Source organism: Sylvia atricapilla, chromosome 1 (assembly GCF_009819655.1).
Source record: "Sylvia atricapilla isolate bSylAtr1 chromosome 1, bSylAtr1.pri, whole genome shotgun sequence".
NCBI classification, from domain to species: domain Eukaryota; kingdom Metazoa; phylum Chordata; class Aves; order Passeriformes; family Sylviidae; genus Sylvia; species Sylvia atricapilla.
The window spans coordinates 86157749-86229837 of record NC_089140.1 but is presented as its reverse complement, the minus strand read 5'-3'; the positions used below and the strand labels follow the sequence as shown (position 1 = coordinate 86229837).

General features: G+C 39.2%; 2 protein-coding genes across 6 annotated transcripts; one reads left to right on the top strand and one right to left on the bottom strand.

Moving 5' to 3' along the window:
* The first annotated feature begins 13574 nt into the window (after window positions 1-13574).
* On the top strand, window positions 13575-19842 carry C1H18orf21 (chromosome 1 C18orf21 homolog). The gene is made up of 5 exons (XM_066327085.1): window positions 13575-13663; window positions 13748-13770; window positions 14466-14665; window positions 17587-17795; window positions 18222-19842. Exons 1-5 carry the CDS (start codon window positions 13590-13592, stop codon window positions 18373-18375), a joined length of 660 nt encoding a protein of 219 aa, XP_066183182.1. The 5' UTR covers window positions 13575-13589; the 3' UTR covers window positions 18376-19842.
* Window positions 19843-20701: 859 nt separating this feature from the next.
* On the bottom strand, window positions 20702-64727 carry RPRD1A (regulation of nuclear pre-mRNA domain containing 1A). Of its 5 annotated transcripts, none has more exons than XM_066327062.1 (7): window positions 64407-64727; window positions 54831-54960; window positions 54009-54115; window positions 53834-53928; window positions 52802-52928; window positions 52532-52707; window positions 20702-25328 (listed from the first exon to the last, which is right to left on the bottom strand). In XM_066327062.1, the coding sequence occupies exons 1-7, from the start codon at window positions 64555-64557 to the stop codon at window positions 25179-25181; spliced, it is 936 nt and encodes a 311-aa protein (XP_066183159.1). In that variant the 5' UTR covers window positions 64558-64727; the 3' UTR covers window positions 20702-25178. The 5 variants fall into 5 exon arrangements, 3 of the variants coding, with proteins under 3 accessions (XP_066183159.1, XP_066183165.1, XP_066183172.1); XR_010744485.1 differs by lacking the exon at window positions 20702-25328 and adding an exon at window positions 49613-49707 and having other exon boundaries at window positions 49977-52707; XR_010744487.1 differs by lacking the exon at window positions 20702-25328 and adding an exon at window positions 49613-49695 and having other exon boundaries at window positions 49977-52707.
* Between the last annotated feature and the right edge of the window lie 7362 nt (window positions 64728-72089).

Here is a 72089-nt window from a genome sequence, read left to right as displayed (position 1 = left end):
CTACTGTTGTCCTTCCATAGCTCTTGATCACTGTGACCAAAGTAGAAGAGAACATGTGCACTCTAATGTCAGTAGAGTAGTGAAACTATACAAATGGATGTGAAGATGTGAGCCAAAGAAATGGGGTAAGCAACAAGGCCCAGGGCAGAAAATGAAAACATAACCTGGGAGGTGACTCAGTAATGATAAATGAGGACTATAGCTGTCAATGAGAGAGTGACTAAACAGGTAACACAATGAAAAAGGCACGTGAGGCTCTAGGACATGAGAATGGGTATTTCCAGTAGAACCTGGGAGACAAGGAGATTTCCCATCCAAATACACTAACAGAGCCGAGTTGTTCAGCACAGCAAGAGAAGAGCTAACTAAGCATATAACTGCTGCCTAGAAATGCCTTGAGGAAGATGCCTCCAGGTAGAAGTCGTATTATCTAATTCAAGGAGCAACAAGAGCATGGTGAGGGAAAGCAGCTGTACATGCCACATGTTCGTCTAGGCTGTACAGAAGGGAAGCAGCTATAAGCCTACGAGTTTCTCAAATAGTCTCCCAGACAGAAGAGTGGGGGCAAAAATACAGCCTTGGAGCTGGAGATTGATACACAGCTGGAAGTACCACATGCTGTAACACCCTCTGCAACTACCTGGACCAAATGCTTGCATCCACTGGTTGCAGAAAGTCCTTCAGCTCTTCCATAATTAGTGTGGTACTGATATTACTACTGCTTCAATGTTACTGGTTTCATTTTGGGGACATATGCAACATGGCATTACATTTTTCACGTACGCTTTTCATTACAAAATCCATGTAAAACTAATTACACAGATAAAGGCTTTTGAGATAATGCAGGCTACTTGCAAGTGAAAATAAATAGAAGAATGTATTTGAACAGCTAGGGCTCACACAAATATAATGCTAGTAATAATTAAGTGTTTTCTGAAATAATTAATTAATAATAATTATTTTGTGGAATAATTCAGGGCAAACTGCAGAATTGTTCCTAAATTATTAGCTGTTTAGAAGAAGTTTGTCAGATGGGTGCTCTAAAGAGAAATTTAACAGAAACTGTATTTTTAGAACTTGTGGAGAAATGCATTTCTCTTGAAGAGAGTGAGGATCTGGCACCTCATATGAGCAGAGATGATCTGGCCCAAACATTCTGTTTGCAAATGATGACTACTATATTATTCACTTTGCCTTGGCACAGTCAGTCAATAGAGGGAGTGCAGCAGAATAAAAAAGCTGTTTCTCTATTTGTTGATAACATTTTTAGCACATTAAGGGAGAAATCTGAAGGACCATAGTAATTTCTACACCCTTGAAAATGTGTTGAGCAGAGAGAAAAGGACAGAGAGGATATCACGAGTTCCAAAATACAAAACAAAACAGAAAAGTGTCTCCAAAAAGGAAATGTGAAGTAATGATCCTTAAAATACATTGTAAGAACATATTTGAAAGAACCTTTCCAGGAAATAGTGCCTATTTATACCCATTAAGTTTACACTTACTTGAAAACAAATCAGTGGACACTATACTGGGGATGAATCTAATCCTTGTATCCAAAATAATAAATTCAAGGGATTAGCCAGGACAACAGCATTTTTTATCAAACAGAATTCGTTTGTATCCATCCTCACATTACCAGAAAAGTAGCTCTCTCCTAATTAGCAGATCCTGAACATTAACCTTTTGTCTTGACTGCAATCACTTCGATTAGTGGTAATGTTCAGCCTCCTCAAAACTTCTTCTTTCATAAATTGACTATTCCCATGGTAACAGCTGCTACTTTCATTCTACAAACACCAAGAAAATGTGATTTCCTTTATATCAGTGGGCCAGGCTGGCGGTGCAACTTTGGCCTTTGTCAATGCTTTTTTCAGATAAAACTGTTTATTCCAGAAGAAGAGGAAACAGGTGCAAGCACAATTCAGGAAGCAGTTGTTGACTAATCCACGAAGCAGGTTTGGCAATGCTTTGAAAGGAAGCTGTCAGACAGCCTACCTGCAATGCCAGTGTGTTCTGTGGCTGCATGAGGGAAGGACAAGCACATTCAACAGCAGCCACCAAACATAAATCAGTATTTTCCCAGAGTTGTTGTTTGGATAGCATTTTATTCCTTTTTGCTTGTTTCATTGGTGGCTCCATGAACAGTAGCAAGATATCAGCTCAATACCCCCACAAGAACAGTTGAGAAATGTAAATCAAGGAGTTTCATTCAAAGAATATTGAACTTTAGCCAAAAAGAACATAAATTCATTGCTGAGATGCTGACACAGCTTTAATGATTGGTGCCTTCACCTTCAATGCTCACATGGTCTGTAAACAAAGTCCTAATCTCAGCCGAAATGAATTCCCAAAGCAGCATCAACTTCGGTGGGACCAGCAAACACTCACAACAAAGGGACCTTCTCCCCAGCAAGTCACGCTCAATTTTCCTGACTTTATCAAATCTGAGGCTTTTCCAGAAAACCCATCTGTTGCCTATGAACTCATTTGATACCTTTACCTTCTTTGAAACTGAAGGTTTCCAAGTCAATCTGTCAGGGTGAGAATGGATAAAGTGAGATTCACATCTACTTCTCCAGCAATCCACTGAAAAAATCAAGTTTTCCCTTAGTCACAAATGTAAGATTCTTTCAGAAAATAGAGCTGCAATTTTCCAAAGTTAGAATTGCATGCTCAGTTTCTTAAATTGGTGTTTAAAATACATTTTTAATTTTTTAATGAAATTTTTAGCACTCACAGAAAGGACTGGCAGACAGCAAAGAGACTGAAAAATTAAACACAACTCTAGAAGCCTTTATTTTTTCCTTCTCCTTAATTCCTCATTAACCCTTTCAGCACCAGACCAGGTGATTGTTTTCCTTGCCTTACATGCTTTTCATTCCCGGCATAACCAATCCCTGTCGTTAATTAGACACTTTGAAAATCTGAACACCATTTGGCATCAGGCCTACTCTTTTTAGCCAAAACTACCAAGTGGTTGAGGACAGAAAAATCATGGATCTGCTTTTATGAAAGCGAACAGTCAATGGCCGCAATTGTGCAACCTACATAAACTCTGTCTCTGCTTATTCTAGCAGATGTTAAGATTGCTCAGAAATGGACTAATTTCTAACCCTCATGTCTGAGCATTTATCAAGTCTCTATATCTGTTTTGTTGCCATCAGAAGGTACCAAACCAAATTCCAACAGTGAAGCCCACAGCTTCTCCCACTGTAGCTGAAAAGGAAAATGCCACTAGTTAGGAATGAATAGGAGGCTGTAAATATATTGCAAGCACTAAGCTGCTGTATTTGTATTTACATGAGTATCACACTGCATGCCATTCAGACTCAAAACCTCACTCTGACACAGGATCATAATCAAAAAGGGGCCAAATTAAATCTCTCAGTTCTGGGTTCACATTGAGAAAGTCTGGGTTTGAGCTGGCACCCAGCATTCCAAGCTCATGTTCATTTTCACTCCAGCTCAGAAAAAAAAAAAAAAAAGGTGAATAATCCAGAGCTGCGCATCCAGGAAAGATTCCAAAGCCTTGCCAAGTTCCAGACTACAGTCCATGGAAAAAACCAAGTGCACAGATTTGTTGGCAAGAGATGCCTCTATCCACGCTCAATTTGTACGTGTTCTAGGGTGGTTCTCAAAAATGGAACAACCTTGGGAAAAGAAGTACAAGGGAATTAATTGAACCCTATCTGTGAATACTATGAATACCCCTAAACTTTAATGCAAAGGAACACCAAAAAAATAATGCAAAGTAAGCAAAGAAATCAAAAGTATTCAAAGTAAACAAAAAGGTAAACAAAAAACTACTGATCAGTGAAAAGGAGGAAATTTTGGCAAGAAGGGCTACCTGTAGGACTGGCAATATGATGGTAACAAAATCATTTTACAGGACAACTCGTGTTCTGACCCTACAGCCCAGTTTTCAATTGTGCTACAGGCACCAGGATTGTTAAGGTATTGCACCCACACCCCACAATACTAGTGCACACCCTGTTTGGTGTCTTTCTCAGCAGTCTGGTCCATCTTCACCTTGCACCTTCTACCTGCATTGTCCCTGGAGTCAGGAGAGGCAGAGGAAGGAAGCAGTGCTCATTTTCCACTTCCTTCAAGGTTTGTTCTTTCCCTGCAGCAAAACACCAGAGCAGAGAAGCTGTACCTGTATGTTTTACAAGGATTTGTGGGTCATAGTGAGTTCAAGGACTAGACAGAGCCAAGCTGGAAAGTCCCATACCACAGAAAGACAGACAGGAAGGGATCCCAACTACAATGGCTCCCAAACACAACCCTTAGAGGTTGAGTCCTGGCTTCTTTCCCACCACCCCTGCAACAACATCAGCTCAGCTCTCACAGGAAGCAGGCTAGGGGGGAGACCACTCTCCTGACGCACAAGTCCTATAAATCCCACTCACTCTCTGGTTTAAGGAATATTAATTGCAATATTTAGTGTCTTTACTATGCTTTAAAAAAAATCAGTAATACGGGGGATTCAGTGTGTTGGTTTGTCTTCTTACTCTTTTTAAGTGTCTCCAACTCCTGCAAAGCAGTGCATCACAGGCCCTTCTTCATGCTAGAGAAGCATAAACAGCATCCCTGCACCGTTCTTTGAGTTTTGAGGTTTTTTGCATGCTTTCACCATATATTAATGGAACTTGTCCCACACTAATTGGTGAGCTAATTGCTGTCAAAGCAGATGGTAAGACATGCCTGAAAAAATATTTGGCATCTTTATTTCATGTGATGGGAATGTAAGAGGAAAATGATGTCTTTTCCATTTTCCAAGGGCTGACACAAAAGTTAAAGCAAGCTTTTATGATCAGCAGAGTTTGAGGAACAATTACCTAGTTCCAGTGGATGCATACCTTGCATCTAGCTCCATCTAATTCTCTCCTCCATAGTTTGTTTGCCTTGTGGGCATGCCATGTGCTGGGGGGCTCCTCGACTGACAGCATGCAATCAATCTGCTCCAGGCACCAGTGCTCAGAGAGTAGCATTGTGAAGCAATTCAAGATACCAAAACTTACCAGGAGCAAACTCATCAGGTACTCATGATAAAGAGGTAACATTTCTTTCTTTACCACCTGCAGTTATCTTGGAGGGATGCTGGCACAGTAACATCCTCAGTGGGAAACTACTGCTCAGTGCTGACTTCCCAGTGTTGGCCACTTTACATATTCAAGAAGAGCTATAAATAGCACAGCATTATAAAAATTACCAACAGCACCAGAGGTCTGTGTGACAATCAGACCTCAAAACGTGACACTGCAGAAGAGATGCTGCACCAGAGCAATTCAGGCAGAAGGCTCTGCATTTGGAGAAGGAAGAAGAGCTTGCCAATTGGCATTCCAGCAGTCAGCTGCTGGCCAAGATTTTCAAGGTTGAACTTTATACCCGTAGCTTCACAAAGGTCACACTTAGCAAACTGTTGGGGCTTAACAGACCAAGGATGCATTTGGCTCTTATTCCAAGGCTTTTTCCTTGATATTAATATTGATGACAGTGGAACAAACATCTCAATAGCTGCACAGAAAGGCCAATGCACAAATGTGCTATACTCAACATATGGAAGAAGTCTGAAGCCTTTCAAACCACTTAATGAGAAGTCTGTGGATATCAACAGCAGAAGGAAAATTCTAAAATGGGAGGAAGAAGCCTATATACTATCATGCTAATTTATATTGTCAGAGAAGGAAGTACATGGGAATGTTAGCTATGCTAAGGATTTTTAAAAAGTTGCATATATTTTTGGTTTTCTTTTAAAAATAGTGTTTCAATGAATATGCATCATGCTGGGTTTGTGGCACTGGTAGTGTGTTGATCACCATGGTACCTGAGCACTCAAGCCAATGATTAACCAGCGGAGCAAATGAAACAGAAGCTGAGAGCCAAAAGGCACCCTGACAAGCTCTTCACAGGCCTTATGTATGCCACAGCATCTCTCTCAGGACTTCTACTCCTTCAGGGTTTCCACTCTCTATCTTCCCTGCTCTTAGGATAACCAGATCTTTTTTTCCAAACAGTGCTAAGGGATACAGAGATCTCAGACTGGCTTAGGAGAAAGGAGGAGTTTAAAAAAACCCCAACCAACTGAAATCCAAGAAACCAGTACACAAATATTTTCATCAGGAAAGCACTGCTTAAGCACACAGTAATTTTCATTTTGATAAATTGATTATGAATGGACAAACTTTGTTATGTGTACCCTGCTATCAACCTAGTCCTTAAAATTACTGTTCTGAAAAAGGAAAACAAGTCTTTGCTTGCTAAGGAAATGACCATACTTGAACATCACTGTTAGCTTTATCTAATAATAATGAAAAGAATACATAAAGACATATGGCTATGTGCCTTCTTGAAAAAGATTGGAGATTGCATCAGCCCCCCTCCACACTGCAAATAAGCAGTAAGTTAACACAACTCTGATGATGTTTCTTTAACATATGTATGTACAACTAGTGTGAGCTTTTTCTGGCTTGAGATCCTTAAGCAGAGACCTCTGGATTTTAAGAAAGAAATCTGCTGTTCAACAATCCACTCCTTGCTGTTTTGTTTTCTGTACAAAGTCTCTGAGGGGCACAGGAAAGCTGAGGGCCTTGCACGCAGGCGAGCTTGACAGAGGTTAAATCCTTTCAGTACTGGGGAATTGCGCAGCTATAATACAATCCTCGCTGAAAAAGTTTCCTGTTTTCCATCACTAATCAAGGCAATGATACTGCATTCTAATTAAATTTGTGTCACATGGAGTCTTTTCTCTTTACTGTAGCTGCTTGATACTTAGGAGGTAGTTACATCCAGTTTTAAAAGAGGAGATGGTGTTGGGGACAAGGCCCCATTACCAGCAATGAAACCCCAAGTGCTCACTTCCCAGTGCAGTTACAATACGTTGTGCTACCACTGTGCCTCAGCAGCAGTTTTGAAGTAGATATGAAGCTCTGCACCACCCACCTGTATTTGACTGTGAAACTCTGGATTAAAGCTCATTCTAAGCATCAGCCTGATTCTGTTACCTCTCCTGTGTCTAAATTATATCCATCACTGTCATCTTTAAAGATTTAGATCCTCTGTGCACTTCATCAGGCATTATAATCGAAGCTAATGAAAGACATGTTTGTTTAGCTGTTGTAAATGGCTTTGAAGATCTTGGTTTCAGCCACGGTGATGAATTAAGGGTGTCAACTGGGCAAACAGTTTAATCTGGAATGAATTTCGCTAAAATGGATTACTGAGAGAGCAATATGGATTTTTCAAATTCATATTATTTCACATACTTTAGCAGTAAATAATTCACTTTTTCTTAACGTCTGAGTCACCAGGCATAGACCTGGAAGAACCAGCAATGACATCAGATTCTCAAACACAAGACCAGTTTAGGATACTATAAACAGGTGTGAAAAGCCACATTTTGGTTGCAGCAGAGGGTACAGCCCTCAGTTTATCCCTCAGCTGACTACACTTCTGCCTAATGGCATTTCTGCAAAGCACCCTGAACATTGTAATTAAAGCATTTTGTGACAACACTCAGAAACCAAAAACTGTAAAGAACTATCCCATAACACAGTTATTTATTAGAAATAACTGGCTTTCATTTTCCCCGGTGCATTTTCAAATGAATTACAATAATAACTTAAGGGGAAAGAAAATTATCTTTAAATAGTAGTGTGGTGTTTTTTTTTTTTTTTTTTTTTTTTTTTTTTTTTTTTTTTTTTTTTTTTTTTTTTTTCTCTCAAGTAATTTGGAGTCAGGAAGAATCCAAAATAACAGCATGATTGTTTTGAAAATTACAGGGTAAGGTTGGAAACCTCTAGAGGTCGTCTAGTCCATCTTCTCTCATGCTCAATTCAGTGCCACCTTAGAACAGATAATTCAGAATTAAAAGGGAAAGGAAATAATTTAAAGCAGAAATAAAGAAAGAAAAAAAAATGAAGCCTTCTTCTACCCCCTTTTGCATCAGAAGGAAAAAAAAATGCAAGGAAATACCTTCTTGAAACATATAGTTCTTCTGTGTTGTTTGTAAGTATGACCAACCTGGCAAAACAGATGAAAGCTGCCACCTTTGGTTGACCAAATTCCCTTCCTGCCTTGATGCAGGTAAGGTTTAGCACAACGTGTGGCAAACTATGACTCAGTTGCCAGCACTGCTCTGCCACACTGCTGGCCAGAAAAGGCTGGGAATGCTGCGTGTGTGCAGCTCCAGTGACAGGGAAAACGCTCCGTATCATTCATTAGCAGTCTGTTCCAAGTTAATTAAGGAACGGAGCTGACAGCTGCTGAAGCGGGTTCCACCCCATCTTTTCCTGGGAAAGCAAGGCCTCCAGGGCAAGGTCTGGACTCCACAGCAAAGAAGAATAGGGTGGGGGAACCTTGTAAGATCTCAGTGAAACCCAGATGACTCATCAGAAAGTGAAACGTTTCTATTTTGGCAAGAGGCTGAAATAGCAGCCCTGGGTTGTGCTGCAGCACAGCAATAAATGACCCTAAGTACCCGGGACAACCTCCTGTGCACACTGATATTCCTTCACAGCAGGGGCTACTTCGCATCTCATTAAGCAAAGGGGTTTACTTGACAATTAACACATTAATTAGCAGCATCTTTTTCACAGATGAAACTTTGGCTTGAGACTTCAACATTTTTAGACAACTGTTCTGTGAGTGAAAATTAAGGAACGGTTCATTACGACTCAAGGTGACAAGGACTTACAGGCAGAACTGGCATAGGAGTATCTTTGTCTGTGCACTGAATGGCACCGCAGCCTTGTGCTGGCCTTTCCCATAACTTGCATGGAAGGAGGGCCTCCTTGTACAATCTGTACATTCAAAGCCCAGCCCTTGGCATGGGCCAGCTGCCAGGCTGGCCACTTCATGAGCTGACCATAAACAAGCCTAATGTACCACAAAGTCACACAGGGAAAAAGCAAGGCCTGGATTTTGAGGAGCAGTAGCTCCCACTCCTCAGCCCCAGCCGCTGACCTGTGTGGCTCCCCACTACAAAAATCCCTTTGACTGTATTTGTAGAGACATAACACCAAAAAGCAACCCTGCTAATTTCATTGAAAATAGGTATCAGTAAAAAGAGAATGTTTACTGCCATAGAGCTTCACATCTTAGATACAGAGTTAATAATTTCTACCAGAGACCACTTTAAAGAAGAGTTGGCACTCTTAAGCTGCATGAATATTTGTCTCTGAGTTTTTTGTTCAATACCATCTTTAATTTCTATTATCTTTTGAGAGAATGGATTTACAAGTATACAAGAAGATGTAGAGTACTGGAAATTGAATGAAAGGATGAAAAAATTGGAAACTGGAACTTGCAGCTTTCAAGATGAGGTGAATTCTGACAGCCAGTGCGTCCACTCCTTGTTAGATGGATGTTGCCAATCCCCGGGAAACAGTGGCATCCTTTGTATATGTTACCTTTCACCTCCCTCAGGTACATACTGCAAGGAAGCTGTGCTCTGAACAATGTATAAACTAACGAAAAACACACTAATCTTTTACATGTTTTGGCACTCACAGCACAGATAAATTACTGTGCCTTACCTACCATACCACTTACAAAATAAATCCAGGCTCAGGAGAAACATCAGATAACTTGTCCTTTAATTAGCTTTTAAAAACTGGTGGTTTGTTTCAGAATATGATTTATTTCTTTTATTTATCAGTCTGTCTTGTTTCAAACGGGTACTGCCTGACTGACCTCTAGATACCCTTGCATTTGCTCTGTGATATCCCCAGAATGTCAATGCTTTGATTCTTCATCTTTCATTTCCCAAACATTTCTTATTGGTCACTTCTGGTAGCGGTGGCAGCTGAAGTGGAAGTTTATCCTCTGATAATCTGTACTGCTTTAATGGTTCCCGGCATCCTGAGGATATTTTCCAAGTGTTATGGTGACACCAGCTGAGATCTTGGCAATACAGAAGTGTTTAACATGTTTATTTTCTAACTTAGTCTCTTGTGGTTTTTTCTGCTTTCCCAACCCTCTGCCACCCCCTTGATTTCTATGGCTTAACGCCTTTTGTTATTACTATCTTCTTAGTTATCACTTCTCAATATCTTTCTGATTAAAAAGCCTTTGAAAAACCTGAGGGCATTCCCACAATGCATCCAAAAATCTCTTAAAACATTTCTCCGAACCTCCAAGCCACATTTGTCTAAAAGCTGAGCAAAAATCCCCTCTAAAAGGAACAACAATAGTCCTATCTTTTTATATATTTCTCTGTAAACTAGAGTCTAGGAACTATAGCATATAAACCTTGTAAAATGATGTGCACATTTCAAACAGTTCTAACACAAAATATGACACATAAAACAGGTCACTGGTTTTAGCATGTCTCCAAAATAACATATGCTTGGAAATGCTTATCCTTGTAGCATCACTATCCTCTTTTTTTTCCGTGAGAAAATGAATCTTGCAGAAGCATGCCTGAAAAAGCAAAATTCTCATATAATTTCAATCACTCAGTTTGTTCATGACTTTTATACAGCTGACTGAACATTTATTATCTCACGTGAAAGAGAAGCCGTGAGTTTGCTCACCTTTGTCACCTGCAGGATCTTTGAAATGCCTCCTCTTCTGTTTCTTCCAAAGAGTACGTTTCCGCATCTCCCCGTCCATTCCCGAGTCCACTGAACATGCAGACATCAATAAGTTCTGGCTAAGTTATCCTACGTAACTCTGAAGAAAAAAGGAGAGACTTGCAGATGCTGCAGAAGGTCTTCTTTACTCTCTTTGAAAATTTTGTTTTCCTGGTGGTCTGTCACAGTCAGGTCTCCGGTAGTAAACTGAACAACCTATCCTCCTGGCTCTTCTTTTCTTCTTTTTCTTTTCTGTAAACACATAATCAGGGCTTCAAATCCTTTAGGCATCACAAACTGTATTTCTCTATTGCCCTCTACTGACTGCTGGCTCACGCCGCCTTCCCGGAGAAGTGGCGAGCAACAGATACGCGCTCCCCGCCGCCCTCCCCCGGATCGATAATGATACACGATGACCAAAAGTCAACACAAATCATTCTATTTTTTCCTTTGTTACAAAACACCAGCCAAGATTTACAGCCTGTTGGCCAGCCGTGGTAGCTGCAAAACGCTAAACAACAGAAGCAGGAAGCAGTTCGTAACATGGCTCTGCTAGCATGGGCTTTTTTTTTTTTTTTTTTTTTTTTTTTGGTGAACAAAAGCCAGGAAAAAGTAGAGACGAATGCGTTCTGCCGTGAAATGCGGATGAATTCATCCCACTGATGCCATAAATACTGTGCCAGGGATCTGAGAGTTGTCTGTTCTAAGGGTTTGGTTCTGCCAGCACTTGATGCACAGAAATACTGCCTTTTGATGGGAGTTCTGCAGGAAGGGGCTGGTAGAGAGCCATGAATTTGAGGCCATGGTTTTTTTTTGCCATTTCCCCTTTGTTTCTAGTGCTTTGTTTAGCACATTCAGCACCACACCTAATATGAGAAAGCCTCATGTGGCAGGACCGGGACGAGGCACATCACCCTGTGTGTGGATGGCACAGGGAGTGGCTGTTTGCCCTGCTTTTTTGACAAAGATTATCTATAATGCAAAGATAATCCAGCAAAGTAAGATTTAAAAAAAAAAAACCCATGGCCCAATGTTGTCTCAGGAGCAGAAGAAGAAGAAAAAAAAAGGTGTATAAGTATTTCAGGCAGACTGAAAAAGACTCAGAGAGAAAAAAAAAAAACTCAGGGATATAAAAAGTGTAAGAGTGAAGGTGGAGGTGGGAGGGGGAATATAGATGAATCCTTTGCATTGTGTTAGTCCCTGCTTAATAAGTACAGCCCATGCTGGTTAATCAGGTCGTTCAGGCAGTTGTTCTCACAAGAAAAAGTTAATCCACGCTGCTGGTGAAGATGTTCTGGCCCACCTACACCACTCGAGGAGCAGGGAGGAGTCAGGTCCCAGCCCAAGGCAAAAGAAGAAACCCCTAGCACATTTCCCTTTTTCTAGGCAGAAGCAGGGAGAGAACGTGGCACTATCTTGCCTCACCATTCTTCCTCCACAACCAACTTCCCTAGGGAACGAACATGCTTAAAAATTATAAACACACACCCACCCCTCAAAAAAGTGTTGGAATTACTTTTGCTTACTTGTGTTAGAAAAGCACTTGCATTTTCTTCCTCCGGTATTAACAAATGGGAATATTTCATTTGCCAAAAAAATCTGTTGACTGATGAACACTGGTTGTTTTGAATATATATTACATGACATCCCTGCTCGTCCACTCAGAAAAGGTAGGAGTTCACTCAAAAATTAGGATCAGAAAAGCCGGCAACAAAAATGTAATATGGAAAGGTTAATTGAAAAAATTAGTTTCATTGAAAAAACAGAGTCAGCAGAGGCCTTAATTATAGGTATTATGAACATTCCATTAACAAGTCCAGATTTATTGACTGTGCAGTTAAGCTCTCTTAAAGGAAGCCTTGAAATTCCTTTCTCCCCTTTCTTTTCTATTTCTAAAGCCCTTTGGCTACTCCATGTCAGAAAAATTAGAAATATTTATTCAAATTCCTTGATAGAATATCGAAGCCAGCTCAGCTGAACATCTCTCCTAAATGAACACCATTACCAATAGATCAAAGGATAAAAACGCCTAGCAAATGATCAGGGCCGAGGGAATTAATAAAACACACATCAAACGGTGAAAAGCTGAGGGTTTGGTTTTGGGGCTTTTTGGGGGGAGTGGAGAGGACGAGGTTTTTTCTGGTTTAACTTTTTTTTTTTTTTTTTTTTTTTTTTTTTTTTTTTTTTTTTAATGGGAGCACATTTGCAGTGTGATAAAGCAAAGTCTGCAGTCGCCAAAATCCGCGGAACATGCACCTCAAACAGAGAGGGGGACAGATGAAGTTCAGCACTGCTGAGCATCAGGCGGATTTCTGGAGCTGCCGCCGCAGATCTTTCACCTGACAGCCCCTCACAGAGAAATCTGTGAGATTTGGACTTGGTTTTTTTCTTCCAAAGATTCACAAAATTGTTACGGTTTGAAAGGACCTCTGGAAGTCATCCGGTGCCGCCCTCCTGCCAAGGCAGGGTCCCCTGGAGCAGGTGACACGGGATCCGGGTGGGTTTGGAATGTCTCCAGAGAAGGAGATTCCATGACCTCTCTGAGCCAGCCTAAGAGCAATGCCGCCCTCAACGTAAAGCACTTCTTCCTCACGCTTTTTTTCCGCTAAGGTGAAAGTTTCATTTCCTCCGGGGAAAACTTCCCACACGGCCGGGGACACCGGCGGCTGCCCGAGGCGGGTGTCGCTGTCCGAGCGCGCTCATGGCAGGCTCCGCCGTGCCTCCGCTCCCGCAGCCCTGCAGCCCGGCCCTTTGCCCGGCGGGGCCCTCTGCCCTGCAGCCCGGCCCTTTGCCCGGCGGGGCCCTCTGCCCTGCAGCCCGGCCCTTTGCCCGGCGGGGCCCTCTGCCCTGCAGCCCGGCCCTTTGCCCGGGCCCGCCCCAGCCCGGTACCCTGTGCTGCGGCCGCGGTGCCGCCGGGGCTCGGCCGAGCGCTGCACACCGCCCGCCTTCCCTTCCCTTCCCTTCCCTTCCCTTCCCGGCGCTGCCTTTCCGGCGGGGCGGGCGCTCGGCGGCATGGGGCGGCGGCGGCTGCTGGAGGCGGCGGAGCGGCTGGCGGCGGCCTGCCCGGGACAGGCGCGATTCCTGCTGTAAGGGATCGCGGCGGGGCGGGGACGGGCGGTGGGAGAGCCCGGCGGGGACGCGCCCTGACGCTTTCCCTCTCTCCCGCGCAGGTGGAGGCTCCGCAACACCCGAGGCGAGTGCGGGGCGCCGGGCGCAGGCGGTGGGGCCGGAGGAGGGCTCCGGAGCCCCGTGAGCCCGCTCCAGCCGAGGCTGCGGAAGGACAGAGCGTGGGGATGGATGCCGGCTCGCCCTTTCCCTCCGTTTTCTCCCCGCGGGGCTGTGTTTCGGGGCTGCCCGCGGCGCTGGCGAGCTCGGGAAGCGGGGCCAGGTGTCCCTCGGGGGTTTAGGGAGAGGCGCCCGAGTCCGGCTCCGGCAGCCCGAGCTAATGAGGCAGATGCCAGGAGCGAGCCTCTTACTGGGTCTGAAATCTATCTCAAAGCGTTTCTTCATTCTAGCCTGAGGTCGTGTCATCTTCTCACACTTAAAATGAGCAAAGAGCTTTACAAGGCTTTGCTGTCCCTGATCTGGTAGAAGCTTGTGCCTACATGGAGGTCTTTGCAGAGTTGTGAGCCTCCATTGCTAAAGATTTTTAGCAAGGAATTGCATTTTTTCAAGAAAATCTACAGTTACATATTGTGGAAACTTGTGCCACGCATTAACTTAGTCTGAATTGTGCTAAGCTGAGCACATTCTGGTGCTCAGCTTCCTCTTCTGTTCTAGTGTTACCCAAAAACATGTACTTAGGTAATGCTGAAATTGAAACACACCATTTTAAAGTTTTCTTATAAAACATAGTTATTTCATCCTTTTGCCTTTACTTATCTCTAGTTAATGAACATGGATTAGAAAGGATATGTCCTTACTGCTTCCAGTTCCTGGTTCCTGACAGCTACCGGGTACGCCTCAGGCCGAAGATGAAAGTGACTCCACAGATAGAGAAAGTTCTTAAACGAGAGGCAAAGAATCATAAACTTAACATGAAACAGACAAAGCTCCTGAGAAAGTACAGGGAGTCAAGAAGCATTCTGGTAAGGACATTTATTTGGAACTGACAGGTACATGGTATTTCCCTAAATTTCATGTCCCTATTTCAGTGGCATAAAAAAGAAGATGCAGAAACCATTCTCTTAGAAGAGAAGGGCACACATTTCTTTTTCAGGAACATAAGACTCTTCCTTTCTTTTTGAAGTAACTTCTATGCATAAATGACATTTTTTAAATCTACCTTCTACAACAGATAGATCATGAACACAATGACAACACCAGTAAGCTTTTCTCTTGTGACCCCACGTTAGAGAAGCTACACAAACATGTCCTTTACTGCCTTTGTTTCAGTTCATCAGTTGTTGAGCAAATATGTTTTGACACAAGCTTTACTTCATGTATTTCACTAGCCTCTCATGGTTACATCAGATTATTACTACCATCTGTGTTAATAGAATTTTTTACATTTGTCTGAATAATACTGTTTGTAGGAAGTCTTTTAAAAGTGAAGCACAGAGGGAATTTCAACAAGTTGATGTTTTTCTTGAGGCCTCAGTTATTTTTCCTAAAAGTACTCAGGAACGTGACATTTAATTACTGTTGGAAAAATAATAATATACATTTATTCTAGTGTTGTCAAGGTATGTACTGTTTTTAAAACATTATGTGAATGGTTGTTATAATAATGAGGCAGCACCCTATTGTGTCTAGGAGTTGCTGGCACACTTGGCATTTTCTTGGATGAGGGTCTTGTGGTTTCAGAAGAAAATTTTGGGAAACAAAATTATTAAAGAGTCAATAAAAAAAAATGTAAACTGAGAAAATATAACCAAGGTTCGTGGCTGTCAGAGCAGAAGAAGATGCTTCATAAAGGCACTCTCCACAAATTGTAGATCACAGCTGAGCTTCAGAAAGGATGTCTGAAAATGTTCTTTCCCCAGAGGGTGGCTGGGTACTGGAACGGGCTCCCCAGGGAACGGGTCACAGCACCAAGCCTGACAGAGTTCAAGAAGCCTTGGGACAGCACTCTCAGGCACATGGTGTGATTCTTGGCGTGTCCTGCCTGTGCTGGGCCAGGAGCTGGAATTTGATGATGCTTGTGGGTCCCTTCTAGCTCAAGATGTTCTGTGACTCTGCAAGCTGAAATCTGCTTTGTTTTTCTGAGATCACAAATGTTGAGGGTACATTAAGAACATCTCTTTAAGCAACTGATAAACAGAGCAGTGTCCTATGAAATGATGATGGGCTCTTATTGTGTAGCTGGAGAGTGTTAGTAGGGACACACTGTGCATTCATATGAGTAGTTTAAAATTCAGTTTAAATAGGTCCAGTTTAAACTCTGGGTAATATTTTGATCTTGGTATGTAATTGCAGTTTGCCGTGCTTGTGTTCCATTCAGTTTGTCCTTTGGATTATGATTTAAGTGTTTCTTGTCTTAAGTCTTTAAAATGCTGTCAGCAACTGGCAGCTTTCAAAATTAGCAATGTAGATCCCTGTAATCTAATACCTGAGACTTATGCAAATGAAAATTACTGTGTGGTTGGAAATTAAAGCAAGCAACAATGTGACAGGTTGAACCTCTGAGAACTTTCTTAGCAAGTAGAACTTGATTTTAGATTGCTTTTGCCATAAAAAGGCATATAACATAGGAACTACTTTCAGGGCTCTAGAAATTTTTGGAGTTAACTGTTGATCCATTTCAGGGAATGGAAATGAGCTGTGAATTGCTATGATTAATCCAGTAATTCCTGCATTGTAAAGTGGTCACCTCCATTTATATTCCACACAGTTCTATGACTTAGATGAGTGAGATGAGTGAGTTTGTTTCCCACCTGAATTTCATTTAGAAGAACTAAAAATTCATCAATACCTGAGCACTAAAATAGGTAATGCTATTTTTTTTTAGTTCGTTAGGCTGACGTAATGTCTAGAGGAAGTCAAAACACTTAACTAAAAATGTTCCATTTCAGCATCTCTATAATTTTTACTAAACAATCTGAATTGAGTTAAATTTACGCACTTTGAAATGAAGAATGATTTGGTGTAGAGGTTTTCAAAACTGCTTAGACATTTTTGTGACAGTCTTTTGAGTAAGTTATTTTTAACCAGAAGCATCACGTAACTGCTTTTCAGTCTAATTGGTGCCTCAGAAAGTTGTCTGGCTGGATTACTCTCCTGTCTCTTGGTATGAGTAGTTGCCATGGCAGTAAGGGATATCAGGAATGCCTGACAGTCTCTGTGACTGGGTGACATCGGTGTTGATGCATCTCTCAGCTTGGTGTGTTGCTGAAGTTCCCTGCAGCCTAGAGGTACACAGAGAAAAGAGGAAGTGCCCTTAGTTTACAATGTCCTCTTTATTGTAGTAAGTACTTTTGCCCTAATACAAAGCCTTGTCGTTGTTCACTGAGACTTGCTGTTTTTACTAAAATGGATGACTGGGTTTGAGAGTTTGGTAGTTTAAATATTTTAGCCCAAGATTCCCTGAAAACTGTGCAGTATAACTTTATTTGGGGTCGAATATACTAATGATTTTAGATGACACAATGTCACGTTTTTTAGCCAAATACCTGATGCATAGGAGTACTTTAGTATATCCAGTGTATCTTGTTTGCTCATGGTATCATTTGCTCAGTTCAGGTGATGTTTCATCTGTCTTGATAGGGTTGTTATCTGTATTTCACTGTACAATATTAGATTCAGCAGTACAAACGTCCTGAAATTAGTTCATAGGAATTGGAGTAATTTTTAGATAAACCCAAAAGATGGGTTTGGCTTAAGAAGCCCAAATTAAAATGCTAGTTATAAAGTGTATGTTACTTTTTAGTATCTCATGTTTTACTTAGGCAAATATTTAATTTGTGTCATGGTATTTGGAGAACAGTTTGGATAATTCTTCTAATGGCTTTATAATATAAAGGTGGAAAGACTGAAAGGCAGCTTGATATTTCCTTTCTTCTCTCCATAGCTGGTTACTTGCAAATCTTGCAACAAAACAACAAGACATTATGGTAAAAGCAGGGATTTTCTGGCAACCAAAACACAGAATTGTAGCACTCCAGGTATCAAATCTAGCCTGAAGACACCAGATGTAAAAATTCAGTCTGCAAAGAAAATGACACCTGTAAGCTGGAGTAGTTTGGGATCTAAAGGGAACACTCCCTCATCACTTTCCAGGTACATGTTTGTTTCCTATTTAAAGCAGCCCTTTCCCAACTAGAGTGTATTACATCTTCCTGATTTTAGATCAGTCATTTAATAAAGTTTAAATTGATAACTTAGTGTATTTCTCAGGTGGTATGGTTGAGGAGATCAATTTTAACTTTCCAGCCTTTAAAATCAAAGATTCTCATGAAAAGGGACTGTGTGTAAAGAATGCTGTTTCATTTGTGTCATTATTGGAAAATGTCTGTCCTAAAATTTGCACAACAAAGTAACACTTTTGTAACACATAAGAATGCACTATTTCCCTTGGATATTTTTCACTCTAATTAAAGCAAGCAACATGTGAAAGCGAATGTGAAAGCAAATGTGTGCTTTCACAGTTACTTTATGTTAATTCTGATTTCTCTCCTTTAAGACATTCGAATTTTTGTTTTTCAGGACACGTGAATCTGGACAGGCAACAACCAACTCTGCTTCCAAGACTCCCCGAAACTCCAAATTTCACTTTTCTAAGCTAAAACGGATGCTTGACCTAGAAGAAAAAGAGAAAAGCCAGAAGGCAGATTTGAAAACCTTCTTGACTTCACTTTAGTTATATTTTATTTCAAAGTAATAAAGATTACAGCAATAAATATTGCTCCAGTTTTAGTAAATCAACAAAGTGATTTCTTTAAAACTCAAGCTAACATCCTCTGCCTTGTGGAAGCATAGACCATATTTTTGAAAAGGAAGGTCTCTTTCTAAGGGGAGTAATTGTCTGCAAGAGGGAGATGAGAAGATAGCCAGTTTAATATGCTTGGGAATCTTGAACATGTTGTGCAGTTTCTGATGCCCCAAGAATTAAAAGCCAGGATTTATCCTTTTAGGAAGCTGATGATGATCCCACCAGGACCATTGAATTGTCAAGATTAAAGATTTTCAATTTATGTTTGGCACAGAGATGAGAGAGGACAGTATAAAGTCACTGTTCAGGACTGAGGTTATAGCCTGTCCTACATACAGTCTGCAGTGATAGTTCTGCACATGGTGCTTCACATCTCCCTCCTGAAAAATAGAGCCAATTAGTTAAAAGCATTTACTTCTTTGGATTTAACAGTCTGTATTTTTCATTTGCTAGTTTAATGAATAGTTTAAGTGACTTCAGACTTAGTGAACACTCCTTAAGACATAGGACCAGCAAATAACTTGGTGTACTGGGAAGCAGTCCAGGGCAGGGGAGAATGGTTTGTTGTAAACTGTACTTAAAGAGTCTCAGGGATTGGCATGTAACCTTTTTATATCTCCTGTACATTTGCACAATACCTGAAGGGTTCACTGCTCTTTGTCTTTTATGTATGTGTAGGATAAAATGAACTGCCATTCTTGAATCAAGTGTTGCCTTTTCCAGTGTAGAACTTGGCATTAATTCACCTGTTGCTGTACTTAAAACCCAGTCTCTGGAAAAATACTCCATTTAGTTGACGGAAAATGTGCATTGAACAAAAGTATTTGAAAATACAAATTTCACAATAAATTTTCTTATTAAAAGTACACACATTAGGTACTGCTGTGCTTCCCATGAGGCCAGTGTGAAACCAGCACAGGCATCTGCTGTGTTTCAAGGTGCCCCAACATTAATGTGTTTGTTAGATCAAAGCACGTTTCCCTGTTGTCCCTGTTTACAGTCACTTCTTACACAACACCTCCCTACAGTGCATTCCTTTTGGATAAAACTACAGATAAGGGATAAAAGACATGAAGGGGGGAACACAACCAGTGTGCAGAGAAAGCAAATGGGCGATCTATCCACAGGATCACAGGAGAGCTTGATCTAAACTACATATTTGCAAATATGTTTTGTGAGTGGTAGGCACTGAGCTACAGGCATTCTGCACACCAAGTGTGTTACATTTACAGCACATTATTTGTTAACAGAGATAGAGCTTTATCATGCTCCAAACATCTTATTTTTCTTTAGATTTACCAGAGTTGTCAGGTATGTCCAGATGTGTTGTTAAAAGGGATTGTTATTGTGAGATATTAGACTTCATTCTGGGAATAAAGGGGGAAAAGCCATCCAGTACCTGCCTTTTCTTGTTTTACATGTGTGCTTCAAAATGCTGGGTAGAAATAATCTCCAGTGCCTTTATAGTATTCCTAAGCCTTAAATAGAGTCTGTCTTTTCTGCTAACTGGACTTCCACAGAACTGATGTATTGAAAGACAGACACACATATGTATAAACATATCTCTATACATAATATATATAGGTATACACATACATAGCCACACATCAGAGGCTTACATGCAGACATATATTACACACTTATTCATGCACTCTTCCCTTCAGGACACATTACCTTCCTGTACTTGATGAAACGCTGAAGACTGTTGGCTGTGAGAGACTTGCTGAGCTCCCCTCCAAACCACTGCCAGGCCACATTACTGGCTTGTGTTTAAAGAGCTGGAAGAACAACTTGGTAGAGGAAATGCCTTCACTGATTTCAGAGAGGGCAGAACTTCAGCCAGACTTTGAAAAGCAAGAGCAAGAAGGTCTCTATTAAGCATACAGCCCTGCAAAGAGGCATTTGAGAGTTATTTCCCAGCTCACACAAATTCTACTGGGCAATGGTATCTGTATCACTGGCTCTACTTGTGTCATACCACATTGAAAATGTTACAAAAGTGCGTCTTAAAATAACCAGCTCAACTAAATTTACAGTTCTAGAGATAGGACCTCAGACCCTTTAATGCACTGCTTCCTCACCAAAAACTGTCACACAAAATACAGAGAGTAATAAACCTCTACGTTAGTACCAAGCATTTCTTCAGCATCATCACTGAGATGAGATCTTGGCTGAGTATAGGGAGCAGTTTATATTAAAGCCATTTCCCACCATGAGACTGTGAAGGCAAGCAATGAACAGTAATTTTCAAAGATGTTTTTACAACAATGTTTTATTAAATATGAAAGAGCGTACATACAGGTGTTATCTGAGGACATAAATTACACAAGGATTACAGGTTCTGTCAGAAAAGCACAATAATGAAACATCTTTACATTTCAAATTTTTCTTGTTAGCTTTTAACAAATAAGTCTATTTCTGTTGCAAACAAGTAATGAGTGCTATTGAACTTTTGCAAATTCCCACAAAAACATCATGCTTAGTAGGATACTTTAACTATTGTAAATATGAAATCAGAATTAGATTCCTAAATAACACGATGGAAGAGATTTACTACTTAAGATAAATGACACACTGAAATAGGAGCTGAGACAAAATTGGTCATTCATTAGAAAAAAATTCCACTTCAGACACTATGTTTGAGTCTGCTTTCTTTACTTGCAGGAATAATCACTGTGATTAAATGTGATGAGCAGAACTGGCCTAAATATTGTAAATGTAACCATCAATTTTTAGATGTGCTGATTTTCACTGATTTTCCCACTGAAAAAACCCCACACCCACAGATCTATTTCCTTACATTTTAGAAGGCTCTTCTGCAGAGGGCCAGACAAGCCTATGTGTGATGTCCACGTCCTCCATGGTCATCTGCACTGCCGGCTACTGCATCCTACATACGTGTTTAGGGACATCATCAAAGCACGAGACTGAGTTACCACTGACTTGTGAGAGCAGAACTAGTCTGTGCAAGTCCTAACACAACGGGCTCTTAAACTCCAGGTAAACAGGAATGTAATTTCATCATAAGGAAAGCTCTCAATTTGACACTCGGAAGACTACTCGGATAAAATACATAATAAGCATGTGGTTTGAGTTGTTTTGCTAGGGATTAACAGAGGTGCTTTAATATATTAATACAAACATTAACAGAGTGAATCAGACAAGCTAATATTACTGCAGGCTGTAGTCTAACTTCCAAAAGAAGTCATGAAACATAATTTCTAAGAATGGTAAGTTTTGTAACTAAGGACTTCACATTTATTTTTAAAACCACAGAAATGGGACAGTATTCCTGATATCTCTCAAAACATTCTGCAAACCACACAGCTTGAGCCTGCACATGCTAGAATATACAAGCAGTCCCAGTGACCTCCAAGGTAAGCATTCTCATATGGCAAAGTGCTGCAGGAATCTATTTGCTTTTTTTTCAGAGAATGCTTAATAAAAGTGCAATATAGTGAAGCAAATAATCTAATTATTATGCCTTTATTACTAGATGAAAAATATTCAGATATTTTATAGTTGTGCCTTTTGTAGGGCAAGCATTCTGCTTTGCCTAGAGCCAGACCACGTTAGAAGAGGCAGGCAGGATATGCCCACACATTTTCTTTCCCAGGATGGCAACACCCCAAAGCAGTTCTGTGGTACAATCCCACCTACAGATAAAAACACCATGCTCCCCAGTCTCACAGTTATTTCTGTTTTGATGGAAGCTGACATGAGGTTTGCTTTTCCTTTCCACCCAGGCATGTTCTCCCTTTTGTCTCCTTGGCACCCTACCCTTCCCCACCCAGCCTCTTTTCTTCCTGAGATGTCTGAAGTACGTACATTAAGCTTTGGAACCTGAGAATTTGGAGGTATTTTTTGACACTACAGGGCTGCATCTGTACTGTACCATGCTATCTCCTGCTATACTATTACAGTTACAATAAAAATTTCCTAACTACTTGATACCTGATGCCTTTCCCATATAAATAAAAAAAAAAAAAACAAAACCCAGCGTACCATTCAGCCATTAATATACGACACTTGCTCTAAGAGTGACCTTTGCCTTTCACAAGTCCTCCTTTCCAAACAAGTATTGAGGGATCATTTCTAAAACCCCAGCTATGAAAAGCTCCTTGAAGTAAACAATTTCACAGTAAAACAAAGAAAAATATATCCAGAAAATAACACTCTCTCAAAACTAAAACTTATATACATCAAGAAGAAGTTGAGTTTTTTTCCTCATTCTTTTATCAGTTCTACATTACCTATAGGTAAGTAATGTTATCACTAGGAGTTACGAACAGGAAAAACAAATCCAGTGAAATAAGTGTCATGTCTTTTTTAAAACCTTTGAGAGATCAAGAGAATTCAGCAGTCAGCTTTAGTATTACAACTAATTTCAATTCAGGCAGCAAAAGACTATTTAAGCATAATTCCCTATGATTCTGAGTATCCAAGATAGATCTTTCAGTGCAGTCTAATAAGCCTTGTCACTGCACTTATAATCACCTCTGGGCACAAAGTAAGTTTTCTATGGATGGAACTCAACCATGAACTCACTATTTATGCTTCTTGTTTTATGGTTTGTTTTAGAATTCTTAATATATTAAGCTGGTTTAATATTTACTATAAATTTGGTGCTATTTAGCAAAACTGAGCTTTAACTGCATCTGCAATGCACATACATGTGTGTAAGAATTCACGTGATTTTAACGTACTAGAACAGAAATATTTAAAACATTAATACTGTATCAGAATATTTCCTAATCAAGAATCTATACTGAAAATATGTCAGTAAGTGTTATTTAATTTTGCATATTACACTTAAACTAAAGAAACAAAATCCTCTGGATTCAATATAGTGAGCTTTTTCCCATGGAAGGGAAAATTGCCACTCAAAACTTTGAAATTTTTGGACATCTAGCAAGCTCAGATAACTATTTTGAGCACTCCTATTTGTCAGTCAGAATTTTTTAGGAAAGCAGTATTCTACATTGCATGCTATGGACTGCTATGTCAACAGCTTGTATTTCTACCTTTTAGGGTTTTTTCCCTACTTAACTGAGGTCTAATTCATGGCAACTTCCAAGAGAAAAGTCCATCTCACTGAAATGCTTATGTCCAAGTGTTTCTACTTCAATGATTATTCTCCATTCACATCCTACAAGTATTCTAGTTATTAGCCCTGTAGAAGCCAGTAACAAGTGGCAGATATCTACCTTGAACAATTTCACTCCGAGACTATTTTGAATTGCTGTGGGTTTTGAAAAGAAAGAACAGCTTTCTATAAAAAAATTTGCTTTCATGTGAGGTGTATTAAACTTGTAAACTGTAAACTTAAATGTACAGAACAATGCCTGACAAGCGCAAATCCATGAACAAATTACAATCATTAAATACTCCTATGATATATCCAATTCAAAACACTTGCAGCTCAGGTTTTTAAGGTCACTGAAATGCCAAAGGTACAGGTAGGCATTTTTAAAGTCACTCAAGGATCATATGGTTCATTCCAATGGATTGAAAAGCCAGAACTTTCTGGCAATGTGCTAAATGCCTGTCTGTATCTTTAAGTTTTTAAGTGAACTTGAAAGTTGATGCATAGTATGGGAACAAGGATTCTTCACAAATTCAGCTGTTCCCAGACAAACACCGCATTTATGCCACAGAACTGAGTTTTTTAAGTGGGCAATAGTTTTCTGCTGTTTGACTTACACACAGGTCTGAACAGTCTCCTCCTGTTGTGTGAGAAAAAGGCAATTGAGACTTAGAAGTATTTGGTGGAGCAGGTGAAGGTGGGGAGGTGGTAGCCCATGCTGGCCTCCAGGGTTTCTCAGTGGAACAGGACGTACAGTACAGCTGTATCACCATCTTGTTGTATGTACGGATGGTACACTGTCAAATTTTAATAATGGGCATTTAGCAATTGAGACAGTTTAGAGAATGACCTTTCAATTTAATTAAAACTGTAAAATGGCTTCACATTTCTGGGATTAACCTTTTTAGATGGAAACAGATGTTCCAGAAAGGGCTTAGATTACAAATGAATGGTCCCTCGATTTAGAAACTAAGCAGCTGTAAAAAGCTACAATTTCAAAACATAATTAAACTGGTCAGTTTTATAGTTTCTACATGCTGACTTCTAAATGATACAAAAATACTGCAGTATTTTAAGCAATTTGACGGTCTGCTCAGTGTAACGTGATTAATATTTTCCAACAGAAAATTGGTTGTTAGCATTTGCTTCAAAAAAACCCATATTGTTTTGGGAGTGGGTAATTTAAATGTAATGGACAGTAAGATCACTTTTAACTTTGCATTAAATTGCATTGGCCTTTTTGCAAACATAAGCCTGCGATTTCCACATTTCTCCCTCACTAGCAACGGAAATGTCTCAAGTTAGAATTATGTTTTGATTATATGTTGATCTACAGTAAATACAGGGTACATAAGAAAAATCTTAGCATGTTTTTTACAGGGCACCCAACTAAAATCTTTACAAAAGATAATTATTCATTCTTCCATGTAACAGACACAGATCCCACTTTTATAAATGTACCCTTATGTTCACTCGCCAATAAAATAGTAAACAAATCAACTTTTTAAACCATTTTTATAAATTATTAAAGTATTTTTACTGACACTCTGCAACAATATACAAAAATAATACTACAAGAGTACCGCTCGGTCTGGCCTACCCCTCATTTCACAGAAAAGCAGAGGTTATGGGGGATGTTTAGTGATCAGTCATCACTGTAGATGTCTCCTGCAAATGGTAGGTGTACGTGGCTGCCCGTGACGTTGGGAAGTCGAGAGAGATCAGGCAGGTTCTGGATGCGTGACCTGAGTTCTTTCCGTACTTGGGACACTCTGGCTAACTTGCGTTTGTACTCCTGTAAGACAGAAGAATTCAGGGTGAGGTTTTCTTGCTATGACCATCCCTACTACTTACTGCACATGTGATTTTACAAACTAAGTATTCCTTCTGCAAGTTAGGCAAACAGCCTTGAACAGGTGAGAACCCAGAGATCTGGGTATTTAGAGGTACCAGCTCCAGCATTTTCCCAGCAATGGACTTCAAAAGCACAGCCATAGGATTATTTTGCTTTGAATTCTAAGAACATAAATACTAAACAAGCAAGACAATCCCAGATAACACAACAACAGGCTTTTCTTTTCTCTGTGTATCTAGGAGGACAGGACAATTCTTAAAACTTAATTAAGGATAGTTGTTACACATATTCTACTATCAATAACAGAGGCTGGAAGGATAAACTTACAGATGTCAAAGAAGTTATTTTCAGCTCATACTGCTGAAGGAATAAAAACCAACCAAATACCCCCTAACTAGGCTTAATAGGTGTCACTGAGCTAACCAATGGTAAGTATTTTGTATTAACTTTTATAATAAAGAATTTATTTCCTCAGTACATTTATGGATTTAATCCTGGGTTTTCAAAAACTTTTTGAATTGGGAACTTATTATTTCATATTGTGTTGGAATACAGGTCAAACCAGTCATAGTTGATATATTTAATGATTATGAGGAACTTTTCACTTGAAACAACACTGTATAAATAAAGTTCAACATTGTAAATCAGTGCACTTGAATACAGTCAGTGTTCACCTCTTAAGAATGAGAGACATAATGGAGAAAAATACCAGCTTTTATAAAATGGAAACAATTATTCCAAAAATATAAGAAGATTAAGGTATAATTCACAGGGACATTTGAATTTCAAGTACTTGGAAACTGTGAAAAGCAGAAGAAACAAACCACTAGCAGACAAAGCAGTGTTTCATGAAAAAACACCACAATTCAGAACACATCAAATGCAGACGCTTTCTAGTGTGGCTGCAGGTTTTGCTGCAGCGTGGGAATGGCTGGAAGTAACAACACATAGGTATTCTACAACTTGGATAATCAACCCATGGATAACCAAGATCTCATGACTGTAACAACTTCTAAATAACAGTGATAAAAATTCTACATGATCCTGCAACAGTAACAAATATAAACACTTGATAGTTCCAGCAAATATGAAAACACTGTGCAAATGTGTTAATAAAAAGTAACAATTGGGCTGTTTCTTTATAAGCTCTAAACATAATTTTAAATATGTTACTATATTGTTAATAACATGGAGTAAACATGGAGTAACAAGGAAGAACAATGAAAACACCTTTTGGTAGTAGAACCAAAATGTAGTAAAGAATGTTAGATAACTGGGACATGATCAAGATTACTGGACAAAGTACAACACACATTAAAAAACTAAGGCAGCATCATGACTTCTTACCAAGAGCAGTAAGAGAACCATGAGATACCTTAAATTCTTAATGAGAACAGTAATGGGTAGCTAAAAAAACCAAATCTAATCTTTACACAGAAGAAAGAAAAAGTGTCCCTGAATTAGGATCATCAATGCCTTGGTATCATTTATATTTCAAAATCAAGTATTACATGCAGATTCTTATGAGATACTAAACACAGTGAAAATACCACATACACCCAGTCAGTGGAACTGCAAACACCTGGTAAGAGCAGACAGGGTAAAGCAGTATTTATTTTAGGATACAGGTGGCCAAAGAAATCTTACAACTGTGAGTCCCTTGGTCCTGTGAAAACCATCACTTGCTCACGCTTGTCCAAAATGTTCTCTTTGGTGCAAGTGACTTCAAGACATGGCTGTGGAAATGAAGGTCTGTATCCTGACACTGGTTCCCTACGGTAACGCCCAAAGGCCACAAATACTTCACTATTTCATAGCTGATTTTACAGCAGCATCCAGAGGTCTCACCAAGTGGACTCTGTGCAAGACACGTAGTCTTTTGCCAGCATTGTAAAAGGACAACCACAGGCATTGTCACTATGCACTTAGTCCAGGATGCAAAAACTCCTGACTATTATTGTAGGGAATAGGTATTAATGCCAGAGGACAAGACCAGCTTCAGGTTTCATTGTTTACTAAAATAACCAACTTGGTGCTATACAGAATACTAGTCACCTAGAACTCCTATTTTCAGAAGCAGGATGCCTGGAGATTGATCACTGGGCAACAAGGGTTTTGAGGTAGCTGAGTGATCTGGCCTGCTCTGTGGAAGATGTACTGCTATACAGAAGAGGATGAATAGAACTGTAAGCAGAATCAATACACCCAAGAGGCCTAAAAATCATAAAATCTATTAACTATAAAATCCCTCCTGCAGTTAATTCTTGTAAAGAGTTGAATCCTGTCCAAGTTTATTCTCCATCAATGAGGAATGTAAAGCAACAAATTGGTATCCCTTCACAAGCTTGAAGCCTGAAGCTAGGCAAATAGACACAGTCACTTAGCAACAGACTCAGCAGCTATATCCTTGCTAGACTTTACTCCAAAACCTGAAATGTGCCTTATATTAGATTGTCAGTTCTTTGACACCCTTAAAGTTCCCTTTAGCTGATAATAAATAATTTCCATAACAACACTGCATTTCTGACATCCAGCATTTTCCATATAAATTCTGCCTGGGACTTGTTGCCTAGTGACTATCAGCTTGATCAATACGACTAACAGTAGGTTCCTTTCCCTCACTAAGGAAAATGTTCTCATAAATTCTGTCTCCCACATAACAGAGTCATCTTCCTCTCACCAACATCTCTGGCATAATGCACTCTAGGGAGTCAAAATTTGTTCCTTAAGCTTTCTCAGAAATATGAAACTCTGAGAAAATTTACTCGAAGTTTTTACTGTAAAACTAGAGTTAAAAAAAAAAGTAAGTAAGGTTTTATAGTTGATTGTATTGTTGATGCAGTATAAGGTAGAGAATGCAATTTTAATCCAATTTTGGTAATCCAAAGCATATGGGAGATCTGAAACTGCAGGTTACATGTTCACAGCAATCTTCTCCCATAAGCAGAAAATTATTCACCTACCCAGAGCACCTAATTTCCCATGACACTCTTGAAACTATTCTAGAAATCACTGCAGATGTCCAGTTTTTATGACTGGTAAGCAAGTCCAAAAGAGGATTGATTTTCAAGTACAGTGACTCAGCAATTTAGAGGTATTTTCAAGGCAGCTGCTGTTCACAGTTTGGTTCTATTTAAAACCACTAGTCTCTTCTCAAAGGTTTGCTTGTATATTTTTAAGGCTGTTATTACAGTCCTGGCATGACCTAAGTAGTCCTGGACTGCTAGAATACAAGTATTAAGTACTCATTATCAACAACACTTACTGTATGTACAGTCTTTACTGTTTTATCATAATAGCATGCACATGTACCTACAACCTTTTTTCTCAGTGTGTATGTTAAGAGTGTGATAATGAAAGCAGAGAAGAGGGAACTGGGATAGCTAGGTGTTATTTCTAGTATCATTGCTCCATTAGAAATGCTGGATATCATACAACCAAGTAATAATTTAATTCTATTTTTGAGACTTTAAACTGTGGAAATCCTCATGGAGAATTTCAATTTGATTGTCACTATGCTGATTTTAAGATAAACTTCAAATTACCTGTGTATAAATGAGGCAAGATCTGAGGTATTTACTTCAAAGAGTCAAGGACAGGCAGAAGTACGATGCTTTCTTTCATTACCCTGAGTTTAATTTGCATTTTTCCCTACCTATGAAGAACCTTACTCTTGGGATACGTAGGCAACCTGATGCTTAGAATTAAAGTCTCTTCAATTTCTCCAATGGCTTAAGCTAACACTGCTTTCAGGCAGTATTTGTTTGTACTTCCAGTCATAAAATCAGGTTTATGAGGTAATTAGAGCTTATTTTGCTCATTAGAGCCCCACAGATTACTACAATCTCCATTATTTGACAGTGTTGCTGGATATTTTGTGAAAGCAATGCTAACAACATATGGATTCAGAATCTAGATTAATAGTGATTCTCTATCAAAAAGTACCAGGCAAAAAAGCCAAATATTTTTTGATTAGACATTACAGACATCATAAATAATAAAAATGTGGGCAGGTCAAATAAGCTGTGCACTGCAGAGAATATATTCCCTTCCAAATAAAATAGATATTTATATAGCTGTTCTGCAATAGGAAGGTAGTACAGATAAAAAACTTCATAGCTATGCTTTCCCTTTATAACATTGGTATGACTTTGCTCTTTCCTCCAAACCTTTTGCTCTTGCTTTGCCATACATGTTCTACCAGACAGTATTTTGGTGCATTCCATAGCCTCAGTTATCACATGAAGGTTCAGTTGTTCATCTTCTCATTAGCTACAGAAAGGTAAGGTGGAAATAAATACCTCAATTCAGAAAAAACAAAACCCAGACGTTTAAAAGGCTTTTAAGGTGCTGAGGGCATGTGTGTACATCGGCATCCATGTACACACGTGTACTTATGGCCTGTAAGTACACAGTATTTAAAATTGAGATCTCTGACTTTCTAGGTCCATTCCAACCCACAGTTTCAGGTGCAGATGTCAGAGCTGCAGCACAGAGCAAAGGCTTCTCCTGTACTGTGTCCAACAGTGCAGAAACTACTAGACCTCTTCAAAGGTTCAGATAAAAGCAAACATCATGTGATAGCCTGATATCTGGATTCTGAAGTTCAGAATCACAGTATTTACAGACTCTACCTCGTTAGACCCTACCTCATCCAGTCTGGGTATTTTTCTGCAAGGAAGACTGACAAGTAGACTTTCAGAATTCAGGTAAGCCTCACTATCATCTCAGAAAATAGATGACCAGGCTTAAATTTTGCGCTGCCTTTAAAAATTTAGCTTGACTCACATTCGTCAGCAGTACGATTAAAAGCTCAACCTTTTACCAGTGTTTAGGATAAATGACAGCCTGAAATAACTTTAAGAGACTGAACCAACATCCATAAGCTTCACACAACAAGGTAGAAGAACTTAGGACAGTTATGACAAACTTAGGAAAGGACTGACTTGGCAAACCTTTTATTGCACATCGTCAACTTCCTAGAAAAGAAATTTCTGGAAGCAAGCTTCAACTTTTTAAATACGTTAGTATCTAGCTCTTTTGCATTTGGTCTTGCTAGGTCTTGAACTAAGTAAATTGCACTGAAGAAATGAGCAACTACAATGGTGACTGCTTTGTTTATTCCTTTTTGTTCTATGCACTGCCCCATGCATTACTTACTCTACATGTCATTTATTCTGTGCATAGATTTACCAATATTCTCAGAGGTTTTCTAATGGCAAGCTTCACCATTACAAAACACAATTTATTCTTCAGAAACCTTCAAGCTGACAGATAAAAATGAAATGCATCCTCTAATTCTGGGTATCCCTTTTTTTAGTACTTAAAATTTCCAACCAATTAACACTTCAAAGAAATTTTCTAAGTTAAAGTACTGGAGAATCTTCAGCTTGTCTGCAAATGAAGCAATAGGAAGCAATGAACTCAGAAGTCTGAAACTCACCAACTAAATTAGCAACCATTTGGGGAAATGTGACTTTGTCTACTATCAACTGTTATGCTGTGGTACAGACTAGAATACACTGCAGACCTTTGAATCACAAATTCTTGTCTAGAATATTAGCAGATAGAAACAAAGCATTTTATCAGGACGTTTCCCGTCTGAAGTGTAACTATCAGAAATCCAAAGTCCTTCTTAGTGGCCACAAATCATTCCTCCTGTTTCTTGAAAATGCAATTTTTGTCCAGCTCCTTCCAGCCTTAAACAGTATCTCAAATGTCATTCACTGCAGCCTTGACTCTTGTCTACATCTCCATTCCTGGAACATTGCTCCTAGAACCAACTTGTGCCCAGGCAGGATGTTCAATACCTCTCAGACTCCTATCACAGCTGTATTGAAACACAATATAAACACTTTCAACTGATTTTTGCCTGCCTCTTCCCATTTCTAGCTTTTCTGATTCTGATCTAAATTTCTCCAATCCTGGTCTCCATTTATTATTCTCTCCATAGTTCTGGTTCCAGTTACACCTGTTTCTCCCCAGTCCTATAATGGGCCTGTCCCTATTCTCCACCTATAATTATCTTTATCAAATCTATTACCTTGTATCAGTTTTTGCTTCCATTGTCTTAGTCCAAATGGATTCCAGATAATTTCAGTCCTACATGGTATTACACTCTTCTGCCTGGTCACTACCTTCTCAGCCAGCTGATCTCCTATTCCATTCTTTACAATCTTTACTTTAATGTCTAGTCCTGGATCGCTTCTTAAATCTCCACAGACTCTGGTGCTAAGTTCCAAATGAACTTATCCAAGTGTTATGTTCAAATCCATCGGCTCCCATCTCCCCATTATTTAGACTCTTGGAAGCCGTGTACAACCCATCCATAGAAGAAGTTCTTTGTTCTCACATCACAGAAAGAAAGTGGCCAAGCAGCACATGGCCAGCCTAGAGAACAACTGTACATGCTTGCAATTGCAGAAGGCTTCTTTAGCCCAGGCTGGAAAACTCTCTGGCAGTGATCTTCACAGTAATTAGCAATGTTTTAAGTAATCTCTGATGAGCACATTAAAAGTAGTATTTTTTCCAAAGGCTTGCAAATTCATTAAGTTTAGGTTCATTTTCTTTAGTATATCAAAATGCATGTCCCCTCAGAAAAAAGGATTTTCCCAATTCCTAATAATTTGAGAAAACACATGAATTACTTAATCTTAAAAGCTAATTTTTAAGATTATTTTATTATAAAATTGTCTTTAGCCTTTCTGTTCAAGATTGTGTAGCCAAAAAGTTGCTCAGTGTCTGGAAAAGTAAAAGAAAACAAAACAGGACTTGCAAGCCTTCAGGGAGGTGGTGGAATCACCATCCCTGGAGTCATTCAAGAGGCACCTGGATCTGGTAGTGGGTTTAGGTGTTACATTGGTAGTGCTGGGTGGACAGTTGGGCTGGATTGGCTTGAAGGTCTCTTCCAATCTTGATGATTTTATGATTAAACTTAATTAGTAGACTGGCTTAATTACTAGACTAGCTTTGTTTATATTTATCTCCTCTCAATCATAAAAGGTCCAGGGTGATGAGTATTATATTTATAAAATAAATTACTATATAAAGACAGTAATTTAATTAGACAATCTCAATGGGACTATGATTTAATTTAAAGCATTCCAGGATGGCAGATATGAGCAGCAGCTGAAATGAAAGATGCCTGCCTGAGGTTATACTTGGTCTACTTGTTTTATTATCTGATGCAGCGTTTATTTAACCATTATAATAAACTCAAAGCTACATAGTTCCAAGAGATGCTTAAATTGTATTGAATTCTTAAGTTTCAAACACTGGCTGACAGCATGAAGCTTTGGAGAACTTCTGTTGATAAGTAATCAAGTACTTCAGAATAATTCTGAGCAATTTTGCTCAAATACTCAAGTTGCTACTCTCCACAGGTACACAAGAGATAAAGCAGAACAGCACTGAAAATAAGAAAATAAAAAAAATTAAATGGCTGGACGCTTGTAGATAGCTTCTTGAAGTTTCACCTGTTCACAGAAGACCTACATGAAATCCAAACTAAATGGTATCAGTGCTTGATTTTAGAAAAATTTAAAGTGAGTGAAGGATTTTGATGGTCTATAAGGAAAGTAAGCCTTTAGCAAAGCATTTAAGAACTATTGTGTAGTCTTCAGGCTCAAATATTTACTGTACCTAACAGATGAACTGTAAAAATTCAGATGTGACAGATGCACACTCCTCAGTTCATGCATCTCTTGCCTATAAGTAATCACTGCAATCTCAATTCCATCTTCAGATTTCACATGTGCAACTCTCTCAACCCAATGCTGTAAGTGTTGAACCTCATAAATGTGGACTGTGTAGTTCATTATTTAGCAGACACATATAGATATATTAAAGCATTAAACTGCTGTTAAGACTGCATGCACTTATTTTGAAGATGAAATTGAATCTGAGAATGGAAGTTAACACTGCAGGTCACTAAGTGGGGATTTATCTATTGCAAGCCATGTTACAACTCTCTCAGATCTTTGTCAAAGACAGATCTATACAATGTAGAAGCATAAAACCTACTTTTATTGTAGCAAGGCTAAGCACTAGCACCAGTCTAATCCAAGCAGCGAACTTAAAGCAGGGTAACACATAATAGCTGTTGCAGCTGCATTATACAACCACCCAGCGTTAACCTGTGGTCAAGAAAGAAAATGAGAAAGTATCCTAGTGACCTGAGACTGGGTGTTACCTTTATTTAGAGTCAAATAAATAAAGGCAATGCAGATACAGGGCCCCAAACTTCTGCTACAGGTGAGCCCACACTGGTGACCTTGTTGACTTAATTAAATCTATCAGTGTAAGGTCTATTGTAAGGTCTATCTGCGCAAAACTGGTCTTGGACATTTTGAAGTTCTTCCAATGCCTTTTTTTTTTTTTAATGATTCATGTCTGCCTTTTCCAAGTTCATAAATTATTCCTATGCAATCCAAATGAAGAGCTGTGAAAGACAGCCATCTTAAATTTCAAAACAGTCTTACTTGCACAGCATGTGGTTTTTAAAGATTTTAAAAGCACAGTTCTCAAAAGAAGTCAAGAAATGCCATGGGCCATCCAATATGTGTATATTCTAATTAATTTTATCAGCTAGACAGTTTCACATTACACTTGTCAACTCATTCTCACAGCTTCATTAAGTAGGTTGAACCATCCATTTTAGACACGTGGATTCTCAAGAGGAGCATTAAGTTACAGCTCAAAGATAAGCATTCCCAAGCTTGATTTGCTTAATGGCAGTTGAATATGCTCAGTGTCAACTGGTAACTGAAACTATAGTTTATATGACTAATGAGAGCAATTCTCTAAGACAAATTGTTGATACACTGCATGGTGATTTTTGTGTTTTTCTCTCATTTTGTGTGAAACAGGTATTTCAGATGCTGTGTTCGGCAATGGGGATGGGAGCATAAGAAAGGTAAAGCTGGAAAGGAGAACAACACAGCAGCAGTAGATATTCAGATTTACTTGCCCCTCACATATCCTATAGGAGTATCTCCAGTGAAAACGCTACTGTGCATGAAGCAAGTGAACAACTGCATCGCTTCTACGATCAACAAGAATCATAATCTAAATTCTCAAAAAATGCACATAGATCTATCAAGTCCTATAATTTAAAAATTATAGAAAAAAAGCAATTTTAAAGAATGTGCTTGCCTTCAAGCTTTAGTATTAAAATATTATGACTAGAAAAATCTGCTTTAGCAAAGTAATACCAATAGAGAGTACAGAACAATTCCAAGAAAAATTCACAGTGAAAAAATCCTTTATCAATCAACCAATTTCAGGCAGAAAATTTGACACACACACTTTTTTTACATTATTTACCCAATTCCAAATTGCTCAAATAGCTGGTTTTATTTCACAATAAAAAAGGTGTAAAAAGAGGTTGTCAGGAAAGAAATTATGAGCAACCAGACAAAAAAAGTAGTCTAGAGAGAGAGAGCAGAACACAGAACAAGTAAACAACATTAAAAAGAACAAGACATTTATAGTGTTTTTTGCAACTCTTCTTTCCCATTATGAACTATATTACTCCCAAAAGCCTACTGCTTGCAATAACCCTACTAATGCACATTTTTGTGTAATCTACTGATAAAACATGTATCGGAGGTTACCAATCACAGAATTGCAGAATATAGTGAGTTGGGAGGGACTCACAAGGGATCACTGAGTCCAACTCCTGCCCCTGCCCAGGATCATCTCCAAGAGTCACACCATTGTGCCTGAGAACATTGTCCTAATGCTTCTTGAACTCATCAGGCTTAGTGCTATGACATCATTTCAATCTAAAATGTCTTAGCTTTTTAAAACACCTTTCATCCATTCAAGCCACCTATAGCTCACTAAAATAATCTTTAAATTATCCTGGATTGTATAGAATTCTAGGAGTATCTGTGGAGTTTTCCATTTTGTATGTCTGTACACCTATCCATTTGTGGATAAAATGACCTTGGAAGATCAGGTCATGAGGCAAACATACTAAGTTAAATGTTGTTACAGTAATTTACTACTAAGATATTGGCAAACAAAATCATGAGTAATTCAGTAGACTTGTTACTGGAGGGAAAAAGGCAAATGATGCAAGAAATTTCTTCTTTCTTCACATTTACACAGTGTCAAAAGAAATAGAATTATACAAAGTAGTAAATCACTTAAATTCCCTTTTTTGGCATATGCTTCTTGCATGTCAGAATGCAAGTCACTTCAGTATATTTTCACCAAGTTCATTACCCTGGATTTCTTGTATGACCGACACTCTAATCCTCTCTCTTATTCACACTATATCTGCTCTTGCAAACTTGATACTGCTTTAAATTTGCACCAAGGGTTCTAGAGAAAACCTCAGGCTCTGCTTCCAGTTGTACAGCCTAAAATAAGAACCTGTACCACCTCTCTTTTAAAAAGTTGGTTTTCCCGACAATGTCTTAGAAAAGCAGGATTTTAGCAGATTTGCTGTCCAAATTGCAAAGTAATGACATCTGTCTCATTTCACTGCTGAGCTGTTTCAAATTCCCTTGGAAAACAAGACCTCAAGTCTTGCTGCAGAAAAGGGCTTACCATGGTGGCAAACTGAATTGAATACAAATCCAGTATACATGGCTAGTATAGCAATTTTAAAACTTTTTTTTTTTTTTTAAACTATCTCTACTTGCTCTTAAGACCTTCAAGGATGATCTCTCCATAGACTCTTGTTTCCAGATCTCTTGTAAATGTGAAGTTTGAAAGAAAAATAAAGCACACCCAGCATCTGATGACAAGGGAAACAAAACCAGCAGGTTTGAACCTGCAGCTGATGTTCAGCCAAGAGCCAGACTGACTGGCTGGCACAGCAAAACCTGCCTGTCAGGACCTGTTTAAGATTTCTGGTGTGCTGGACATGATCTGTGGCAGCCTAGAGTGTTTATGAAGAACTACACAAATGTCATCTGAGTATATGTTTCTAGCCTGCCATGAGGTACAGGGATTGAGTATTAGGCCTGGCTGTGGCACTTTTCCACCACTCTGCAGTGCAGTATCACAAAAAACAGCAACATTTCCCCATGTAGGGCGGGAAACATAACAAAATTATTTACTGTTTGGCCATGACTTAAAATAAAATGTAAAGAGTTGCACAGAAACTTAAGATACCATCTTAAAGAGTAACCACACAAATCACCATGCATTTCAAAGTTTTAAATTTTTTTTTTTGAAGGGCTTGCCTTGTAAAGTAAAAGATAGTTTCTTTACTGACACCCCTCAAACCCAGGCTAGCCAGGGACCACAGACTGAAGGGCTCAACAGCCCAAATGAGTCTCCTAGTGACTCCCAGACATCTCTAGCTGGTCTTTGCGCAACAGCACACCAAGAGGAGCCCTTGCTGAGAAGGCAAGTACCTGCAGATGGAGCAGAAAGGACATCTGACATCTGTCCCTTTCTCACTTCCACAGCTAAAAAAAAAAAAAAAAAAAAAAAAAAAAAAAAAAAAAAAAAACCCAAAATCATCTTTTTGCCGGTGTTTAGGGAAAGTGACTTGCTCATAGCTACCTTGTCAAGAAGAGTCAAGACCACAGGATCAAATAAAACCAGCAAAAAATCTCTCCCCACGTTCCTTCATTTGTAGGCAGAAAGCTGCAACTGTGTAGGGCATATCTCATTATGTTTCCAAATGAACTGAAGTTTGGAGGAGAAAGTTCATTTGCAACATAGTAAAAGTTGTCTGACACTACATAAAACCATGCTAGGTACCCCAATGTTGGAAGAAAAAGCACTGTTAATCCTACATGCACCATGAAAAAGTGAGCAACATACTTTAACAAGTATGTCTGTATGCAGCACCATAAGAGAAAGCTTGTCTTCACATCCCTCAAAACTAAATATTTCGAAGGACATGAAGAACATGTCACCTGAAGAAATTATTTCTGTAAGACTCTGGACGTTGCAGCATTCTCAGAATTGCACAGTACTCCTCCCCCCCACTGCAGCACTGAGCCTGCCTGCTGACCCTTGTATCTGTGCCTGTATGTTTTCCACCAGCAGCTTTGTTTTTACTGAAGCTCTAATGAAATTCAGTATTTTCTAGCAACCTCCTCCTACTGAAATATGGGCTCTGGCTTGCATGCAGAAAATAAATATGCTCTAAATCTTAAATCATGTAATACATTTATGACTTCTAAAATTAGAAAATATATATTTTAATGGTAAGCCTTTACCGATTACATTGAAAAATGCAAATCTGGAGTTTGTACTCACCACTTTATAGCTGAAGATTGTAAAACCAACATTATCAACATCAGTTTTTATTAGTCTTGGTATTCTTGGATGCTCCTGTAAACTCTCTTGCTCTTTTAGTTATATATCTATATATCCTAACTGGATGTTAGCTATTCAGAGTCCAGAAAACAATGAATACTTCCAGGTAAATCCAAACCAGAAGTTCAAGTGACCAAGATTATTCTACAGCCCACATACAGATTTGCCCTCATAAGCCTAAGAATTATTGCTTACTATTTAACAAAAACACAAGGTTGAAACCTATAGGTGCCATGGAGCATGTACAATTTTTCTGATCATGATGCATAAGAACATTAATTTTCCACTGACTACTGCAGCTGCTGTTGAGCATGGCTTCAAGCCTTTGGGGGTAGGATATTTGCTGAGTTGTATATGCACACACAGAGGACAGTAATGGAGTGAGATGCTCCTAGCCAGCAGTGACAGGAGTCTTCTCTATCTTAAATTGTTAGAGCTGAAAATGCTAATATTATTATGCTAATAATAATTTTGTGGTTACATATGAATCAACACAATAATTTTCAACTGGCTTAAAAGCAGTTGCATGATCCACTATTAATAACACTGATTAGCCAAATAATAAAGCAGCATACTTCTTGTACTCAAGGACTAAGCACAAAGCACAATTCTATTGAAGTGTGGGCCGGGAAAAAAAGGAAGATCTTGGTGTTTCAGAAAACTGGATTCTTCTCTTTGCATAAAGCAGAAGACACTAATCAACCAGAAGGTAAAAAAGTTTCAAGGTGCTCTTTTCTAGAAATGCTGAGAACATGAGCACAAAACAGCTGCAGAAGGCTGCCCATTACATTTTCAATGACATTAGGATGACTTTCCCTTACAAGCACTGAAGCAAGGGATGCATTAACAACCCATATAAATTACAGGTGAGAAGTCAGCCAGGAAACCAAAGGAGTAGTGTTTTAAACACTACTGTCTAGAAGATAGCCCAGTCATGTTAAATTTCTTGCTGCTGTGTTCTAAGACAGCACTATTGTACAAGAAGAAATCCAGAAAAACCAGGAATTACTGGTTCTTAAGAACATATTGTCTGAAAAAGTTCAGGCAGGTTCTCAAAACCAAACCTGTGTGTAGTGACTGTACTTTCTACTTTGGGTTTGCACCTGGATCACTGCTTTATTCCACAATCTTTTAGCCTGAGGATAAAGTGTCTTTGAGATAACACGGCTTCAGATGAATGCTTGATTTCTTCCACAGGTAAGAATACTATAAAAAGGGGCTTTCCATTCCTACATTTTCAGATAATCTTAGCGTAGTAGTTGTGTTATCACCAAGAAAGCAAACAACAGGTATACACGCAGACAGAATTTAATTCTCTCTACAGAAACTGCATCTAATATCACCCTATTCCAAATGATGTGTTTCTCTACTAGAAATGGCACTGTATTCACTACATGACCTGTGACAGCAAATGTCACAGGAACGACAAATGCCTGGCTTTCAAGATGGCATGCTAAATTGTTTAAACAGTCAGTGTATAAAATATTAATTACAGTGGTACAGCTCCTAGATTTAAATCATGTAGAACTAAAGACTGTTTAATGTACCACTATTTTAAAAAACAAACAACAGCAGCGACAAAAATTGCCACAACAAAAATTCACCACAACAGAAGTTGTATGAGTGGAAGGCAGAATATGTGGAAAAAGAAAACCATCATCTACTGGCACTCATCCAGCATCTCTCACACTGGTCACTATGGAATCATAGATGTGTAAGACTAAACAGGTATGTCTGGAAGCTATGTGCTGAATATAATTTTAACAAAGCTCCTGATTTCCTCTGGATGACAAAAACTCCAAAATAACGTTGATGATGGCAGAGCTTGCCAAATTTATCTATCAAATATGCTGGCCTTATGGGCTACAGCTACCACCTTTTGCCCATGGTTCACTACAGCAGAAGGATGTCAATTATCTCCACCAGAAAGCAAGTAACTTAGTATGGGAAATTTTATGATTCTAGAACATATCAAGAATTTAAACTTGGCTTCACTTTTATACTCTCAAATCTCAGGCAATGAAGAGCTCCAGCTTTCACTGTTGAGTCTGGATGTGTAGGACAGCAAAGACAAGGAGGAGGGATGCAAAGAAAAAGGAGATTCTCCATGAATGCAATGTTCTCAGTGGTCTCTGGTTTGGTGACCAGGTATGGTTTGAGGAGAATGCAAAATAAATAACACTGTGCAAAAGAAGAAATAAAGCAAAGGGTCATTACAACTAGCAAAGAGGGATGTGATGCAGAAAAGAACTGATTTGGTATCTACTGCATTTGCAGAATCATTCCTCCTACTCTGGTAGCTACTAGCAACCTAGAAATAAATTACATCAAAACTGTGTGTTTGAAACACTGCCAAGTGTGACACTTGGGGAAGTTACATCGTCTGCTGTCTCTCACCTTCTACCTTCTTCAGGATCAAAGGACTCACATTTACTGAGAACATGATAGTTCTGAGGCTTGTCTTTACAGAAGTTATAAGGAGCTCAGTGTTCCACATAAAATCTAGGAACTGTTTAAGGGCATAAATAACTGTGGTAAAAACAAACAGTGATGTTCCTCTACTTCATTTGCTGTCCAATGAAGTATTTGGGCTGGAATAAAATGAACCTTTGATACAGACTGAAGGAAAAAAAGGAAGAAACACATAATGAAGAATGGAAAGTGGTCATGAAAACCTAACATTTGAGGAAATAAGAGCCCAATAAGCATCTACTTAACCTGTAGTACCAGAGTCAGATGTAAATCTTAATTCTCCAGGCCTCTTACACTTTATTGCTACTTTTGACATATTGTTCAAGTTCTATTTTCAGAGCTCACCTTTAAAATAAAGGTCTTTTGAAGGGCAGAACTCAAAGCTCAATGTCTATCTCCCACTTCCAATTCTGTTCTTCAAATCTGTCTTTCAATGTACTAAGTAGCCACTACACATTTTCTACTCTAAATTCTGTTTGCAGCCAAGTTTTCAAACTGTTGAATGTGTTGACTACAAAACCAATTCTCCACACCTTTAGAGAGCAAGATAAAAAAATGGTTTGGATGCATGGAGAGGAAGAAAAAAAAAAAAAAACAACACTCCACCAAAATAAAATGTCTAACTTTTGGGAAGATCAGAAGTTAAATTTTACAGTGATTTTTATCTATTTGTTAACATCAGCCTACACTTAAATCAGAGATTCACAAAATAGTTTTAAATACTTCAGGATTTATGCTGGATCACAAAATACTGACTTATATCCCAGCCCTCTGGTGCACAGCTACAATAACGTCTACAATTATTTTAGAAAGCACGTGGCATTTCTCCTACTTCTCAGCTTCCTCTTTCATCCTCCTTTAAAAATTATGTGTATACTATGGAAAACAAACTCAACTATGGAGAGAGAGCATTGCTTTTGCACTGAGAAATAAGCCTGATTCAGCGAGGGAAGGTCTGGGCCAGATAATGTTAACAGTACTTTGTATCTCAAAGTCATAGTTTTCTCCACAAACCAAAATGTAACAGACTTGTCTCTACCTAAAACTTCCCAATATATTCCTCTCTGACCTATGGCCTTCAAAAATACCATCCTCACTGGACTGACTTAAAATGCATCCTTTTCAGTTTGATAGTGCAGAAGTGTAGAAAAAGAAGTAACCAAAATTCCTTTTTGACACTAACAAAATGTTTCAAATGTTTTCATTTAAATATGTACCATCTCACTTCAAATTCTGAACAACTAATTCAATTACATAAAGTTGTAACAGCAAATTTTTCCTCTTTTTTTGTGATGGAGGGGTGTACCCTATTACATAATAGGGTTATTATCATCCTGGTGTGCATGAGGTTGGGGAGTTTTACAATCAATTTGGATTCATAATATATTTCTAAATTACCAACCCAGTCAGAATATAAGAACATGCCACAAAGCCAGTTTCACAGATGAAGAAAATTAAATAAAAGATACTTCTGTGAAAAAAAGAATTTAGCACTGAATCAGGTAAGAAAACAAAACAGCCAGTGGTATTTGAAAGAACACCTCAAATACCGGCTCCTTAGATTACTTACTTTCAGAGAAACCTTGTTGCAGTGTTATTGCAGACAACTATCTTACACCCACAGTAGTGCTAAATGTTCTGACTTCATCCCAGTTAGTCAAATTCTTCATCTCCCAGTATCTCTCAGCCAGTGTGTGCCCTCCAACTCTCCCCTTTCCACCCCAATATTCCTTGATGTCTTCTACACCACTTAACTATGTTGTGGCAAAGAGTAGTGGAAGTTATGGCTGGTAACACGCTCCATAGGCTGACTAGGATAGACCGAGGGGAGAAAACCTACAGAAGCATTCCTCTGGGCTTCTCTTCTCTTTATGTATTCACAAAAGTAATTTTATCAAACTTTTAAGAGCTCAGTTAGGATTGTTTCTCTGCCAAAGGAAAGAACTGATATGACTGGCAGCATAACTGCAACTGTCTCCCAGGAAATTGGACAGTACCTGTAAGCCTTATGAAACAGCAATTCACTTCTCTCCTGCCAATCACTGCCAGCAATAACTGAGAAATATTACTAAACTGTTTTGCCCCAATAAAGTCAACTTTATGCACTTTTTATGTCAGAGATACATCTTCATACTATATAAATAAAATGGAATTCCAAGACAACACAGAGTTCATTTATGGGATTTATACACCATCCTGAGTTGTTTCCCTGTATTCTGCTTCTCCTTATTTCCATCAATTTTAGTCCATAGCATTTCAAACTTTGGCAGTGGAAAAACTTTACCAACTACATATTAGGCTAATATGATATTCTTTACTTTTGGCAGAACTGAAAAATATCACAACTGCTTCAGTTAAATGCAAAAGTAAATGTGCTCTGGCTATTTCTTTAGTTTAGAATAAAGTTTTAAGGCAAGTGCAAGAACTATTTTACACACTTGTCAGGGGGTGGTCACTACTCCTACAACTTCCATTTCTCTCTGGCTAAGTAACATTCTCAGCAAGCACAACAGCTGAGGGATACATTGTTTCCTCACTGCTGCTAAACCAGCACCAACTGCTCTTACATCACACCCCCCAGAATAACAAGTGAGACAGCTCCAAAGGACAAAGAGAGCAATGTGTTTCAACATGGTCCTCAGCCTCAACTCACATTTTCCAAGTTGCTCTCCCCACTCTGCAGACACATGTACCATACCCCAAAGAACAAGAGAAATCCAGATATGAAAAAAAACCAACCCAGCTTAACATACTTTGAAATAAGGGGGAGAAAAGGAAAAAACCCAAACCAAACCACCCCCCCCCCCAAAACCACACAAAAAAAAGCCCCAACAAACCGATCTCCATGTGCATATGTCTAAACATATACATGATCATAAAGTCTCAGCTCCTAATCAATGTAAAAATAAGCATGTCTGCCACATAGCTGTATCACTGTATGAAAGTTCTGGAGTTCTCCTTCCATTGCCCCTCTTTTGATTCACACCTCATCACAAAGTGTTTCAGTATGGAGGCAAGCCTTCCAGACTGCATTCTCTAGGAAAAATGGCTATCATTAATCTTAAGAGATTAATTTTCAGAATCAGGCCAGTGTTAACTACAGTTGCTACTAGCTGAAGGGAAATAGTACCAAAGTTCTGTATTTCATAAATGAGCTTTAACAGAAAGATAGTTTTTGAGAACTATACTTTTCAGCATAGTCCAGCTAAGAATTATGTTATCTAACAATTTTCTTTTTTTCTCAGCTGAGGCTCTTGACCTTCAGCACCATGAAGTGACCTATTATTCTCTAAGCTTTTATGGAATGAGGATTAGCTGGTTTTATTTTAGAAGTCTGGGTATTTTGAAGTAAATTCTGCAGGTTTACTATATGAAGACATTAGTGTAATTGTGGTGGTTTGGTGGTTTTGATTTGTAAAATTTGGTTTCATTTTGAGTTCTACTGAAGAGTATTTCTCTCTATACATTCAGTGTTAGCTGAAGAGATGGATATTGTCTGCAAGAATCACAATAAACCCTGTGACCAGTTTAGTAGCATCATTACAGAAGATCATAATGAATTTAAACAAGGAAAAGAGAATAGCTTTGGCTCCCGATTAAAGCAATTCAACTAACTCCTTCACTTTGATTGATGAGCTCAGAATTTTGACAACACAGTTACTAAAACTAAAAATTATTCTAATCTGCCACGAAAGATTCATCTCTTCTTGAATGGTCTTATTTCCAGTGATATTTGACCCATAACTGATTTGCTTAGTAGCAAATTTCAATTAAAGCTCTAGACTTAAAACAAAATTTAAAAAAAAAAAAAAAACAACCACAGAAACAAACAAACAAAAAAACCCCCACATCACACAAACCACCAACTAAAAAAACCCAACCAACCAACCACACACATGGAAAAGCGCACTGCTCTTACACACTACAAAATCTCAATTCAAAACCAAGAGTATCTCACTCCTAATAATGCTTTTTTTAAGTGCAAACAGGTTTTTGTCAATAAGATGGCACCTATACTTACTAATCACTTTGGGCAATTTAACATTTCTTACTTTCTCCTATGCTGACATTAAATACCATACAAAAGGTAATACATTATTTCATTAACAGGTCCTGACACCATCTGCTGCCTCAGACCACTACATAAATGACAAATTATTTTTTTTATTATTATTATGTAGATGTAAAAAAAGGGGTAAATGTGAGCACTCTGCCCAACATCTACAGAAACTGGATGCAGATTTTCTTTCCACAGCTACTTGCTGTCCACCTGAAGACTGTTTCCTTGCTGTGTACATTCAAATACTCCAAAAGCTCTGTTCACAACAAGTGCCACTATGTTCTACATTGGATTTTACACAAATTTCTTCTATATAACACTGGAGTGGTTCTGAGTGAAAGCATGAGAAGTCTCCCATAGAATAAATTCTATTTTGTGTTGTTTCAGCAAGGCTGAGAGAAAAAGCAGGATGATGTTCTAGTTATTACTCTTCTTTCCTCTGTCAGATTTCTACAAGCAGTTCTCATCAGCCCTCCCAATCAACTAGGCAAACCATTTTCAAAAATGAAGCAGAAAGATATAACTACTGTTACAGGTCACAGTTAAGTGCAATTTGAGCATGGTGCTTTTAACTTCATATAGAAGCTCATCAGACAAAAATGACCCCTTATTTAAAATAGTTTTAGATCTTAATGATAGCAGAAAAGTTAAAATAAATACTTTAAAACTGCCAAAGTTGTAAAACAACTTTTGAGTATCAGCCTAACAGCACAGGCTCTAATGTGGACACTATTTACAGAGAACTCTAAGGAGCACAGCTTTTGAGTCAACTGCAATTATCTTCAAATTCACATGGGCTATTAAATGAAACCACCAGAACACATTAACTAAAGCAACATATTTTCAGCTTTTTTACACAAGTCATCTCAAATTGTGGAGCAGAGCTTTCCAACACTTTCCCTTCTCTCTCCCTTTCCATCCGTAACATTAAGGGTTTTTTGAAACTAGATTATGAATGTTTCCTTAGTAACTCCCATAAAGACTGATGTTTAGTCTGCCTAGAATGACTACCTACCATTCAGTGTGGTCTTATGTTCTTATTTAGAGCTTATAGCTACTTCAACAAAATTCCAAAAGCTTCTGATTGTGGGAGGGATCCAAGCAGGGTGTAAAGTTCTGCTGACTTTATATTCTAAATACAGATTTTTAAAAACCTTTTACACTTATTAAGTCCAGCAACACAAACACCAGATTTTTAACAAAAAAAAAAAAAAAAAAAAAAAAAAGGAAAAAAAGAAAAAAAATTTAAACAATGATAGTATTACTGTTTGAAATTAAGGCTTGCAAAAAAGGAAGCTTGAACTTGAAAAAGTACTACTGACATAAACAGGCACTACAGCAGCAGTAGCACTACACCATTTCTTATATCCAGGCTTTCTTTTTATTCCAGCAAACTCCTGATCAAAGCAAAGGAAGTATCTACTATAGAATGCACTACAGGAAAGTCACTTGCTAATCTCCAGCTGCCCTTCAAAAACCTTAAGTTAGAGCACTGATTATTCCCTTAATTTCTCATCATCTCAGATGAATGCAAAAAGTTTTACATACCTGCAAAACTTGTTCTTCTGAGGATGATACAAATAGATCCATTCATTTTGGTTAACAATATGAAGTTTTTGGCTGGCAACAGCCAGGAACATTCTGGCTAGAAGTCTCACAACCAACAGCAAGTCCTACCTAGGCAAGTCCAGTATCTTCTCAGTATTTTTATGAGGAATTCAAAATGCACCTCAGAGATATTAAAGTAGCTGGTATCTTGCGGTATCTCATACATATATACCTTTTCTTCCCCCTTTCAATAAAAACTGGTAAGTTGCACAGTGAAAGCTAAAAATACCCTTCACAAATAATAAAGGTGAAATGGATTTAAAAAATGTAACATTTTTATTACCTTGTTTCAAAACCTGAGTATCTTGAATGACAAACAATGCTTTAAAATGTGATGAACTGAAGCAAAAGGTTATCTTTATTTTACAAGGATGAGCAAAGTACAACCTACAACCTGTTCAATCTGTTCTGTTAAAAAAGCCAGGATTTATAGTCAAGTATCTGATAAGACAATTTAAAAGGTGGAAACCTTGAACTGTTTCTGCTGCTGTGAATGACAACACTGAGCTGTGAAGTCTAATCTCTCAGGTACCAACTGAGTAACTCTCTACTACGGTATCTGAGGTTGCAGTTGGTAAGTCGCTATATGAAAGAGGTACATTTACTGCTCAAGTACAGAGAGATTGTTAGGCATTACTCTCACAGAATGGGTACAACACGGGGAACAAAATGCACCAACCCTTTCACTTTGCTTTGCTGTGTTTGGTATAAGGGCTGCTGTTCTCCACTCTAGTCCTACAAATTACTTCTACAAAACTGCAAGTTGATCTCCTGACACTGAAACAAGTGCTTATGGAAACAAAGAAACAACATCTAAAAGATAGGTCTTAGATAAAAACTTACAAGCCTACTTCCACTGCAGATAAGAGATGCAACCCATGTCTTATTTTAAATGTCCCCTCACCTTAACTTCTAACTAAATAAACCTTTAAGAGAAATTAAGAGAAGTTACTATTTCAGTGATCACTTAATTCTCCCCAGTCACCTCTGGGTAGATGATCCAAACAACTCATCTTATGGAAACTTAGTTTTGGTTTTTACAAAACACAAACCCAATGCTGGTATTCACTAAAAGACTTGCACTGTGCAATTCTAGTAAAGCATTTACACTACACAAAGCCTCTCAAATGGACAGCCTATAAGTAAGAGACTTCAACTAATCTACACCAATATCTAAGCATAGTGGCCTGTTACAGAATCACATTTCATTTCGTACATGGAAGGATGGGGAGAGCTAGAACATAAAGAACATGTCCATTAGAAATCTTTACCCTAGGTTTCCTTCCTGATGGTGAAGAGCTACATACGTTTCTCTGAAAAACAGTGCAAGTTACTCAGAACTGGGCCACTAGAGAAAAAAAGTAAATTTGGTGGAGGCCCTTTATTATAAAAAAACAGAGTCCATTCAGCCCCTGAGTATCTGCCTTGACTCAAAACATTTTTTTCAGTAGAAGTCATATACTCCCTGAGCTAGAAGCACTGCCAAGTCAGCTTCAATTTTTTAAGCTGCAATCTTGAACAAAAACAAATACAATGGTTCAGCACATCAAGAGATCACACAGTATGATCTGTTTGTACCACTATTAGGTACGCCTATTTCTGTTACCAAGCATCTCTCAGAAGATCTTAAGTACTCAAACCAGTCATAGTGGGTTTGGATGAACCTTACTGACCACTTCCTGATACCTTCCAGTCACCAGTTCTGTAATCACTGCACCGTTCAGTTCCAACTCCAGAATAACTTGAGTTATTGTGTTGCTGCCACATTGATGGAGTTGTAGATCACCTTCTACGCTGTAAACTCCACCCCGTAATTAAAGGCAATGTAGGGCTCCTTTGTAGGGATCCTACAAATCAATCTTCAGCCAAAGCTTAGTAAAATAATTTTAGTGCTCAGCTGCAAAGTTATGAAAAAATGCATCCCAATTATCTGAAGTGAACTAGAAAAATATAAAGCATAATGGAATATATTACCCTAAGTACTCTGTCACTGAGCAAAAAAGGCTGACATACTAAGGAAAAATAAGGAGTTTAAAGAAATAAAAAAAAAGCCAAGGATAGCCCTACATCCCGTGATAACAAAAAGGCCACGGTAAAGGGTATACCAACCCAGTTCGGTAATGAAAAAAAATACTAAAGGATATAATATAACACCTGTTATAACACTGCCAGCCCTGAACTGTTTGCTTGATATTTTTGTCTACATTTGAAACCACTAAGTGCGAACTGAGCAAGAATAAAAAAGGTCTTTCAATCCAGAGCTAAAGTCAAAGCTGACTAACTGCTGTTTATCTGTAAAATTCCAAGACAAAATTATAATCTTTAAGAAGATAAGTCAGGTTATATGGAGCCATAAAAGCTCAATCATGAAATAAATGTGCACTGAACATATCGTATTCTCTCAACACACTAAGAAACCACAATCAAAACGAGATGTGTGAGTGTAAGAATATGAATACTGCTCAGAGAGATGTAGAAAATCAGAAATGTAAGATAGCACCATTAAGTGTTTTAATCAAATGCAAGCTGCTAAATCAGAGGCAGGCTTCCCAAAGTAGCACTTCCCTCATAAAATTTTGGATATACTGACATGATATTCCCAAATTTAAAGTGGTATATTGATAGAAAGAGTGTGCAAGAAACTGTATATCCGCTATACACTAAGTGTAGCAATACATCTTTCCATAAGGTCAAAATTAAGGTGAGATAGTGTCTTGTGATCCCCTACTCACATCTGTTCATGAGTCAAGAGTTACAACTAACAAAACCATTATGTGAAATTTAGTAATAGACTAACCACTCTGTAATCCAGGAGTCTGTGGGAGGTAGAGGCAAAAGCAAAGAAATGAGAGAACAGTAAAGCAAGGATTTCTCTTGTTCATGTCATTTCTAAGGCCATATTAATTCTAGAATAACAGGACAGTCTTATCAAAAGGACATGAGGCATCTGGGTATCAATTTATGTACACCCAATTCCTTGTTGCTATATAACATAAAAATCTCATTTTTATTCTTCAGTGACAGCAAGAGAGCAAGCAATATTTTTGTTCAAAAACTAGTGGATGAACAAGGACATAAGCGCGAGACACAACACAGAAGGAAAGAAGGGAAAAGTCAACCAAAGTAGTAGAAAAGAGGAATGGTATTAGTCATTGAAGGCTTCAGAAAAGTGCTCCACAAAAATATTTTTTGCAAAAATTTCCATTTTCTCTAATAGACAGAATCCTACCTAGCTAGAAATCCTAGCTGGAGCCACAGTACACTGAACCTTAAATATTTACACTACTTTAAAACTACCAGAAATGAAGGGAAAAGACTCCTTAGTATGACCCTGAATTTGAGGGGGATTCTAAAGGGGTCTAAGTGCAATTATAAAGCACACTTACTATGTTACCTAATAAAGCGGAAGTTTTTTTATTGTGCTTGTGAAGGGGAAGTTCTACATTCATCACTTCTCATTTCTAATCATGTAAACCCAACAGTGTCAAAAGGCTGAAAAAGTCTTGTTTTCACAGCTTTCTCCTTTTGGAAATGGCAGCTTCAATGCAAGCAACTCCCAAACTTCTGCATTGGGAATTTTGAATTATTTCACTGAAAAAATGTGAGAGTTTTAGGAAGAACCATGTGAAAATTTTAGTCTTCAAGAAAAAGAAATGACATTGGATAAATGCTTATCCATCTCAGGCCTAAAGTCATTAATGCTTGTGAGAATCTAGATGAAAATAGCAGAGCTTTGGTATGAGTAGTCATAGAATTCCTCCTCTTCAAGTTTTCAAAAACAACAGACAATACAAGATTTTGATTCTTAAATTTATTTTTAGCAGGATGTGTATACTAATGAATGGTGACATCATTAGAAGATAGGTCCATGTCCACCACCTGCAACAGAAGCTAGACAGATGTTAAAGAAAACAAATTAAGAGTTAAAGACTACTTACCCCAAACATACTTAGGAAAGTCACCTACCAAGCAGTACACTTAGCTTTTGATGCAGACATAACATTATTTACCAGTTATCAAAATTTCCTGTCAAGATATAGCACCTACATTACCTAGCTTTTGATGGGAATCATGCACTTCTGTTTCAAAAATAACTATTAGAGAGACTCTTATTCTCAAAAAATTATTCATGGGAAGATCAATTATTCATAATTACTTACCTCTAATTATCTTTAGAAGATAAAAGATCTGGAAATTTAGGTCTAAAGCTTCTATCTAATGCTGAAAGCTACTGACAATTCAATTCCAATTCAAATTGTTAACAGAAGGTAACATTTTTAGATTCAACTAAGAATACATTGCTCCTTACTATACATGTTTGGTACGGTAAGGAATCAGTAAGGTAGGATCTCAGCATTATATTCACAGATAGTAATTCAGGAAGAAATAAAGACTTCCTGTTACACCTGAGAGACCATGATACACCTGTGAAAGTGTCAATAGCCAGAAGTCAGAAACGCAAGAAACAAGCTTGTCTGGAACAAATTAATTTCACCAGAAACAAAACTTGAACAGCAAAACCTAGGGACAGACACATCAGGGAAATACCTTCTCAAAGAATCAGTTGACAGGCCCTCTCCCAGTGCTATTTCAAATGAGAAGCCAAGAAGGGAGGTTAAATTTGAGCCATGGAATTTCCCAAATCTGTAAAAACAGACTCCTTGCTTCATCTCCACTTCTTAATCATCAAAATAAATCCTACATGTGCTAAGTCAGCAATCCCTACAGACACTAATGCTACATTTCAAAACTTCAGAATGTTTATCAGCCTCTACTTCCCAAACCAAATAGCCCTACTGGTAGTGAGTAAAAAGTCACTTTACTCAATACTAGTTTAGAAACTTAGTTTTCAGGCTCTTGTTTTTTGAAATCTCTTGGCTCACAGGCCTTTATTAGTAAATGGGTTGACACCATCCTGGCTCTTAGTTCTGTATTAGGAAATCATTTATGCCACACTCATCAGCCTAAAAACATTCTTACAATGTACTTCCAACGTCCTAGAACTTCACCTGTTTAAAACAGACTGCTATAGATACTGAGGACTGTCTCCCACTTTTTAAAGACCTCAAACTAGTCCAGAAATGAAACTGTGCTACATTAGAACTAAATTCTTTAGCAGTCTAGATAATTCCACCAAGAAACCACGTGAAGGACTGTAACAGCCCAGTAATATGGAATTGCTTTCTCTCAGATTTATGAATTCTCTGATCTAGCAATATTGGGAAATTACACTCGTTTATATTTGTCAAAAACAATCAACAAGGGTGGAATCTGTTCACAGCTGAGCTACCACTTTTAATTTCTTTTAAACTGAGCTCTCTCGTTTTACAGAAGTGTAAATCTGTCTGAAGATCTAAGTCACTGCCTTTTGAGCAACTCACTATCCTGGCAGTCTACTATAACTAAACAGAGTATAACTCCTGGTAATGAGCGACAAATAAACATGTCAGTGCCTCTAGACAACCTGCCCTTTGCTGAAACTGTGGGAACTTGTCCTTCAAAGGACACAGGCAGAGGGAAGGTAAGGCACACAATGAAAAGCGTAAGGCTTCCTGTTCTTTAATCTTCCAGATTCCATTATGCAGTTGGATCAGTTGCTACTAAAATCAGCACTACCGTGCACGCCATCTATCTTACAAGAAGTTGGTTGATATTCTTCCCACAGGATAAACACAGCAAGGTTGATAGGAAGACCCTTCATCAATTGCTTTTCTGTGAGGCACAGAGGAAAGGAAGTAAGTCAGGAAGTAAGAGTAGGCTAGGAATGATACAACTCATCTGAATGACGACTTCAAATACATTATGAACAGCATTTTCTGGAACAAAAGCACAACAAAATCTGAATCCAAGTTACGAAGTTATAAAAAGGTAAAGAAACCATTAGAGAAAGAAAATGTTCTTGATATGTGTATATGATGAAACCTGAAGAGTAATTAGTTTTGGTATCATAGATGCATATGCTGCAGTTACAGGGCACTGTGATTGCTCAGGCATCTCCCCTTGCAAAATGATGCAGCTTGAATTCCATTATTGTAAAACCCAAATTAACACTGGGAAGCAATTGACATGAAATTATGGACATATTCTAAATATGTAGAATGTTCAGTAGGAGACTTTACAGTTGTACATGGTAGGAAGGAAAACAGATGACTGGTAACAGCAAAGAACAGAATAACTTAAGGGATCATTTGCTAATAATGAGCTGCTCACCCTGCATCTTTCCTAAGATCTGTCTGGTCCTGCTGGTGCTAGTGCTGATAGCCAGCTGTGTTAGAGGCCGCAGAAGCTACAACTACATTTTACTGGGTTTCATGGATGCTTGAGTCAAGTTAAAAAGTTGTGCTGAAACCTGAAATTAAATTCTTATCCTTTAGCAAATACATAACTAAGACTTACAACAATGAATGAAAAAAGCATGGAAAGAAAATGACACTATGAAAAAATTAGGTTTCCAACTCCAGGGACAAGACTTTCTATCTGCACTACTAAAACGAGTCTGTAGATATAACCAAGACTAAACAGCTAAAAAAGCAGAAAGAGCTGGTTTACTAGGTTTAGAACACTGGAATCAAACAACATGTTAATAATGTGCTGGAAGCAAAGACATAACAGTGGCAATAAAATATTTATCTTTGGAGAGGTTGTTTAGGCTAACTAAAAACATTTGCAAGAACAAGCTTTAGTGAAGAAGGGACTAAAACAAAACATTACGCACTTCCAGCTTATGTTCTTTCTCTGCAAGGAACTCTTTTTGACACCGGAGAAAGTCTGATAACATTCGAGTTAGCTGTTTTCTATCATCTATTTCAGCTGCCAACCTGCCATTGTAATCCGCCAGCAACATACATGCATCATCTACCATTTTGGAAAGCTGCTCTCCAGATTCCTTATCTAAAAAGGAAGCAGAGAAAAACAAAGCATGATTTCATTATGTACGATTATTTTCTTTGAAGAGCACTTTGGTTACCAGGCCCCCAACCCTCACCTGTTATTCTGTCTAACAGGGACACATCCTGGACCTCTATAGGCAAGGAAGCTATTCTCTGGTGAACTGCTGCATCCCCAGAGGCAGCGTTTTCTAGTTCTTGTAATGCTCTAATGAGATCTGTGGTCTGAAAAAAGCATGCAAGATTGAGAACTAGTTTAAATAAGCAGATCCTACAACAAAACAAAAGTACTTTACAACAAGCTTATTGTATTGATTTGATGGTAATTTTTACAGCATTTACAGTATCACCTTTAGAATCAAACAAAACCTTTAATTTTCAGCACAACATTGTAGTGTTTCTAGTTTTAAAGGTCACCTTTCTACAAGAGCTTTTTCATTTAAATTCTCGGTATAAGAACAGTTATAAATCTTTTCCTCTTGACAGTAGTGATTATTTTACAGTACCTTTCATTTTATTATATATTTTTTACAATTACTTTTCTTGTTGTTTTGCAAAAGACTGTACCAGTGCACTTCTTCTGGAAGTAGTGCTGATGTTCACAGAAGCCCAGACATCTGCTACGGAGAAACATACTAAACTGTCATGACCTGAGGACAGTCATTTTTCACTATAAGAAAAGTCCTTCTGAGATAGGACAATATCTCAACAAAACTCCACAAGAATTAGAAAAGCTGTAACACTGCAAGGTAGACAAAAATTTTTCACAGCCATCACGACTGAAACTTTGGGAAATACTCATCGATAAATCCATAACAATCTTACTCTACTACATGTGTTAGTCACTATTACCCTGGAAACTGAATGAGAACTCAGTAAATCATAGAAGCTATTGCTGAAATCCTGACATGAACAAAGCTGGACATACAGTTCATACATTTTGATTTAGTGTCAAATACATAAAGTTACAGCATACCCCACTGAAAAATTGTGAAAAGTTTCAGGTGTAGCCAGCCTTGCCCAGAAACAGTACCTCACTGAAAAACAGAGACCATTCAAAAAAAAAAGGTAACTGAAAAATTCTATATGAAACCAGATGTAAATAGAGAATTTTATAAACCTGCTTTTACCTGAGGAGGATCGGTGGGAGAACTTCGAGGTGAACAGTTATTTTCATCAACTTTGATCTGCTCATATGTGCGCTTCCTCACCTTTCTGTCTCCATCTAAATGAAAACAAAGAGCACTCAGGGAAATACTATTTCAAACATGAGACTGAACCTCCATATACTCATAAAATACTTACACAAAGCTTGCCTAAGTTGTTCTAATACATCATTTTCATAAACAGACCTTTCTTCCCATATAGACAGCACTCGGCCAAGGTGTTTCTTACAACTCTCATCAGACTCACTGTTACAAGGGAAAAAAGTAAATATCAGCACTAGGTAGAAGTACAGTGCTGCTGTATAACTATTTTTTCACAGAAAGACCTTCACAGATCTTGGCAATATCCAAGCATCAGGAGGCAAATAAGCTCAGAAAATAACGAATTCACATTTTTAAGTAAACAAAGATGAGTTCAGTGTCTCCCAGATGAGGGGGGAAAAAGGCAAGCAGATGAGGGAAAAAAAGGCCAACACCCAACTCTGTTTTTTTTTTTTTTCAACCCATAAATCTGCACACACTACAAATAGGTTTACATTGCTTCAACAGCTGTGTATCATTGTGAAAATAATTCTGTACCAAGACTCAAGACTCTAGCTTCCTCATACAATGAGATTAGAGGCTGCTGGGGAAAAAAAAATCATGCAACACACAGTAATGAAAAATGTCAAACTGTTGTAGCCCATAAACATAGACAGTAAGCAAGTCTTGCCTTCAGGAATAGCTAAGAGCCTTCCAAGGCAAAAAGGGACTGAATGCTGATGAATTTATTATCAAACTCCATCCAACAGTAGTAAGACTATCCAAGATCAAAAGAACACTGAATAAATTAAACTAACAAGATTTCAAGTATAGAAATAGCACATGAAGACCAGCTGGGCCAGAAGACATTAACTGACGACTTCTCTGAACACCCCTCAAGTGCCATTTGAAGGACACCGCACACACAAGTTTACTGTACCTTGAAACATGCTTAAAGGCCTCCACTATTACTGGAGCAAAGTCTTTTGTAAATTCTGGTCCTTTTCTTTTGCTGTTCTGTATGACATCATTGGCCAAGTACAGGAATGTCAGCTTCCTATTTGGTTTTGCTAACAAAAAGAAAAGTAAAGAATAATTAGAAATTTTATTTCCTTTAGCTAATATCTATAGATCCAAGTTCACACTGAATGCAAACACCCACCCCCGCACAGCCTGAAATCAAGTGTGTTTTTCCCATTTTCATTACTGTTTACATAATTTCACATTTTCGGCATTTTCATCTGAAAAGATTTTAGTCACCCATTAGGTTTTCGCTCCCTTCATTCAAGTTCTTCTTCCTTCATAGTATGACACAACTTCCATTTAGTGCTATCTCAAAAAGCAAACAGAAAATTTCCCCAGATATTCCAAAGTGTTCTTCATTCCCAAACTATTTTCAGGTGTTTTCCGGAGCCTTTTACGATTCCTGTTTGGTGGCCTTTGTGGATTTCTTCCAAGTACTTCAGCTTCCTTTTAAGCCCGCTTAAATTTCTTACACTCATGCAGTCTTCTGACAAGGCACTTCACAGATCCACAACCATTCACACGAAGAACCTCCTCCTTTTCAGTCTGAATTTCACTCAGTCTTACATAACCTCTCCTCATTCTCACATTTAAGCAAACTGAACAGTCAATCCGTAGTCAGTGTCCCTGTGATACTCCCCTTCCTCACCCCCGAATTGTTAAAACACTCATGTGCCAGCAGCTGTAATAGCACAAAAACGTTTTCAAAAACCACTTTCAAGGTACTGTGGTATATCTCTTCTCCAAACATCTTGAACATCTTATCCCACCTCTCAATGTGCAATAGACTACAACCTTCCAATTTACGAGGTGTTTCTCAAAATCTATTTATTCCATGTTCTCTAAGTACTCCTACCTGGGTATTTTCATTTACACTTCATCTAATCTTCATTAGTCTACAAGTTTGTTGGAGCTGAAACTCTTATTGTAACATTTCTACCTTTGGTTAACACCAGAATAGTATTACCACCACATAATCTCAGTATGTACACTCTGATTTTAAAAAGAGGTTTCTCTTGAAAGACAAGTTTTTTCTGCTCTCTCAAGGAAAGCAGCACTGTGGTAACAACAATCCAGGATTTCTTATAATTTGCACAAGCAAATATGATTTGATTTTGTTACTTTCTACTCCATCCTCTCAAAAATGCAGAACTGCCACCCTCATATATAATGAGAGAATTCAATGTTAATATGCTTTCACTCTAGGGAAATGCTTTTGAGAATAATTTTTGCATTACAAAACGACTCCTCGAAAGGATTTCTCCTTGAAGTACCGAATTCTTCCCAATCTCTTGAACAGACATATCTAACAAGTTGGGAGTTCTGGACTGACTGGGGAAAAACCCCTTTGTCCACTGTAAAAATGCACTTCTCTTACAATCAAGGCAAACTAAAGAGTAGAAAACAAACAAAAAAAAATTAGCTTGGAAGTGATGGACACAAGGAGGACTCTTCACAGAGTCTGCTCCAAAGAGTGAAGTCACTACATGCAAGCACCCAGGAAATTAATCTACTTCAGTCAAAATATGGCTAATCTATAATGTAGGTTCTATAAACTTGTGCTGCTCAATTCCTATATAAAAACCTATAAATTTCTATATTAAAACTGACTGATGATAAAACAACACATCTCATACCTACGTTTCACGTAAATCAGAGTTCTGACACCTACCAAGTCTTCAATTATTCAGAGAGAATGTCAGAAAATACGCTGTCTCATAGGCATAATCAAAAAGTAACTAGTGTTTACCAAAGATGGCCCTGCCTCCTCTCTCAGCTCTTAAATAAGCCCAGAATTAGGACTCAAAATCTAATGAAGCAGGCTGTTCCCCATCCTATATCCTCTGGAACTGCAGGCAGAACAGGCTTTTGGCCATCCATTTTACCAGGAAAAAACCCCTCATGTTTTTATCCTCAGTGATGAGGATTTAATCCTCATTTGTGACAGACCCAAACTTCCTTCTTTCCAATAAACGGCCAAATCAATTGGGCTGGCAAAGACATGAGATGGATACACAGTGACATGAAGTCGGGCAATGCTGGCTCTCACAAAGTCTAGGCTGTATCTATTCACTGCAGTAAAAGATTGATGTATTATATTTGGTAAAAGCATCTTAAACCCCAGAAAGTCACTTTCAGGCTTATTTCCTTTTCAGCTTCCTACTTTCAGAGTATTACCTTTTAGCTTCCTACCACAATTCAATATAAACAAAGCTGTGCAGATTGAACAAAAATCCTAAGCCCACTATTAAGCTATCTGCGTCTTCAGCTGAACATTCAATTAATTTTCTACCCTTATTATTCACAAGGAAAATTGTGAAGTAAAATTTAATTCCTCTTGCTGTAACAATGTGCTGCACAAAATTTCAAAGGTAAAAATTATGTCTGGTCCTGAGAAGCGTTCCCTCTCCCTTCACAAATCTTCAAGATTTACATACTGGTCTCTGCCTTACACATGAGACTGAAGTGCAATGTAACTTCTGGCAACTGAGGCTGACACCTGAGCTGAAAACATTCTATTGCTAGCACCAATATAAATTAATTAGTGATGTCTGAAACACAAATTAAATTCAGGACCAAATAGATCTGTTCTGCAGAATGAATTATGTTTAAAGCACCTCTCTTCAGCAGCAGTGATACTTCCCAGCCCTGGGCATTGATAAACCTCAGAACATCAAAATGGATCAAACAAACAATTTTTGAAGGTCCTCAACACATGGCAAGGCTAAGAGCAAAAGTGTTCTTACGGTCAGAAGAAAATGAAGGGAAAAAACCTTTTCTAAGGAAAGTATCTAGGTTGAATAAGGATCTGAAGGGCACACACTGTCAGAATGTGCAGTGTTAGAAGCAGCTAACCCACATCATCTCTGGTACACCAACAGTACTGTCTGCAAACACAAAACTGCCAAGAAATCATCCGTGTTGGATCGAGTCATCTTTTCAGAAGCTTTGTGCAGTGCTCATGTAACTCCTCTGCTTGTTGCAGCCAGATTCCCCATTTAGCCACCAAAGCAGCTCCCTGAAGCACTGGATTTTGAAACACTTTAACACGTCAACAGTGCTGGTTGGTGTAAAAGCCACATTACACATATTACTCTTAAAGCATCTTCAATGAGACTACATGGGATTGGCACCTTGCAAATGAAACTATGTCTGTCCCAAAAATGCATCTGACATGTTTAAATGCCAATGAATATTCTTCAGATAATAATGATATTTCATCAACAATTAACATACTGAGATATCTGCTGTGGAGACAACATTATCAAGTCTTAGTTCCTGGCAATCTATCCTTCTCAGGAACTCATTCCTGTTAGCCCTGTCTGGGCATGCCTGGTTCTCTAACAGCTCAGTATCAGTGCCCTGACATTATAATGCTTTAATCCATAAGACTTAGAGAAGTCTCAACACTGACAAGCCACCACTTTAGTGAAAGAAACCCGTATTTTACCCTGAAAGGCAATAAACCACTCATTTTCACCGGGGTTAGCCCTGGCAATCAAAAGTCAGCATAATCACCTGTATTTGTCTCCTTCAGGTTTACCTCCTGCATTTGAAATTGAGCTCCCATGAAGATTGCTAGAAACATGCCCATTAGTTTCATGCTGTTTTACACCTGAAGCCAAGAAGTATTTGCTGTCTTAGATATATATTGGAAGAAACTACAGAAAAACACACAAGCATAAGAGATTTCACTTACACCCCACTACAAGTTTATAGACTGACTGAGCCATTGGAAAAATCTTACACCAGGCAGTGACCTTCTACAGGCCAGCTCTGCTGTATAAACCGACCTTGAAAGAAAACACCACCTAACAAAAGGGTTTGAGACAGTAAGCATCAATATGTTAAAATCCCACAACAGTTATCAGCTCTAAACATCTCATTAGCATACTCAAGTTCTCTAGTACGGATTCAGATAAAGACTTGGCTAAACTGCTTTCAAATTACTTTAGTCTATACACACACAGGAGAGTTTATGAGTGCCACCACTTCTTCCAAAATCTCTGGGACACTTTCTTACAGCATGCCTCACACCTTTGCAAGAGGAGCTCCTGACATCCCTGTAAACACCTGACAAGCTTTCAAGCTTTTTATTACAAGACCAAACATTGTTAAGTCAAGCAGCATTGAAACATGAGTGCAAGATCACTGATCCTTCACACCGCAGAGAGCTAACCTAGGTTTTTATGCACGCTGATTGAGCAGAACATCTTTGGCACTGTAACTCTAAAAAGCCACTTGAGAGGCTGCCACCAGAAAAGACAGTTCAAAGATAACATAATCCATGAAAGGCATGCTGTACAACAAGCATTTAACCTTAAAATTCATTAATCTTCTACTAAGAAAAGGCTAAACTAAGTGTTTAGCCTTGCACAGCCACCTGATAGATTTTACCAAGGTTTGCTAATTGCTGTGTTTTCTTTTGAAAGAGGGAAATGTGATTGCCAACTGAATGTGTTCAAGGTTTGAGGATACAAGTATTTCGACTGAGTATGGAGACTACTAACAAAGGGAACACAGCTCTCAGCCTCTGCTGGGAATAAGGCCATCAGCATCGAATTACCAAGGGAATGTCAGAAAGCTGGTCACAGACCAAGGAAACCATTCCAACATAATTACTCTGCACAAGCTTCCTGCTGCACTTAGTGCCTATCCTGAATTACCTGAACGTATGAAACAAACAAACTCCTTTCATTGCCTTGCCCGGCTGGTAAAATGCCAAGATGGATATGAATCCACAGCAACAACAGTTTCAGGATAGGAAAAAGACCCTACACTTCAGCATTCAGAACCGAAATGGTGAGAGACAGGCAGGTACAGGTGACGTGCATGTTTGGACTAAACAGCCCAAACATAACTGGTTTAAATGAAAGGCTCTTATATCACCACTGTGCTGCTCCTAACCACAGATCATTTTGTAAATCACACACACAGCAAATACGTTTCCCTAACTGGATTCAACAGCGTCCATTCACCCAAAGTTTTGCCTGTTTGCTGCTCTCCAAACCTTTTGGCGTGGATGAGAAGATTCATGTGGGAATCACGTAACCAGTGAAATCCAAAAGCCATAGTTTCGCTTCTCTTAGATAAAATAAATCAAAATTATTTATTCTCTCATATTGGCCAATGACACTAAGTAAAATCACTAAAAAACACATCACTAAGTAAAATAATCTTAAAATCAGCAGAAAAGAAAGATTCCTTCTCCTGGCAGAAAAAACTACACTGCACGGTACACAAAATAATTCCTTTAAACCAGGAACTTGTTTCCTGTGATCCAATTCCCATCTGCAAGGCAATATATTGCAACCACTTTTGGCTGCAGTTGTGCTCCAAAGCAGCTAAATATTAGAGTAATTCAGATGTAGTACAACTTTCAAATCTGCTTTAAGTGTTGCAACACCTTCTCAATTTACTTACTAAAATCCTCTATCTTCCAAATTTCAGCAGCTGCCACAACAGCCAGTGGCTTCAGAAAAACACACTGCATCAATGCCAACAGCTATCGTGGATGAGGACCCAAGCACCAGCATATGTCCCAATAGCAGAAGCTGTAGACAAACCATAAATAAGCAAAAAAAAGTAGCTTCTTATACCACTCAATGCCTTCAACACCAAAAAACACCCAACCTAGAAAAGCATAATAAGCTGGAAACAGAAACGGCAGGGGAACTGGCAGGGTAAAGCACAACAAATATATTTCCCTGCAGCAGCGCAGATGTACCTACACAACTGTGGCTGTCTAAAGGCAAATACACAATGGCTCTACTGACCTAGATAAGCTGCGCAGGGAAGACAATGATCGCTGTGACACGGGTGGGGGGACAGACGACAGCCTAAACAAGAGGTCAAGTGATTAAGGAGGATGGGGGATGATCACCATCACTTTGTTATTGACTTATCATTGGGATGCCATGTCGGGCTCTGCAGAAACAGATACCTGAATCTGAAATTAGAGTGAAAGATATAACACAACAGTGCCCCGTGCAGAGCCAAGACTTGGACATGCCGATCCTTGTGGGTCCCTCCCAACTCAGAATATTCTGTGCTTATTCAAATACCACTAAGAAATAAATACTTAACAAGTGACAGAGCTGGACCTGGAAAAGCTGACAGAAAATGAGATGACAGGAAAAGATTATTATCAACAACTAATTGGAACTCAAAATAACAAGTCCCATATTCTAAACTTTTAGCAATTTGGGTTTTTTTCCTCTGAAAAAGAACATATCTTAACCAAGTACAGCAAATTGCACATTGAGCCTACTGAACAAGCACTTACTGTTCACCCTAGAAGGCAGATGCTTTGAATTACAGAAGTGAATTTTTTTTGTTTCAAAAAATGAACAAACAAGGAGCTAACTCTACAGTTGCAGACCATCCTGAAATCAGGCAGCAAGAGATGTATGCAAGAGAACATCCCTGACTTGCAAACATGGAAAAATAATTCTCAATAGACTCCATCTCAGAAGAGCCTATTCAAAGGTCCTTCCTAAGGGGTTTTCCAGCAGCCATTCAGTGACTGCAAGCTGACACAACAAATTTGTATCTGTTATGCCACTACTCAGCTTAAAAAGAAACCTTGAAAGTCATTTCCTTTAAAGATACACAATATTACATAGGTTTAAATGGGGCCATTTAAAAGTTGCCTTTTTAAAATGAGACAATCACAAGTTAATTAATTAGTACTACTTAACCACTTAAATACTGAATAAGCTTATGACTACCAAGTAATTAACTATTTAACTTTGAGAGTTACATTTCATGCCTCTGAAATCTAGCTGAAGGAGGATCATTTTCCTCAGCATACACTTTTTAAGAGAAGCTGTATATGAAGGTGTACTGAACTGATGATCCATAGGGATGACAGAATATGGGACCTGATCACTGCTAATTAATCCAAGTAAACAGAAGGGCACTAACATTTTACGCTGTGTAAATTATATGCAGCTTTGAAAAGCTGTCTTTTCACCTCCACTCTTTTAAAAATAAAATAATCAGAACCAAACATCTCGGAAAGTAAGAGCTCTGCTCTTAGGACTTGTCCTTATTAATAGCTAGAGACACGTTCAGAAAGGCTCATGCAAGCTCATCTGACCCGAGTGATCTTTTACCAAAACCAAAAGTACCCAGAAAAAATGTAGTATCATTGTACTGTGTTCAAGCCAACTAGTTATACAATGTTCCTGAAAGGCAGTAGGCTGGAAGGAAGGTCTGGAGACAGGGGTCACAATAAATAAGGGGATACAATGAAAGGAAATAAAATCCAGAAAGGGAAGGTTCGATTTTCAGTTCCAGGACACTACTAGCTAGCAATAGCAGCTGTCAACATCAATAATTTTGATATCCATATTTCCCAAATAGACGCAATTTTCCTCTCAGGTAGGAGAGAAGTCATGTTTCCATGGTTTGGATGACAGGAAATTCAGGACCCTTAAACTTACTCTAGTTACAGCCTCATTGCCAATATCCTGCTTTGTGGTGTTTTATGCATTCGCTTCACCACAGGACAGCAGTTTTCCTCTCATCTTTCCCATACTGTCTGTTTAGATCACTTGCTTCCACATTTGGGGATTAGGCACCATCTTATAACTCTCTGCAACAATCAGCCAGACGCTAGTATCACGTAAATGCAAGCTAACATTTATGACGCTTGGATATTATAAGAGATGGAAAATTAAAACACATCCTGTGTATATTACCTACGGCAGCTTCAAATGAAACTTCTGTTTTCCAATCTGAAATACTTCACACAGGCCTAAAAGCCCAGAAGGATCAGGACTGAAAGCAACTAAGCTATTCCTAGCACACACAGAGTTTCACATGCTTTCCACAGATCCCTGAAGGTTGGCATCCAGAGAGAGGTCACAGCAAATTCCTACTTTGAAGCAGTAAAACAACTTCAACAAATGAAACAGACCCAATTATGGCAGCTATCCTCACCAAAAGCTCAAAACAAGGTTGTTAACCTTGCCTCTCAAAGCCACTTTCAGACATGTAGCACAGGCTTCAAAGATTTAATTTCTTCAGGTGGCCAACCAGCACAACAGGAAAATTACAGTTAAAGACTGACCATTATTATCACAGAGTACTGTGAACTAGTATTGTGCATGTTAATTAAGATGAGCAACCAAAACTCTGTGTCTATTTCAATTAGTTTAAGATACCTTTCTGGTATCATTGAAAGCTCCTTACATTGGTCTTGTTTAATTAGAAGGTCCAGAAATGTGAAATGTTTCAGACACAGGTGGGGGATTCATTAATTTGCTCCTGGAACAAAAAAAAACAAAAACAAAAAACAAAGCAAGCCTGCAACTAACACAGAGTGAAAATGTGTTTGCTTCCTAAGATGGAATATGCCACCAAGTCAGTCTCTCTTCAGCCAGTACAAAAAAGAATTCAACTCATGCTTCAAATTTCAAAATTCAACAAATCCCAGAAAAAGAGTATTTTAAACTAAACCACAGAAGCCGTATTATACGCAACTCAGTGGTTCCTTACTCTTTCAGAAGTCCTGTAATGGCTTAGTGCTGTTTTTCCTCTCAGTCTGAAAGACTGATTCTTCTATTTTTCCCATTAAAGGCCCACATATTAGTGAGACTCCAAAGGAAGCTACTGGAAAACAGCATTATTTCGTAGACCAAAGCAGAGTTCTAGCAAGTGAGTTTTCTTTTTCTTAAATGAACGAACTTAAGGTCACATTATCCAATCAGGTCAAACACACCCTCATATGCCATTTCTCCCTTTCACTCCCCGAGCTACTGCCTATAGCTGCAAGTTCTTTGCTGTTAAACGGAGAACCACATTAGCATTTAAGTCTGCACACTGAATACAGCTAAAGAAACTCACGTTTTTATTATGCTAACATTGGTATTAACCATCTGGCAAAACCAGGAAGTAAAACCACTTTGGACACATTACACTGCTCTTCCTTCAGTGTATTCCCATCCTCACTGGCCCTTCAAGAACAGCTTCTGGCAAAAAAACCCTGAGTGGATAAGGAATTCAAATAGTATTACGGCTAACCATCACTAAAGACGATGTAAAAGAATACCTTAAAAGGCTCCGTCTTGAAAGAGCTGTAATTAATATTAACAACAAAAAGCCCTAAACCCCCGGCTCGCCGGATTCCTTCCGGTTTCCCACTTTCCTTTCTCCTTAAAAAACAGAAATAAAACACAAGGGGCAGCCTCCTCAGGGACATCTCATTACGGGGAGAAGGGGGGAACGGGAAAGAAAAGAGAGGAGCGAGCAGAGCGGAAGAAAAAAGGGAGGAGAAGAAGCACCCGGCAGCCCACGGTCATGGGGAAACGGAGACCCGACGTTTAACGCTGGCCCCAGCAGTCCCGCCCCCCCCGGGCGCCCGGGCCTGTGGTCGCTGTGTCCCCGCCGGCCCCGCAGGCCGAGCAGCCCCCGGGCAGCCGCCGCCTCCTCCCGGCCCCGCCGCCCCGGGCCGCCTCCGGAGGGCCCTGCCCGGCCCCGGCCTCACCTTTGCGCAGCTCCCGCTCCCACACGCTGACGATGAGCGCCGAGTGCTTGCGGTGGTGGATGAGCCACAGGCTCAGGGTCTGCACGCTCTGCTGCGAGTTGCTCAGCTCCGACAGCTTCCGCTCCAGCGCCGCCTCCGAGAATGCCGACATCGCTGCGCCGCGTTGGGCCCCGCCGCTCCGTCCCGTCCCGGCCGGGCCGCGCTCAGTCTCCGCCTCTCGGCCCCGACGAGGGAGGAGCCGACGAGCAATTCCCAGCCTTTCCCACCCCGGCGGCAGCGCCCGGCGCCAACAAAATGGCGGCGGCCGAGGCCCGTGCGCGCCGCGCGCCCCGCCCCCTTCCCGCGCGCCATCACTTCCGGCGAGCGCGAGCCGCGGGGCGGGCGCTGGGGCGGGACCGCGGGGATGGGATCGGGCAGGGAAGGGATCGGGCGGGGATGGGACCACTCGGGGGTGGGATCCCGCGGGGATGGCACCACTCGGGGATGGGATCCCGCGGGGATGGCACCACTCGGGGATGGGATCCCGCGGGGATGGGACCACTCGGGGATGGGGTCGATCTGTCAGCATCGCGCCCTGGGAACATAACATAAAAACGCACATGCAAATAAGAGCCCCCCACAAGGCAAGCCAGGCCTATCGGGTTCTTTGGCCCAGCAGGTTGAGAATGACGGAATCGTTATGGCTGGAAGGGACCATCCGGATCGCCCTGCCAAGGCAGGGTCAGATAGAGCAGGTTACACAGGAATGTGTCCAGGTGGGTTTGGACACATTTTCTCTTCAGAAAGGGAGAATCTATAATCTCCTTGGGCAGCCTATTCCAGCGCTCTGCCACCCTCAACGTAAGCAGTTCTTCCTGAGATTGGGGTGGAATGTCTTGTGTTTTAGTTTATGGCCATTGCTCCTCGTCCTGTCACTACATGCCACTGAAAAGAGTTTGATACCATCCTCTTGGTACCTGCTTTTGAGATATTTGTATGTATTGATGAGATCCTTTCTCAGTCTTCTCTTGTCCAGATTAAACATTCCCAGCTCCTTCAGTCTCACCTCACTAGAGAGACGCTCCAGACCCCAAATCATTTGTGGCTTCCACTGAGCACCCTCTCCAGCGCCTCATCTTCCTTGTGCTGAGGAGCCCAGAACTGGCCACAGCACTCCAGAGGTGGCCTCACTAGGGCTGAATAGAGGGGCAGGATCACCTCCTTGACCTGCTGGCCACACTGTTCCCAATGCACCCAGGAGGCCCTTGGCCCTATGGTCAACCTGTCACCCACCAAGACTCCCAGGTCCTTCCCAGGAGAACTGCTCTCCAACGCTGGTACTTGGGGTTGTTCCTCCCCAGGCCCTTACTGTGATACTGGGTGTATGGTATTTCATATTCACTACAGAAGTGTCTGGTCTCATTTCTAAAAGCTGTCTCTTTCTGGTTTTGATTTCTGGCATTAACAGTATGATGTGACAGAATTTCACTGTTCACTGATAAGATTATGTGCAAAAATGCTTCCTCTCTGCTGTTTCAAACCTGTTCCCTTAAGGCTTTATTGCATTGTTGCTACTTCTGCTAATTTGGAAATAGTGAATAAAAATTATTGTCTGCTTACCTTTATATTCTCCCTAGATTTTCTATTGTATCATCTTCACTCATTTTTCAAGGATTCTCTAAACAGGGAAAGGTACTCTGTGCTACTTAACATAAGTAGCATTCCTAATCTTGTTGTGAGCATTTCTAGCCTTCCCTGCTGTCCTTCTGAAAAAACATTTGACATAATTTCTTTAAGCATTACCAACTGGCTGACAATTTCAGAGAGCTGTCCACGTTAACTCCTACAGGTCTGTCCTGAAACCTATTTCTGTGGCTAATAATTATGACTACAGTTGTCAGTATTTTTAATTTTTCTATAAAATTACATGTGTATTAATTAAAAAATATGCATATGCCTTACTCTTAGGACATCCTGACAATGGCTAGCTATCTGTCCTTAAAATAGAGCATTCCTATAACCTTTTACACATCCAGTTTGTCCTCATCAAAGAGCAGAATGCTAGTTATGAACAAAAATATTTTTTGAGTATTTAAAAGGATCACAGAGTGGGTCACGTTGAAGGGACCACAGTGGATCATCGGATCCAACCTCCCTGCTCAAGCAGTGTCATCCCAGAACATGGCACAGGATTGTGTCTGGACAATTCTTGAGTATCTCCAGTGAGGGAGACTCTACACCCTCTCTGGGCACCATGTTCCGGTGCTTGGTGACCTGCACAGTAAAAAAGTTCTTCCTCATTTCCAGGTGGAACTTCCTGGGCATCAGTTTCTGCCAGTTTACTCTTACCCTGTTGCTTGGCACCACTGAGCAGTACCTGAATCTACCCTCTGGCACCTTCTCTTTGGATACTTAGAGATATTGATAAGGTCCCCTCTCAGTCATCTCTTCTTGAGGCTGAACAGGCCAAGTTCTCTCAGTCCTCCCTCATAAGAGTGATGTACCAGTCCTTTAATCGCCTTTGTTGTTCTCTGCTGGACCTGCTCCAGGAGCTCTGTGTCTTTCTTGTACTGAGGAGCCCAGAACTGGACATAGCACTCCAGACGTGGCCTTACCACGGTTGAGTAGAGGGGCAGTAGAGGAGCACCTCAAGCTGGAGGCAATGTTCTTCCTAATGCACCAGAGAACACCATTGGCCTCTTGGCTACAAGAGCACTGCTGGCTCATGGACAGCTTGTTGTCCACCAGGACCCCCAGGTCCTTCTCCACAGAGCTGCTTTCCAGCAGGTCACCCCCAGCCTGTGCTGGTGCCTGGGGTCATTTCTCCCCAGGTGCAGGACTCCGCATTTGCCTTTGTTGACTTTCAGAAAGGTTCTTTCTGCCCATCTCTCCACCCTGTCTAGGTCCCTCTAAAGGGCTGCACAACCCTCTGGGGTACTGGCCACTCCTCCCAGCTTTCATTTTTTAAAACTTCATAAAGGTTTATCCCTGTTTCTTATCTGACATTCGGAGAAGGTGTCCCAGTGGATTGTTTTTGGGCAATTTTCCTAATATTTGTTCTCAGTGAAATCTTCCCTTTAAACATAAAACTTTGGTGAGGGTGAGTGGGAGTGTAAAGGAGGTTTTAATGTAAATTCTATTTACAAAATCATCTATAGCATGAGTGATTTGGGGGGAACTAGAAAGAACTTTGCAAAAATGCTTTTGACAGAAAAATTTAAATAAGTTGCACAGATCCCTACTGAGTTTCTTATTCACTGCCTTTTGATCACCATGAATGAAAGAATCTGTAACATACTGCTGTTTTTGCTATGTACAGCAGAGGACACTCTGACATTAAAAGAACTGACCAGTGAAGTAAAATTAAGACAGAGCTAGCAAACATGGATGCACCCATTAGAAAAATGAAATATGAATGGTAATCTAGTAACCAACACCCAAATAACATTTCTTGTAGTTATACATATTCTGAGGTTAGCAGGAGAAACTTTTGAGCAACTATGGAAAAAGAACTATTTCTCTCACACCCAAGACTAGAAAGTATGCAGCAACAAACAGTAAAATGTACATGGAAAAAAAGGAAGAAAAATAATAGAAGAAAAAAAGGAAGGAAATAAGGAAATCGGTAGAGAATTTTAGTAATGTTTGTAAAAATGTTTATTACTCCCTCCTTTGCATCTTCCATCCCAGATTATCGGAACGTTTTACAAAACAAAGAATGAATCCTCTGAGATTGAGATTTTTTTGTAAATAAATATATTTGAACACCAAGATTTATCTTTTGTGTTATGTACTGTATAATAAACTACACTGCAAGATAGAGATTTCACTTTTCCCACAAATTTTTATAACACATTTTAAATTTGTAATAGTAAGTGTTTACATCAGTAATCTAATTTAAAAGCTATGCTTTATCCAGTCAGTGAATAGAAATTTGCCACGAGGCTTCCTCAAAGCAAAGTGACTCTCAGACAGGAAGCATGCACAATGGAGGGTTCATTTGTTGCAGAGCTTGGAAAACCTCAGCTTTCATTCACATACAAGTCATACATTATTCACCTGCCTTTAAAATTTCACCCACACCCACAGGGGCAGAGCTGTCAACAGATGGCGAATTTTCTTCCGCCCATTCCTGTGTTCAAACCATAATAGCATCTTCTCCCTGAATTCCTAAGAACAAAGTTCTGTACTGCTTCCCTCCTGTCTGGGTAGTCCACTGTGTTCTCCCACTCTGGAAGAAAGGAGCCACATGCAAGTGTAAGACAATAACTGTGAATAAATTACTTGTTTGGTGTTTTTGGAGAACATGTTACTGGGACACTCTAGGTAGCTCAAAGATGTTAATTAGAGTCACCAAGTGGCCGTACAGCACTCTTACTTTATGTGCAAGTTGCAGGTTTTTGTTTCTTATCCTTAGTAGTAGTCTGTGCTTCACTGGAATTTTATAAGAGCCCTTATTTTACACTATTATGTAGAGCAGTAAAACAATCTGTGTATATACTGGTTTCCTAAACACTGCTAATCAGCTATGAGGGGTTTGAGTTAGAACCAGTTCTTGCACCAGAACAGATCAGATCTTTCTCTGTATGAGTCTGGCCTTTTCTAATTTTAAACTTTGTTTTGTATCTCTTTCTCAAATAGTCTCACCCAGGTGATGCAATAATATTAAAGGAAAAGATGAGATTTTTCTAGTTACGTTTCCTGTCTGAGAATTTATATTATTCGGCACACCAACCACTACCTCGATGTCGAAAATACAACACTGGCGGAGCAGTTTTTTTTTAATCTTACAAATGTCTGGTCCATCAAATGTAACCATTTCTGAAGTTTCATATTCAAAAACATTTTTCCATCTTTCATGATATGTTTATGCATCTCACAGCCCAATTCTGTGTAAATGATCCTACTTCCTTACCCCAATAAGAACGTGAAAAATGGAGATATGGAGAAACAAGACCCTGGAGTATAGCTGTAAAGTGATTCTTGACTGAATGACAATAATTCGTCTGGGTAATATATTCAAAAACATCAAGTCCCATTTTTTGTTTCCTGAATAGCAAGAGGACATATCCCTGACAGAAATTATAAATAAACAAATCCATTTATAAAAAAAAAAAAAAAACCACAGAAAACAAAAAAATAAACAACAACAACAACAACAACAAAATAAAAAAACAGAAAAAAAAACCCAAATAGAACCACCCAAAGTAAGACACTGAGAAGTCCTGCAGAAGAACAAAAGAAAGCCCTCTGAAGTAACTTACAGGAGCTGCCTACTGGAGCCAAAAACCTCACAGTGATTAATCGTGCTTTTACATGACTTCCTGCCACTAAGCACTTCACCTTTTAAAGTAATTCATTAAAGACAGAAATTATTTGCTTCTTAGGAGATTAACAAAAACCACTCTCTGAGATATATATATGATCCAGCAAAGCATTCCCATATATTGTGGGGAAAAGTAGATTGAACAATGTAAAAAAATATGTCCAGCATTTCTGTGATTTCTTTGGCCCTCTGTGGAAATGTAAAAATGTTTGTGGAAAGCCTTCCTTTTTCTCTAAGCCAGGCATTCAGCCAGACAGTTATGTACATCCGGCTTCTTCATCATTATGCTATTAAGTGAAGTCATACTATGTAAACATCCACTGTGATTAATATATGAATGCAATCAAGTCCCAGGTTTTTGTAGTAGAGAGCACTGTAACCAAGCAGGAAAGCACTCCAGGGTATGTATTAACTCAGGTGTGCAGAAAGGCACAAAACATTAGACTGAGTAATTTTAAACATCTGAACAAGATATTAATGGATCATTAGTATGTGCCCTAGATTGCATATAGCTCTTAGTCACAGCATAAAAGTAAAAAAGTATGTTCTTGACAATAAATAATGTTATCTTTCAAGGAAAACACTACAATATATTTACATACCGTGTGAAGAACCAACTTGATATTACAAAAAATGCAAATTTAATTTTGACTTTAAATCATAGGAGATGGTCTGATTAACCTTTATCATCCAGTAGAGGACTCGATGTTCCAGAAGCCATTAAACTGTAGGAAGCAGACACTGTTTTTTTTGTTACTGTGTATTCAGCTCATGGCAGTGGAGGTGGTTGCTACAAGCATACTGAGCTGAACTACCACAAGCACAGCCAGAGGGCTGAGGAAAGCACTTATTCAGCTTTATTCCACACCCATTCAACCACATCTGGAATAATGCATTCAGTTTTGGCCTCCTCTACTATTGGAAAAATATTTATAAGCTTTAGCTTCAGCTTCAGCTGAAGGCCACCAAGATGGTCAGATGGTTGGAACACAGAAACCAGATGAGGAGACAGTGCAAATTGGGCTAGTTTTTACCTAGAAAAGTGTAGGCTTTCATACAACCTAATGGCAGCTTTCCAGTACCTACAAGGAGGTAAGTTGAGAAAATTGAGTGATTCATGGACATGAATGGTGAGAGGCTGACAAACAATGATGAGAAACTCAAATGGATGTTCCAACTAGAGAGAAGGAAAAAGTTCTTCCAGCACAGGGATAATCAGACAATAGAACAGGTTGCCTAGAAAAGTTTTGCATCCGTGACTATTTTCAAGACTAGATTGGATAAAATTCTTACCACTGTGGTCTGATCACGTGGTGGTCACTTCTTTGAGCAGGAGGATGGTGGAGTAATGCTCCAGATTAAGTCTGTCTGCTACACTGTTCACGTTTGTGACACATTTGTACAGCTTGGCTTGTAGTTGTACAAGTTCAAGTTCAAGCCTGATGGGCTTCCATCTGTTGGATCTGCATAGTGCAATAGGCTGTGCAGCTGCACAACATAACTGTGCTATCATGCAGAGCCTAACCACTTTCAAGATTAACTTGTTTGTAGTCTTCTGGAATCGGCTTACCCTCAAACTCCTACTGCTTAGTGAGCAGGCAGGGTCAGATGGGTCTGCCATTAGAATTATTACTACACAGCCATCAGAAGCTGTATCTTCTGCACACTAGCCATCACTTATGTTGCCAAAACCATCAATTACTTAAGTAGACATAGTTTTCTCAAATGCACAGGGATCCATATATAAAACCCATGTATTTTGTCATGCATACTTGCTCTTTTCTCTTCCTTAAACTGAAAAGACACCTGAGCATTGCCAGACTGCCAGTGGCTGTTCCTAATGGAGGTTTATTTGTACACCCTAAAACTATATTTTTGAGACAAATTTTTGAGGAGAGAACAATAAATGAAGTGAGTTTGTGTAGAAAGAAAGGCTGTGCAGGCAGGAGGAGCTCTTAGTTGGCTCTTGCAACACCTTCAGGAACATGACTCAAGCACAGTGATTTTTCCAGTCATTGTTAATGACATGGTACTTAGTCTCTGTGCCATTGTCATGCCATATCTGACTCAAAACCAAGTCAGAGCTAGTGACGGATAAGCAGCTGTGTGCAGGAGTCAGCTGCAAATGCAATGGAGAGTCCATGTTTCTTCAGACGTCTGCAGTTTATAAAGTGGTGACCAGACACGCTGTCATTGTCTGGTAGTGGTCCAAGGCCACCATATGCTTTTTTGCTAGGTGACTCTCCTAACCTGTCACATCTGGCACTGCTGCCTAATTAGAGTAAAAGCCCCTCATTTCTATGGAAGTGGGATTCTTATTTCTCTTGGCAAATGGGGAGCAGGGGACAGGAAAGTTTGGAAGGCGAATAAGGATGCTG

Coding starts and splice junctions, on each gene's coding strand:
- C1H18orf21 (XM_066327085.1), top strand. CDS start 13,590: ATGGGGCGGCGGCGGCTGCTGGAGGCGGCGGAGCGGCTGGCGGCGGCC. Junction 14,666..17,586: donor GGGAGTCAAGAAGCATTCTG/GTAAGGACATTT, acceptor TTCTCTCCATAG/CTGGTTACTTGCAAATCTTG. Junction 17,796..18,221: donor ACTCCCTCATCACTTTCCAG/GTACATGTTTGT, acceptor TTTGTTTTTCAG/GACACGTGAATCTGGACAGG.
- RPRD1A (XM_066327062.1), bottom strand. CDS start 64,557: ATGTCGGCATTCTCGGAGGCGGCGCTGGAGCGGAAGCTGTCGGAGCTG. Junction 54,116..54,830: donor GCCTTTAAGCATGTTTCAAG/GTACAGTAAACT, acceptor CCCTTGTAACAG/TGAGTCTGATGAGAGTTGTA. Junction 53,929..54,008: donor ACAACTTAGGCAAGCTTTGT/GTAAGTATTTTA, acceptor GTTTTCATTTAG/ATGGAGACAGAAAGGTGAGG.